The sequence below is a fragment of the Chenopodium album genome, chromosome 20, assembly GCF_948465745.1.
Source record: "Chenopodium album chromosome 20, dcCheAlbu1.1, whole genome shotgun sequence".
In the NCBI taxonomy this organism is placed as follows: domain Eukaryota; kingdom Viridiplantae; phylum Streptophyta; class Magnoliopsida; order Caryophyllales; family Amaranthaceae; genus Chenopodium; species Chenopodium album.
In genome coordinates this window covers 36,410,262-36,478,446 of record NC_137853.1, presented here as the reverse complement: position 1 = coordinate 36,478,446, position 68,185 = coordinate 36,410,262, and the positions used below count along the sequence as shown (strand labels likewise).

Sequence of the window (68,185 nt, the reverse complement as noted above, 5' to 3'; positions counted from 1 at the left end):
GTTATATGTCCATTGAAGATTGGCCCACCACATTTCAAGCAATGCAAATCAAATTAATCCAATTTCTTGCATTGCAAGTCACCCAAAGAAAAATGTTTATCACAAGAAAGAAATTTGATAGCATTAAATAAGTGTGAAGTAGCGTTAAAAAAAAATATAATTAATAAATAAATAAATGTGAAGTAGGTAAATTAAGTTTGCAAATTAAGGCGAGATCCAAAACTTTGGTCTTCATTGCCATAAATCTCTTGCTTTATTAGTAAGAAAAACTTTGCTTAGGTGTTTCATTACTAATCATGCTATGAAGCTTAACTTTAATCTATACTAATATATTAAAAGGCGTTTATAAAAACGTCTATGCGCCACGTAGCCTCTTCCAAATTACGCAACGTCACTTCACCAACAATTCATGACGCCACGTCACTTCACAAACATTTGACGGCGCCATGTCACCTACCCAACATCTCCACATACCACACCATCACTAAATAAAAAAAATGATGATAAGAGGATTTGAACCCCAAACCACTTACAACAAAATTGACTCTTTAGCCATCTAAGCTAATTATCAAACACGTTATAATTATGAAAAAGAAATATATATAACTTAAAACCATGTGGTGTAATTAGTACAAAAAAACACATATTTATTTCCTACTTCACTCTTTATTCCCTACACTACAAGAAATAGGTCATTTTGCGACGGAAACCTTGCAACGGACTACAATTCCGTCGCAAAAAGGGTTAATTTGCGAGGGAATAAATTCCGTCGCAACTTTGCGACGGAAACAAACTTTTGCGACGGAAATTCCGTCGCAAAGTTTGCGACGGAATTTATTCCCTCGCAAAAGTTTGTTTGCGACGGAAATAATCGTCGCAAAACAATATTAAAAAAAAAATAAAAAAAAAACATTTTGCGACGGATTCTGCGACGGAAATTCCGTCGCAAAAAGTTTTTAAATTTTTTTTAAAAAAACTGAAGTTTCGCTGAAGGAGAGAGAAAAAGAAAACGAAGAACAGAAAGAGGAAAGCGTAGAGAGAGATAGAGGAAAGCGTAGAGAGAGAAAGAAAATCCGGCCACTTCACCGCCGCTGTCGCCACCGGAACGACCGGAATCCGGCCACTCACACCTACTAACGCCCACCCCCTCCGTTCACTCCCACTCACGCGCACTCACGCCCACCCACGCCACCCCCTCCGTTCAAGCCCACTCACGCCCCTCCGTTCGCCGGCGGTGTGCAGCCACCACACCACCCTCCTTCCGGCAGCCGGATTTCCGCCACAACACCCTCAAATCCCGGTGAGTATTCCACTATCCCCCTTTGTTTTTGTTTTCAATTTAATTTTAATGTAAACCCTAACTTTTTCTAATTATGTTTTTTAATTTAATTTGTAACTAAATTTTATTATTTAATTACTTGTGTTTAGTGTAGTGTAGTTTAATTTATATTGCAATGTTAGAATTAGTTTAATTTTTAAGATATATTGCAATGTTAGAATTAGTTTAATGTATGTTAGTTTAGTTTAAAATATATGTTAGATTAGTTTATAATGTATGTTATTTTAGTTTAAAATATATGTTAGTTAGTTTATAATGTATGTTAGTTTAGTTTAAAATATATGTTAGATTAGTTTAAAATATATGTTAGATTAGTTTAAAATATATGTTAATTTAAAAATACATGTTAGTGTATGTATGTTTATTTGAATGTGGGTAATTGTGTGTTAATTATATGTGTTTCATCACTTGCTTTAAACTTGTTTAAATTAAACAATTATGGTATGTATGTTAATTATATATGTTCACTAAGATTTGAAAGCATTTGCATCTTCTTATTCCTAGATACCCGTTCAAGACATACACATTAGGAGTATGTCTTGAATAGTCCCCGGTTGGGACTGTCCTTTGACGTTTAATCTCACTTTAGGTGGTGAATGTATGCAATGTTTTTGATTCTATGGAATATCTTGGCGTCTCATTTCTCTACAATGTTTTCTGGGTACATATGTTGGTGTGTTTAATTACCTACATCGTGTACTTGGAGAACTGTAGGGATATGCTGTCGGATTTTCTATAGAATTGAAAACTAGGCATACATTCACTAGTGAGATAAGATGTCCAAGGATGGGTTAGGTTGGAGTGGTAAGGACCCCTGGATATATGTCATCTAAAACCTCATGTAGGTTTGATTTTATGAAGAAAAGAACTTAGCTTGATACTTTGCTACTATTGTTTGTGACTGATATGATTATATGCGTGAGTTGTGTAGAAGTTGTGACAATGAAACGAACAGAGCGTAGCTGGATGTATGAGAGGTTGTGTGGGCGGAATTCTATTGATCCTAGATTCGTGAAAGGGGTTCCCAACTGTCTGAAAATGAAATTTTCTTTGAGGCGGCTGGTGGTCGTAATAAGAAGGGTCGTGTTAGAGGTCTTGGTGTTGGTGCTGACTTGTACTACGGCACATCTAGGGGACGAGGATCGGGTTCTTCCAGCCAATACGTACCGTCGGTCATAACTCAAATGCAGGAAAACTTCCACAAGGAGTTGAATGAGAGGGTGGAAGCAATTGAGAGCCAGATCGATAGCCGTGTGGCGGAACAGCTCGATGCTCGAGTGGAGGCTCGAGTGGCAGAACGGATGGCTGAAATCGAGAGGAAGAACAAGGAGTTCTTAGAGGAGTTAGCCAGTAGATTTACAGGATTGACCACTCCTTTCACTTGTTCTACGATTCAGCCTCAAATTCGAGACCCCAGGAACGACCCGGGTGGTGGTGGTGGTGGTGGTGCAGGCCAAGGACAGCCAGCTTGTGTTTAGTTAGGTGTCATTTTTCGATTTTTGTATATGGATGACATTGTAGTTTAAAAAATTATATCATGTACCGTACTTGGTAGTTACGGCTACGTGTTGTATATATTTGAATTATGTTAGGGCGTGGACTTTTTGACTGAAATTATTTTAAATGCACGTATTTTATTAAACAGGATTGCATGAATACAGGTTCCAGGAAAACAAAACAAAATACAAAAAAATTAAACAGGATTGCAGGAATACAGGTTCCAGGAAAAAAAAACAAAATACAAAAAAAAAAAAAAAAATTAAAATTACAATAACTTTGCGACGGAATTTCCGTCGCAAAATGGAGTATTTTGCAACGGATTATTTTCCGTCGCACACATGCGACGGAAAATAATCCGTCGCAAAAAACTTCATTTTGCGACGGAATTACATTCCGTCGCAAAATGATTCCTCTTGCTACGGAATTTTCGTCGCAAATGTTGTTTTCAGCTACAACTACCTTTCCGTCGCAAAATCCGTCGCAATTCGTTTTGCGACGGATATTCCGTCACAAAAGGACTGTTTGCTACGAAAGTTCGAGCGACGCCATGCCTGTGACGGAAATCCGTCGCAAAGTCACTTTGCGACGGAATTTTGCCAGTTTGCGACGAATTATTTCCGTCGCAAAACGGCCCTTTTCTTGTTGTGCTACTTCGTACTCCGCATATTAAAAAGCGTTCCTAAACCTCTTATTATACATATTACTATTTAACCATCTAAGCCAATATCAACTATTTTGTATAGAAAAAAATTCATATAAGTGCAAACCACAAGGTTCAATTATAAAATAAAAAAACTATATTTAAAGAATAACTCAATTTTGGTTTGACAATGACAATTGCAGTTTTGAAAAGACTTCTAAAAAATTTATTGATTGTACGTCTACAACAGTACCAACTCGGGGCAACGACCGGAGTCACACACTAGTTTCTTATTATAACTTCAGTGATTACATTTGTTGGTTAATAAATACAGAGTAACAACATAAACTTATAATACTTCAACTCAAGTAAAAGTAATATCCTAAATAGTTCTATATAAACAATAGTATGCAATGATAGAGCTGGAAATTTATCTACCAAGAGGTCAAGTGTTAAAGTCAAATCTTGTCATTTGAATGTGTGAAATAATACACTTAAAGATATAGATAAATACAAGTGCATGCATTTCTTCAATACCATGATGTAATTATATATATAAAAAAAAAAAATTAAAAAAATCTAAAAGTAAAAATACTCGGTTATATATATAGTATGTAATTTTATATGTAACTGGATAGATTTATTAGACTCTGCATGCTAAATATTATTGTCGTTGTTCCTCCTATAGGCACATGACTATATGCGCGTTAATATAAACATTAGTACGTAACTCATATACATATACTACAAACATACTTCATATGCGATATGAAATTATATATGAACCCTAACACATGGATTGCCCAACATACTACATTACTACTTGCTCAAAGGCTTTGGATTTATTTAACTACTTGTTAATTTGTTGTTACTCGTGCGTATCACATGGATTGTAACTTGTAAGGGTTTGTAACATCAAAAGTGAAAGAGAAAGGGCTGTCAGAAATTTTATCACATTACTTGACAAATTTCATTTATCCCCACCATCAAACCACCAATCTGTCATAATAATCTCTTCTTCCTACTAGAATTGCCTCTTAAATAATGGTTATTTTTAATTTGTAAGTTTTAAACTTTTGAATATGTGAAGTTGACGAGAGAGAAAATTGGTAAGATTCAAGACATTGCATGTGAGAATAAAGTGATCTGATAAACTGATGGTATCTCATAATTAATTATGATATAAGACAAACTTAATAAAATATTCAGAAGAAGATATATTATCGATGATACGGAGTATAATTTTAATGGGATGAAGGGATTACGGTCTTATTGCACACCAAGATCTTCATCTCAATCATTTCGGAAGCTGCCTCCTAGTCAACCAGCAATAGTTAGACCTTAACAATGGAAAAATTAGAAAGGAGTGGTAAAAGACAAATATATGTGGGAGAAAACACAAACAACTTAACATTCATCACATGTACTACTCTAGCTATTACTACTTCATTTTTCAATGAAATTATTGTTCGACAAAGATCTGTGCATCCACTTTGCGATAACATATACTTCGTAAGATAGAACGTTAGTTACTTAGTTGATCAAAATCAATTAATTATTGTAAACGATAATTTCACTTAGTTTTATCAAGCTATAAACTATAATAACAAATTTGAAAAAAAAAAAAAAAGATATATCAATCTCTGCATATATCGATCGAGTGTAACATTTTAATTTAATTTTGATTAGAAGGCCATAATGCTTTAATTTACAAAAATAATTTCGAAACGCTTTTATTAAGGTTTACTCATTGTAGCTCTACATCATATAGGCACATACTAAACAAAGTCAAACTTAAAAAGGTCCCTCAAAATGTTATATATGTATTGTTAAAGTTATACAATTATATAGATTTTGTTTATTTTTTTTAAGAACAACCATTATATAGATTGTTAATAATTGTTTAAGAGTAATTAACAATTAAAGTTGTCTAATTAAACAAAAAATTAAGAAAATTAGTCATGCTTGCATTGGCTTGACAATTTGACATATATATTGAAAGTGTTACGACTTCTAACTTTTATGTACCAATGAAAACAACATAATATAATCAAATCGAATTGAAGAAGTTCAACTCAAGTTATATTATATAGATAATCTCAAATATTTAAAGGTAGACGTACCATTATATATTTATATGTAACTCACGCGTGACCATATCTCTCCCTAATAAGTTTTTTGGTGCGTTGACATTTATAACTAGGGACACATAAAATTTAGTATAAAGTAGAAGACCTTACTTGCAGGCTTCTTATCCATATCAAGAGCTTATGATTAACTTTCCTCACGCCCCCCTTAGCCCAACTTTACGGATATTAAAATAAACGTTTGTGTTTAGTTTTTAACCTTTTACATCATAGTAATACACATGTATAGTAATTGTTATTGGTTAATAAAAATTATTACAATCATTATCCTCTACTTAATTAAGACGATATCATATCATCTAACCAAATACTGTGATACAGAGTATATTTTTGGCAATATGTCTTGTATAAGGCAGGTGGGTGTACGCTAATTTTATTGTAAGACGATCCGTTTAAGGGTAAAGCTGATAGTTTTCCTTTGATAGGCATCGTATATAGATAGCCCCTTTACAAGGGTTGTAAAATATCCATCATTCCAAAAAAAAAACAAAAACACATGTACCATCACTAGATTTACAACTCACAAATAAAATGAAGGTAGAACTGTTAGGGTTGTTGGATAGCAAATTAGGACCTAATTCTGATATTATTAACCCATTAATTAATAGTGTTGAATTGGAAGCTTTTCATTATTTGTAAAACATGTGTTTTTCTGAAATGTGAAACTAGTTTTTCTTGCCTATTTTAATGATTTTCATGTCAATATTTAACATATAATTAGATGCTCTACCAAATTACCAATATGATGAGACCATGAAAGCACAATTAGCAGCTTGTAATTGACTAAAGCTAGTATTAGAATTAGCATTAGTTGAAGGATAAAGATGGTGGTTTTGTATCGAATCCATACCTCATAAAGTCATAAATAGGACTCCTAGTGACCTATCATGTTCGATTTGGAAGGAGTGACCGAGTGATTATGTATATACTTCGTAGAATACTAGCTTATGTCATGTGTAACGCATGATTTTACCAAATTTTATACTTCGTAAGGAATTAAAACTAATAAATTTAACAAAAAAAATTAGGCGGGAATTTCTTTAATCAGGAATTGGCATTTGTTATTCTTGATTCGTCTTTAGTGTGAAGTTATAGATGATTGAATTAGTCTAACTCGTGACTTGCACTTGCTCTAGAGGTTTTAGCAAGAGGAATAAAAAAAAAATGCTATTTACAGTAGTGTTATTGCTGAAGGTAAAACAGCTAAACCATTCCTTTAGGAGTGACAGATCTAGAAATAACATCAAGTGACTATTTTACTAACTTCAAGCAAGCTCTCAAGTCATAAGATTCATATGAAAGTTTTTTTTTTTAAAAAAAAAATCTCAAATGTTTTTATTTGGTATTGACCCCATTGTTATCAAGATGCTAAATAGTGGTTTTTGTGAACTTATGAAAAATCAATTTGTAGACGCTGATCCTACGTGAACAATAATTCCGTGATACCAATGTTAACCTTCCATATACTATGTATCTAGAATTTAATTTTATGGGTAATTGAATTTGGGCAGAAATTTTACAAGGCCAGGGTTTGAATCTTGCAATGTGCTTATTATCATTACAAATTTTCAAATGAACTTGGTTCACACTAATTTATTGTGGACCACTAACATTAGAGACTATATGATTGTTTTATTAATAAAAAAAAAAAAAGTCACTATATTGAAATAAAAGTTATTATATTGAAATAAAAGTTAGTGTGACATTATAAAAGTTATAAGAGATTAATTTTTAAATGAAAATTTTAATATAATGCTCAATATAAATAATAAAGATCACTATGTTAAAATTAGGTCACTATTCAACATAATGTTGTAATTTAAGTTCATAATAACATTAAGGGTTACACAAGTTTTTAACAAGGTTATTATGTTAAAAATACGTTTACTATAATAAAATTAGAGGTCACTATATTAAATATAATGTCAGTTACGTGTGTAAAAACCTTAGGTCCACAATAATATTATTGTGAACCAGGTCTACGCAAGATTTTGTGTATTATCATTGAATCTTTACTATTGCTTTTTAGTTTTTACGTACTGTTACCCTAATAAGTTGTAAGGTAAAAGTGTAAGAGAAAAATCCGGAAAAGTAACCGCACCAATTGAGGCATTGAAAGAGAATGTTGGAGCTGAATTTTTACGCATAATTAGGAATCAAAATCAAGATTAGCAACACAATTAAAAGTATTAAGGGGGCAGGGGAGTGGTCTATTTGAAATTTAATCTGTCAATCAATTGAAATAAATGTTGCTAACTAACCCAACAATATAACGCTTAATTGAGAAAAGATCATCATTGCCTTGTGTTCAATTTTTAGCTAACATTGATTGCACAGTTTTAGTCCTTAATATTTCTTGCATTTTACTACTACTTCTCCACACTTTTAGCTAGCTAATCAAGTGATAATGAGCTTTCATCCAAGTATTTAGTTCGTATAAGTGTTAATTGTAATTTCTATAATAGTACTCTGGTTAAATAAGGACCTTACGGAATAAGATTATGCTTAGATCGATGTAATGATATATGCAAATTCTTTTTAGGTCATATTTTGATTGTTTTCTTGTTCATTCCCACTTTTTTAGGGAAGCTATATAATACGTACCCTTTCAATGCTTACATAGAGTAGTTAAATTTGAAGGTTATGAGGTTTAAATGTTAACATAATAGAAACGTTTTTGCCTCTTGGGGGAAAGAGGTTGTTAGCATTCATCTCTTTCCAATTCATTGTTTATGGTCTTTAACATTTTAATTAATCTTCCAATAACCAAAAAATTTACGACACAACTAAACACGATATAACAATCACAAAGTAATGCGTAAATCACATGTCACTATGTCTACATGCATTATCGATAAACTAACAAATTGAAAATATTTCTTTTTTAACTCTCTTTTTCATTTCACGACCGAACATGTTACTTTGTAGAATGACACAACGATATAATAATGTATCTTGTTGATATAGATACAACATACAAAACACAAGAAAATGGACAAATGAAAGAGGGGTGTGTCCTCATTAGAGCTTGAGGCATAAGAACCATATCTTAAGGACATGAAACGTCCAAAAACATTGCTTCATTTGGGAGATATCCCTATCTTTTAGGGACCATATATCCCATACTCTTCTGCCTCGTGTACATTCATTTCTTCCACCCTTTACTTCCATACAACCATATTTAATTTTCTTTTTGCATAAAACTAACTTTTACAAGAGGTAGGTGAATATATACCCTCACATTTCTTGTCATAAACCCTAATAATATCTTTTATCTTTTAACTTGGAGTAGTAAATATTGTAGCTCTTACGCTCCACTTAGAATAACTTTTATTGTCTTTCTTTTCACTGCAAATTCTTGTGACTATGTTTCATACTTTTTACCACTTTTGGCTCCCCAACTACTTTGAAAGGTATACTTATTTAGTGCTATGCATTGAGTTTGAGATTTTGCGCCGAAAGAATATAGAATGTGTTATTCATAGAGATAATTGCAACATTTGTATGTACATAGTACTTATCCACTTGATACATTACTTAAATTCTACTCGTATACTCCGTGTCTCCGTGGTATGCAAAAAAATATATATAGAGTATTAAAAAGATGATCAAAATATAACTTATTAACTTAAGCAATGTAATGAAGTTTGACCTCAAATTAGACTTTGCACGGTATACTTGATTACTAGTCTTCATCTTTTTTTTTTAAAAAAAAAAAAAAAAAAACCAAACTAGTCTTTCTTCATCATCTAATGGTATGTAATTGCGCCCTTGAGTTAATTAAATTATATATCTCTTTCATTTTTTTTTCCAATTCCTCGCCTTTTCACCATTTTTTGACAGTATTTCCATCATCCATGTAGAACTCAATTCAACTTTTAGGTACTAAAAAAAAAAGTATAATTATTAAAGGCAAGCTAAAAACTTTATTGTGGCTGTGTAGGTTAGACTCAATATTAATGAAATATGTACACCTTAGTCCTTAGCTAAGTACTTGTATAATTTTCTCTGACAAATGTGTGACCATGTTTATTACAAGTATTTCATACTTTTAATTAATTTCTTCAGGCTCCCCAACAAATTATTAATGCCATTAAATTTTAAAATTTGATTTTTAAAAATAGTTTCATTTTTGTTCAGATGAATTTTTTTGTTGTGCAGTGGTTGCTTGTAAACTAGACTCACTATATATTAGTACTAATACTATAACTTACATACGAAGTATGTACGAACCAATTAGCTAATTAGCCCCAAATTGGTTTAAATAGTGGGTTCAACTACATGTACATTACATATATTGACTTTTGAAGTGCATGCAAAACGCAAGAATGAGTTTGAAATTGATGTGATGTAGCTGAAGTTTGCTGTTGTACGTGTATGATCTTATTAAAGAGGAGCTGTTTTTGATTTTAGAAATAAGTTGTAAGTGTTTTGGCTGTTATATCAAGAACTTTTAAATAGTTAAACTTATCATCATCATCTTCTCCAATTCATCAGATTTATAAACAATTTACCTAACAATACGTCAAAAAAAAAATTGAACCCCCAAGCTCAAGGTTAAAATTAAAAGTTCTTTCATTAACAATAGACTAATCCTTTGTTGGTACAAAATTTTTTGTTTGGATGTTAATTAATACAAATTATACAATAGCTAAGTAGTTAAAGTAGTTAGAAGTTAAATATATCAATAAAAGAAATGTAATCCATATTATTTGGTTGAGACAAAATGATGCAATTTAATTACTCATAAATTTTAGATAACCTAAACTAAACCTAATCCTAGTAAAGTGACCAAGATCATCAAGCACTATCAATTAATTAAATCAACGTAATCTTTTAGCATTATATGTGAAACTTAGTTTAAAATCGCTAGCAGAATACATGAGGTGACATAATGATAACTTTAGCAAGACTTTGTCAAAAAAAACTTTAGCAAGACAAAAGAATTACGAAGTAAATGAATTCGCTAATAGCAGTAATGCAATCCAGTAATCCTAAAACAAGCTTAAGTATGTATGAATTAGAAAATACTCGTAATATAATAGCTCGTATTTTTTTTCCACCTTTTTTGAACGCACCGTTTAGAATAACGGCAATTTGTATTTCATCTACATTGAACATTCTTCTTTAGCAAATGGCAACAATAATCAAAACTTGTAAAACAAACAAACACAAAAAATTCTCACCAAAGACTCACATAATCAATAACTACCCACTACCATAATAAACCCACATTTTACAGTCAAAAACCCAAAATCTCCCCAAAACGACATCGTTTCACTGCATACACATGACTCCAACTGACAACTCCATTTCCTCTCTTTACAGTTTAAAAACCCCCCAAAAACTCCACTTTCCACCTTACCCCCAAATAAAAACACACCCCACTTTCTCTCTCCTCCCTCCTCCACCAATGCCACCGCAATCCCCCACCGCGCCACCGCCTCAACCACCTCCACTCTAAAAATTAAAAACTAAATTCCAATTTTACCCTCAATCCCTATAAATGGCGCCGAAACAATCGGCGGCAACAATGTCACGTGATCTCCGGCACCGAGTACTCACGTGCATGACAAAACTCTCCGACAGAGACACACTCCCGCAAGCAGTGTCGGAGTTAGAGTCCATCATTCCGACACTCACCACTGAAACATTCTCACTCTTCATCAATTCTCTCTCCTCCACGTCAGCCGCCGACCGTTCCGCCGTTCGTGTCTCCTCCCTCAAACTCCTTGCTTCTCTCTCCTCCTTCCATGGCGTCTCCTTGTCTCCTCACCTCCCTAAACTCATCTCCGCCGTCGTTCGCCGTCTCCGGGACCCTGACTCCGCCGTCCGATCTTCCGCCGCTGTAACCACCGCCTCATTTGCTCGCCACGTCAGCAATTCTCTCTCCTCCATTTTCAAACCTCTCGCTGATTCTCTCTCCTCCGAGCAGGAGTTCGGGGCCCAATCGGCGGCTGCCATGTGTTTGTCATCCGCCATTGAGGCGTCTCCGGCGGTGGAGACGTCGCAGTTGATGAAGGTGTTGCCGAAGTGGATGAAGTTGGTGAAATGTGACGGGTTTAAGGCGAAATCGTCGTTGATTTTGTTGATGAAGAGTTCGATTAGGGTTTGTGAGATTGGGAATTGTAATTTGTTGAGAGATTTGGTTAATTGTTTTGTTGAGTTTTTGAAATCGGAGGATTGGGCTGCTAGGAAAGCGGCTGCTGATGCGTTGAAGGAGATTGCAATGGTGGAGAGAGAAAATTTGTCGGAGATGAAGGTTTCTTGCTTGAAGATCATTGAATCCAGAAAATTTGATAAGGTTGATTAATTTTAGATTTAATAATAGAAAATTGTTGGATTAATTTGATTCGATTTTGATGAATGTTTGATTTTAATTTAATAATGGAGTTTGTTTTTTTTTTTTGCAGGTGAAAGCGGTTAGAGAATCGATGAATCAGGCGTTAGAAGTTTGGAATGAAGTTCCTGATGTTTTTGATGATGGATCACCGCCTCCTAATTCTCAAGAATCTTCCAGAGGTCAGATTTCCTGTTTTTCTCTCTCTTTGAATTGTTTTTTAGTGTAGTTTTTGATTAAATTTGAAATCCAAATTTGGATGAATATGTGATTCAATAAGTGAGATGAGAGTAGATTATTTTTAAAGTGAATTGATTCGATTCGGTGTATAGAGAGCCACGAAGGACAAGGACAATTATGTAGACGGGATTTGATTCCGGGTTTATTGCTTCGAATTGAGTTAACTTGCACCTTCATTATAGGATTATGTTGGAAGTTATGTGATGATATTGATCTAAGTAACCATAGTTTAAGGAATTTAGTCTTTAGGGGTTTATCTATCATTGTTAAATTTGTAATACTATTACATTATTATGCAAGATTAAAAGATGGATGGATTTTGGATGTACAATTGCTTTGAATTGAAGAAGATGCTTCTTTTACCTCAATTTGTTTATCATTCTGATTTACATGTCTAAACTTGGATTATTGACAATGCTCATATTCATTCCTGTAATTTTGTTTTATGATCGAGTCTTTAGCGTGTTTGTACCTTCATCGTTCTGATGGGTTTTGATTGATATGATAACAGAAAATGCTAGTGATGGACGATATCCTGGCCGATCTAAGATTTCTAGTGCAGTTGACTCTAATAACACTCCTCAAACAAGCAGAAAACGTTTTCCACTTAGGAAATCATCCCCATCTGATAGTGCTTTGAAAACCACGGCTAGAAACAGAGGTGCTCCTGATGTTACAGGGAAGAGGTCAAGCCCACCGGTTTTCAGGAAGCTTGATTGCAAGAAGTCTTCTGATGTGAACACTGATGCTACTGATCATTATGGTTCATCTGGTACTCCGGCTTATGGAGAAAATTCAGTGGGAGATGATGATGGTGTTTTACGAAGAGCAGATGTCAGACAATCTAGGCATGAAACTAAGCGAGGTCTTTTTAGCAAGAATTCTGGTTCTCGAGTGATGCCATATCCTGAGGATGATTCTGAAGCTACTGTAACTGTTAGCAATACCGCCGCAGATGTTTGTAAACACCACAAAGACTTTGAGGATCTTTCTCTTATCCGTAAGCAGCTTGTTCAAATTGAAAGCCAGCAGTCCAGTTTGATGGATGTCCTTCAGGTGATTCTTGGATTATTGCTTACCTATTTGTATTTTTCTCACCGACATTCAACAAAAAGGATCTTTAATTTTATAGATTAATTCTATCCTACTTTCCTGTGATTTGTTTTATTAGCCTTTGCTCTTATCAATCTCCCCTTTTCCTTATTCAACTAAACCATAATTCTTGTGCTAATATTGATTTTATTTTTTTAAACCGAACCAGAAATTTATTGGAAGCTCACAGGATGGTATGCGTACTCTTGAGACTCGTGTGCATGGCCTAGAAATGGCCTTGGATGATATATCCTATGACTTGGCCATGTCAACTGCAAGGATGTCCTCTGCCGAAGCCACAAGGAGCAGCTCATGTTGTTTGCTGCCTGGTCCGGATTTTTTGAGCTCTAAGTTTTGGAGGAGACCTGATGGTCGTTGCTCAACCTCACGGTTTTCTTTTGGTGGCACCACAACTTCAGTTTCTGCTATGCGTACTATGGCTGATAAGAGGCCTGGCGATACAATCGGACTTGAGAATCGGAGGTTTAGTCTCCGGGGTCCTGGTGGAGTTATCGTGAATCCTTTGGCTGACATGCATGGTGATTCAAGGGGTGCTACAGATGTATCAACTAGCAGAGTATTAAGGAGTGTACGTAATGTTGCTTGACATAGTGAATGGTCATCAGTATTCCATTTGGTAGTTTAAAGGTAATTTGCTATGTTCTCTGTTTCTATTTTTAACATCTCCTATAATTCTTAATAAAGCTATTGATTAAGTTTAGTATTCCTATGTAAGATCTTAGTCTTCACAAGCATCCATCACTGTGCTCCGAAATTAGCACATGCATGCAACCTAACCGGGCGTAGCCTAAATTAGTACGAAGGATCTTAGATGCTGCTATTTCCTTACATATTCAGAACAAGCAAGAAATGATCTTACCTAAGTTGAAGATGGATAAATTAATGTATAAAAATCTGTTTTGCCTGGTTGATGAAGTTGGCAAGTGGCTAATAATATACAGGCTAGGCTGTTTCATCACTTCCATGTGATAGCTCATTAAATAAAAGTACTAGGAATATTATTTACAAACAATTATTCTCATTTGTAGTATTTAACTATCTACTCTCTGTGTCTATGTCTTCTGTTTTCTCCCCAATTTATGTTAGTATTATTGTTGAAACAGGTAAGCGGAATACGGACTGGCTACTCCAGTAAGCAACTCTAGCCAATGGTACATGTGTAACTGTTGACACTGCGTATAAAAAACTGATATAATCAAGTTGATTAAACTATAATACTTCCTCTTCTTTTGCGTTAGAGGAAGTCACTGGTAATGTTACCACAGAAGCTACTTTTGCGATACAGATACACAAATGTTGGAATGTGTTTATAGAGAAGATTCTTTTTCCCTTGGTGACCTAGGCCATTCTCTAGTCAGTATACTACTTCTCGTGTTTGTGTCATTATTTGATTCAACTTCTGCTGCTTAATCTATGTCGAAGTTTGATGTTGTGGTGCTGTGTTTTATTGTCTCATGGTATCACAGCTACATGGGAAATCATTCTAGTTTGGGTTGTTGTAGCTGAGTATTTTTGCTCTGAGCAATGTAGTCTCAGCCTTTACGTTGTAATGTTGAGATAACTTAGTTTATTCTGTTCTGTGTATATATTGTGCAACTATTCTTAGTGATTAGTAAAATGGCTAACTATATGAGACCGGTTGTTGATCAAAGGATTGACCATAATTTATACGCCTTATTTTGTACTAATCTATACAATAGTGTTGTACAATTCTGAACATTAACCTTGATGAAGAAATTTGGCGATTTGCGTTACTTGGAAGAAAATGTGTATAAACTATTCAGCAACCATCAAAGACGGAGAAGAGTATCTGAAGTAATGCCACATTGCCTGAGATTTTGGGAGTTTACACCTACTAACATGACCTTGACTCTAACGTTGGAAATCTAGATGAATGAATGGTGCATTTGACGTTTGAATATGTAGGTAACTTGAATGATCTCCTTACTATCATTTCAAGTTTCCCACCAACATTTTTCTTCTTACGGAGTATTTATTTACATGTGTGAATATGAGATTGATGGTGTTATCATAATAAGTTAATAATATAATGCTAGATATCGACATATTGGTTTTTTAATCTAATTGTATTTATTTAAACAAGATGTATTTAGAAAATGTCTACTTTTTCATTATATGGAGTATTACATTATTTTTCTAGTTTATCTCGTTCTTGTTTGTTGAAATGAGATCCGAGGACCAGAAAGCAAGTCTGCTAGTCTGAAAGGGCTAGCTAAGACAGGGCAACTAGGCGGAAGGCAAGGAAGGCTAGGACGCTCTCATTTCCTGAAACTAACCCCTAAAGTAAAAAGCTGATATTAAAATAGCTTGGAAAGGCTTTGCACCTGAAATAGAACTCCATAAGAATGAGTCTGGGCTTTCAAAAAGATGAAAATGCAAGGTATGTAGCTGCTTATGCGAAATTTAGGGGGTAAAAAGGAATTCTTATGAACAACCAACCTGACGGAATTCCCAAACCCACATAGATTCTCCATCAACGAACAGTTGTCGCGTTGTACCACTACTTCGCCGAGTGAATCCCCGAACCACGAGTCTTGTAACAACAAAAAGTCATCACAAGAAAATATAGTTGAAAACACCCTAAACTAACATAAAGTACAACGTCAACGCTGGGGCGATTAGTTGAAGGCAAGACGAACAATATCGACTTCATAGATTCAAGGTGGCGTCTGCATCGTTCCAAACATATGGCCGGGTCAATATTCCCGGCCTCAAAGCTATGACACCATCATATTTTCCGCCTTGCCCCCGGTGAGATTTTTGTGTGCATTCTTCCTAGCGTCTGGCAATGCACACAACTCGAGTCCGGAGAAAAAAGCAACATTGAATAACTATATTGTAGCTATTCAACATTGAGTTGCCCACCTTTCCCTGTAGAGCTTTATATTATAACTCTTGTAAAATTTTAGTGAAGACCCGATTGACGGTAACACAATGATGGGTCATAATAATTTGTAAAAATGTGATAATAACACCTTTTTTTTTGTGGAATCCAAAGACTGTGTATTAATCTACATTTTGACACTTTTATTTTTCCAAAAAATATTTTTTGTGGGCCCAAAAAGAGAAAATACGAGAAAAAAGACGGTAATTGGAAAATATTGAAAATTTGCTGAAATAGCCCAGAAGATGGGGAAAATGTTCGGAATAAGAGGGGGATGGGTTTTTAACACTTTTTACATCCCATACTTTCCTTATTATGCTTTTTTTGAGGTTCGGGGCCGAAACCGAAAATATGGTGATTGACCCCCAAAACAGAGTGATTGGGGGACAGTTTAGGTTGTTGGTGATTGTTTACATGAAATAAGATATGATACTTACATTACAAACATGAATAGTTTATTCAAATATATCAATCAACTCAACATAAACACATCACACATCATATCAGTCAACACACATGTGAATAGTAATAATAAATATTCACTATTGTCAAATCAACACACATGTGAATGGTAACAATGAGTAGTCACTATTGGTCAAATCAATCATCATATCATAATGTGTTCATTTCCATTACTATTGTGAAATCATATCACATCACATCGCTATTTTATCCATATTACATAACTTATATAGCATAATTATACTTTTATGACATTATTAATGTCAAGTTATGCCATATTAGGACATCACATCATTAGACATAATATGACATCATTATAGTCCAGTCACATATATACTTTCATGACATCATTATAGTTAAATCACATCATTTCAATATACTTATATGATATCATTATAGTCAAAACACATCATGTTATTACACTTATATGACATCACTATATTCATGAATTTTAAAATAGAGTCAAAACTCATTCTAAGTACTTTATGGACATCTTAATCGGTGTCTTATGGTTTCAAACCTCTTTATATGACCCCAGCAGTCATCCAAAACATTCAATTCATTTTTTGAAAAAATGTCAAAACTAACCCGATATCGTATATTATAGTCTTCAATTTTGGCCAATTTTCCACTTATTTTGACCCAGAAATAAAATTGTCGAGATGCTTACCATGGACTCTAATAGACCCCGGGATTCTATTTGGGTAGGTGCAACCATCCAATATGCTTTTAAACGGTCAATTTACTCGTTCACAACTTGCACCGATTTCGTGAACTAAAGCCTACCACCGACAATTGTGACAACATATAATGGTCATATATGGTTTCAAACGGCATTATATGACCTTCAGATGTATCCCCTATGATCTCAACACTTTTCGCCACCAGGCCCCGTAACCTCCAAAATCCATCAAAAAGCGTGGATAATAACCTTCAATTTTGAAATTTTTGACCTTTTTTTGCTCGGAAATAAAAATTATATTACCGAGATGTTTACCATGGTCCCTAATATGCTTCGAGAGCTCATTTGGGTAGATAAAACCATCCAATATGCCTTTAAACAGTCAATTTACCAGATTACAACTTGCATAGATTTCATAAAATCAAACTACACCTCGGACATTTATGACAACATATAATGGTCATATATGATTCCAAACATCATTATATACCCTAGAGAAGTATCCTCTAGAATCTCAACACTTTTCGCCACTGGGCCCCGTAACCTCCAAAATTCCTCAAAAAACGTGGATAATAGCCTTCAATTTTGGAATTTTTGACCTTTTTTTCGCCCGAAAATAAAAATTACCGAGATGTTTACCATGATCCCTAATATGCTCTGGGAGCCCATTTGGGTGGATAAAACCATCCAATATGCGGCCTTTAAACAGTCAATTTACCCGATTACAACTTGCACTGATTTCATAAAATCAAGCTACACCTTGGACATTTATGAGAACATATAATGGTCATATATGGTTCCAAACATTATTATATGACCTAGAGATGTATCCTCTAGAATCTCAACACTTTTCGCCACCGGGCCCCGTAACCTCCAAAATTCCTCAAAAAACGTAGATAATAGCCTTCAATCCTGGCCAATTTTCCACTTTATTTGACCCAGAAAAAAAAATTGTCGAGATGCTTACCATGGACCCTAATAGGCCCCGGGAGTCTATTTAAGTGGGTGCAACCATCCAATATGCTTTTAAACGATCAATTTACCCGTTCACAACTTGCACTAATTTCGTGAACTCAAGCTTACCACGGACACTTATGACAACATATTATGGTCATATATGGTTCCAAACGGCATCACATGACCTTGAGATGTATCTCCTAGGATTTCAACACTTTTCGCCACCGGGCCCCGTAACATTCAAAATTCCTCAAAAAGCGTGGATAACCTTTAGTTTTGGAATTTTTTGACCTTTTTCTCCGGAAATAAAAATTACCGCGATGTTTACCATGATCCCTGATATCCTCCCCAAGCCTATTTGGATGGATAAAACCATACAATATGCCTTTAAACACACAATTTACCCGATTACAACTTGCACTGATTTTATAAAATCAAGTTACACCTCGGACATCTATGACAACATATAATGGTCATAAATGGTTCCAAACGTCATTATATGACCTTGAGATGTATCTTCTAGAATCTCAACACTTTTCGCCACCGGTCCCTGTAACTTTCAAAATTCCTCAAAAAACGTGGATAATAGCCTTCAATTTTGGCCAATTTTCCACGTATTTTGATCCGAAAATGAAAACTGCCGAGATGTTTACCATGGACCCTAATAGACCCCGGGAGTCTATTTGGGAGGGTGCAACCGTCCAATATGCTTTTCAACAGTCAATTTACCCGTTCGCAACTTGCACCGATTTCGTGAACTTAAGCCTACCACGGACACTTATGACAAAATTTAATGGTCATATATGGATCCAAACGAAATTATATGAGCTTGAAATGTATCACTTAGGATCTCAACACTTTTCTCCACCGGGCCTCGTAACCTTCAAAATTCCTCGTCTATTTGATTCACGTATTTTAAAAACAAGTGATGATAGATTTCAATCGTAATCCAATGTAACGTTGGAATACAAATTAGAAATTCCTAAGTTCGTTCCTTGCGAAAGGACGAAGGAAAATTCTTAGTGTATGCAGATGAATATGAATATAAAATTTAGAAGTTGCAAAATTTATGTTTATGAGAATGTCTCATGAACTCTACTTACTAAACCCCTTCCGTGACCAAGGTATGAGAGTCATACTAAGGTTCTTGAATTGAAGCAAGTTATGTAATTTAAGTTGTGTATGTTTTGAGAAAACATAGTACATAAGTGATACATCAATTTGCAGAATTATGTTTATCAATAGAAACAAAGTTTCAATCATATTTAATTATGGTTTTTTTAAATTAAATAAAATGTCCAAAATAATTATGAATTGATGGGCTCATCAGGTTGATAACCTGGTGAATGAAACCCCACTGGTGAACTAAATTCATATATTATTTAAATTCCAAGTTCGAAATCATTAAAGTGGACATAAATGATTTCAATGAATGGACTAGCATGTAAGATTGATTGGATAGTGCAGTTTCATGGGCTATTGGAGCGTAGTGATGCTCGGTCAATCACGTGGATATGCATAAATGATGCATGATCAAACTAAAGACCTACTTTGAAGTTCAAGTATAGAACTTCCGGATATATTAGCGGATTCCTTTGACATGAGTGGAACATTGATTTCAATTTATTCAATGGATGTTATGGCTGTGGTGCACTCAAACGTGTATCCGTAACTGGAGATTATAAATTAAAGGGTGTTTCTTGATTATTTCAGAAGTTGAGTGGGAGCTTTGGTTGCCACAAGATTGGATTGAGTTTACCTATTTAATTTACTCGTTCGGAACTTGCACAGATTTCGTGAACTCAAGCCTACGACGAACACTGATGACAAAATATAATGGTCATATAGTTCCAAACGACATTATATGACCTTGAGATGTATCCCTTAGGGTCTCAACACTTTTCACCACCGAGCCCCGTAACCTCTAAAATTCCTTAAAAAGCGTGGATGATAGCATTCAATTTTGGAATTTATTGACCTTTTTTAGTTCAAAAATAAAAATTGCTGAGATATTTACCATGGTCCCTAATATCCCCCGAGAGCCCATTTGGGTGGATAAAACCATCCAATATGCCTTTAAACAGTCAATTTACCTGATAACAACTTGCACTGATTTAATAAAATCAAGCTACACCTAGGATATTTATGACAACATATAATGGTCATATATTGTTCCAAACGGCATTATACGACCTTGAGATGTATCCTCTAGAATCTCTACAATTTTTGCCACCGGGCCTGGTAACCTCTAAAATTCCTCAAAAAGCGTGAATAATAGCCTTCAATTTTGGAATTTTTTGCCCTTTTAGCTCGGAAATAAAAATTATCGAGATGCTTACCATGGTCCCTAATATCCTCCGGGAGTAGGGATGGCAACGGGTCGGATTTGGATTGGATGGACCTTCACCCGCATCCATCCACTCCACCCACCACCCGCTTACCCCATCATCCATATCCGATCCACCCATCATCCGCGGGTGAAACGGGTGGACTGGATGCTAAACGGATGAAAGCTATTAAACTTACAATGAAATTATAATTTACCGAAATCATAATTTATTGTCGAAAAACAAAAGCATTACAACCTTCAATAAATGTATAATATTACAGTAGTACACCAACTAGGTGTCAAATTACTCAAATATGTCAATAACATAAAAATGAACTAATGACTAGAACACAATTACAGTAGCAAATTAGCAATGAACTTGCAATGAGCCAAAGAGGTGAGATTTGTCATCAAGTCCCTTTTTTTCTTCAAATATCCATGAAATCGTCATCATCCTACAAGAGTACAAAAAATGTAAGTTTTTAGATCTAAAGTTGAAAACATCAGAAACGTTAATACAAAAGAAAAAATAAAACAAATTTCAGAGCTACTACTTATTTGAAAAATTTGAATGCAACTATGTACAAATTAAATACATATTAAAAAACTAACAATCTTTAATAAAAAAAAATGGTTAAATTGAAACACACAAACATAGAATCGATTCTTGGATTGGAAAAAAAAAAAAAAAGAATCGATTCTTGGATTATAGATTTATAGATGGTGTGTCAAAAGAACAAATTAAAATAGGGAAATTAGAAGAATAAAAAAAAAATATAAAATTATACCTTAATCGCTGGACGTCGTAGGTGACTAAGGTGAGATGGAATCGCCGGTGGAGGTGGAGTCGCCGCCGGTGAAGGTGGAGTCGTCAGTGAGGGTGGAGCCTAAAGAATGAAAGGTAAAGAGAGTAGACTGTAGAGAGAGATTGAAAACTAAAGAAGGTGGCTGCTTGAAATTTAGATTAGGGTTTATTTAATTTCAGGGCATTTTTTTATTATTATTATAAAAATTAAACGGGTGGATGATAAACGGGTGACGGATGACTAAAAGTTCCACCCGAATCCGACCCAATCCGTCATTCGTTTCATCCACCACCCGCCTTTCATCCGTATAAGTCGGGTTCTCATCCATTTAATTAGAGCGGGTGGAGCGGATTACTGGATATCCATATAAAATTTCCATCCTTACCCAGGAGCCCATTTGGGTGGATAAAACCATCCAATATGCCTTTAAACAGTCTTTTTACCCTATTACAACTTGCATTGATTTCATAAATCAAGCTACACCTCGGACATTTATGACCACATATAATAATCATATATGGTTCCAAATGTCATATATGACCTTGAGATGTATCCCCTATAATCTCAATACTTTTCGCCACCGGTCCCCGTAACCTTCAAAATTCCTCAAAAAGTGTGGATAATATCCTTCTATTTTGGCCAATTTTCTACTTATTTTGACCCGCAAATAAAAATTATCGAGATGCTTACCATGGTCCCTTATATCCTCCGGGAGCCGGTTTGGGTGGATAAAACCATCCAATATGCCTTCAAACAGTCAATTTATCCGATTATAACTTGCACTAATTTCATAAAATCAAGCTACACCTAGGACATTTATGACAATATATAATGGTCATATATGGTTCCAAACGTCATTATATGACCTTGAGATGTATCCCTTAGGATATCAACACTTTTCGCCACCGGGACCCGTAACCTTCAAAATCCCTCAAAAAACGTGGATAATAGCCTTCAATTTTGGTGAATATTCCACTCATTTTGACCTGGAATTAAAAATTGTCGAGATGCTTATCATGGACCCTAATAGACCCTGGGAGTCTATTTGGGTGGGTGCAACTATCCAATATGATTTTAAACAGTCAATTTACCCGTTTGCAACTTGCATCGATTTCGTGAACTCAAGCCTACCATGGACACTTATAACAAAATATAATGGTCATATATGATTCCAAACAGCATTATGTGACCTTGAGATTTATCTCTTAGGATCTCAACACTTTTCGCCACTTGGCCCCGTAACCTCCAAAATTCCTCAAAAGCGTGGATAATAGTCTTCAATTTTGGAATTTTTTGACCTTTTTTCGCCCCGAAATAAAAATTGCCGAGATGTTTACCATGGTCCCTTACATCCCCCTGGAGCCCATTTGGGTGGATAAAACCATCCAATATGCCTTTAAATAGTCAATTTATCCGATTACAATTTCATAAAATCAAGCTACACCTCGGACGTTTATGACAACATATAATGGTCATATATGATTCCAAACATCATTATATGACCCCGAGATGTATCCCCTAACGTCTCAAGACTTTCCGATACCGGGTCCCGAAACCTCCAAAATTCTCAAAAAAACATGGATAATAGCATTCAATTTTGACAAATTTTAACTTTTTTTGCCGAGATGATTACCATGGACCCTAATACTCCCCGTGAATTCATTTGGATGGGTGAAATCATTCAATTTGCCTTTAAGCATCCAATTTAAATTACATGTAGCACACAATTTAAAAATCCTAAATATGAAATATAAAGATTTAACCCAAGATTTAATCACTTTATAATTTTCAAACATAAAGACGTGTTAATTAATATTGGTGTCTAGTATGTGTCGATGTCGGTGTAAACTTGCCATAAATATTAATTACCCCGTACAAGCTGAATATCTATCAATATGGTGTGTTGTTTCTTGTTTTCCTTTTGCCTTGATTTAGTGACATAAGCCTATGAGCGGATCCTCTTTGGGCCTACTTTCATTGTCCATGTAATAAATTTAACATTAATGTATCATCTAAGGGCTGACCTAGTGAGGATGAGGAATAAATAAATTTAATCTATCAATTTCGAGTTATAATTAAAAACTACTCCCCAGTTTTTGAAAGAAAATTAGGTTTGCTTACGGTTCTCCTTTAATAGTCACGTTTTTAATTATATTTTAGGTAATTTTTTTTTTTTTTAACACATTTCTCGCATATGAGTTTTTTAACACATTTTCCGCATACATATAAATTTTTCTTGCAAGTATCTCCATTTATCAATATATTTGCATACTTCCATGCAACTATTCTCATTTAGTGTATTTACAAATTATGATCACAAAATTATTTACTCCGTATGAACTTCTATGCAAATATTCTTATTTTAAAAGTTAAGTTAATGTCTTAATACTTGATATTTGTATCATCTAATCATTATTTCTCACTATCTTATTTTCTTAATACTACCATATATTTTTTTTTTGGTGCAAACGGAGGGAGTACCTTAAAAATCCATCAAACTTAACCATATATATTTTTTTTGGATAGAACCCTTCTAATTTTAGTAAAAAATAAAAAATACAGCTATTTGACATACACATTTTAAAACATTTAATGGATGTCTAAGGTGGAGCCACCTTGGAATAGATAATTGGATAAACACACTGCCAAATTCTAGATTGATTTATTCGGTGCAAAATAAGGTACGAGTAACAAATTACGAGGTCCCCAAAATATCTTCAATTATTTAGACCCAAATCCAAAATTTCCTAGTATTTGGATCATTCCACTTTCACTTTTAGCTGGCATATTCAAGCTCAAAGTATAAGTAAACTACCAAAATCATCCCTCTTTCATTTCTATCATTAACAAAAAAAATGGGGTGTTTAGGAGGTGGTGTATTGGTGTTTTTAATGGTGGTGGGAGTGGTGGCGGGACAGTCGGTTAGAGATAAGCCGCCGTGTAAATTCCCAGCGATGTATAATTTCGGGGATTCGAACTCGGACACCGGTGGCATTTCAGCGGCTTTTAAACCTATTGAGTGGCCTTATGGCCAGACCTTCTTTAAGAAGCCAGTGGGTCGTGATTCCGACGGCCGTGTTCTCGTGGATTTTATTGGTAACAATTTTGTTTTGTACATCATTATTTAGTTGGCTTATGCTATTTTTGTGTTTTAAGTTTTAACTGTCATGGTCAATTACTACAATTTACTTGTTGAATAGTGACAATTTTAGTGTATAGTTTATGTCATTATGTGTATGTATAGTTGGGCAAATAACAGCAAATTCTTACACGGGTAAATGTTGTATCTAATAAAACTAGTAGTAGATAAAATAATAAGATGGATTGAGAATGCGATATTATCTTGAGTATTTTTACTACGTATATAGATTGCCAATGCGATAAATTTTTGAGTGTTATTTACTAAAATTTGACATAAGTCTATTCAATAGAGGTTAATAAACATGACCGGCTACTTAATTTCCTAAAATTTGGACAAAATTAAAATGTGAGAAAACTTCTGTTACTCATAAACTTCAGAATCACCAACATACTTCAATTTTGATTAATATGACTTTCTTTGTGCAGCGGAACAATTAGGACTTCCGTACTTGAGTGCATACTTGAATTCGATTGGAGCAAATTTTAGCCACGGTGCTAATTTCGCAACAGGAGGGTCTACTATCCGTAGGCAAAATGAGACAATATTTCAGTATGGTATTAGCCCTTTCTCACTTGATGTACAAATTTGGCATCATGATCAGTTCAAGTCTAGAACCAAGGATCTTTACGACCAAGGTAAAATCGTAAAATCTTCTTTATGCTTGGATTTTGGGATGGATAATGCTTAAATTACATTGTGCTTATTGCATGAATTCCTTGTTGAAATTCAGTTAAGAGTCCCTTTGAGAAAAGTGTGCTTCCTAGACAAGAGGACTTTTCGAAGGCTCTTTACACATTCGACATTGGCCAGAACGACCTCTCTGTTGCCTTCCGTACAATGAACAACGAACAAATTCTTGCAGCCATCCCTAACATCATTTCCCAGTTTTCTTCTGCAGTTCAAGTAAGTTTCTAAGAATATAACACCGCCATTAGCTTGATTGTCAAAATATATATTTTTGTTCTTACAAAGTATGCACCTTTGAATTGTTTGGCAGCATTTATATGAACAAGGAGGAAGGTCATTCTGGATACATAATACCGGTCCAATTGGTTGCTTGCCTGTAAACCGATTCTACATTATAGATCCTAAGCCCGGAATTGTTGATGAATTTGGCTGCATAAAAGGGCAGAATGATATGGCTATCGAGTTCAATAAGCAACTCAAGGATACTGTTACAAAACTCAGGGCACAACTTACTGAAGCCGCAATTACATATGTGGATCTTCACTCTGCAAAGTATGGACTAGTTAGCAAAACAAAGAGTCTAGGTAATCAACTCATGCTATCTTTACAACTTCTTCTCTATTTCACTAATACAGAAGTACAGATCAATCAACCTTTAAAATGTCTTTAATCTAAATCTTGCTTTGATGAGACTTAAAATGAGTAGCAACCTAAACTAACTGTGTTAAGCTAATATATATCACTATGCTCAATTTTGAACCAGGTATGTTTGTTTTCGGACAAATCTCAATCTATATACAGTTACTCGGATCCTTCATTTCACCTCAAATACATTAGATCCTGGACAGTTAGACACGGCTATCAACATTCAACACTCCATTTTGAAACAAAATATGGAAATTTAACATGTTATGTTTGTCAAATAAGTAATGTTCTGCTTTCTCTGTTTTATTTCAAATCAGGATGGGCAGACCCAATGAATGTATGCTGTGGGTACCATGAGATGTATGATCATGTATGGTGTGGGCAAAAGGGTGCAATATCGAATGGCACGACAGTGTATGGTGCAGTCTGCAAGAACCCAGCGTTACATGTGAGTTGGGATGGTGTGCACCACACTGAAGGTGCAAATCACTGGTTTGCTAATCTCATATTTAATGGCTCACTTAACGATCCCCCAATTCCCATCACCCATGCGTGTTATAGGAATTAAGGGTTTCAATCTCCCATTGAATCAAAATTGATTATGTTTTTCATGCCGGAGATCAATATGTACTTGTTAGATGAATAATTTATACCAGGAAAGGCGCAAGATTTAGAGGATCAGCCTTGCAACTGTCTTTTTGTATGAATCATTTGGGAGTTGGGACAGGTCTCAAGTATGTTATGCTGTTACAAAAAATTATTGTTAAGTTGGTAGGTCAAATAATGTGACATGAAGTTGAGATTATAACAACTTGCTTTTCTCTTTTGGTTTTTCTAGTTCTCTTTGTCAAAAAAATAAAATAAAAAATAAAAAAAATCTATATATATATATTAAAACCCAAGGCAAGAACTGTAATCATGCCACGTATCATCATTTTTGCCACATGTCGTCATGAATTGATAAATGATGTGAGGTCATGTGATTCATGTCATAATAAAACTAATCATCAATTTTCCCTCACAAAAAATTAATGCTCATAAATGCTAATTTTTTAATCCTCATTCTTTCGTTTGCTCATCTATACTTTGAAGAAATTTATAATGGTAGATAAAAATTCATTTAAGTGATAAAACAAACTAATATGAAGTATAAAAGTTAGGTCTGTTCTCATTGACTGAACTCAGCTGAACTGAACTGAATTGAACTGAAATGAATATTTTATAAGAGAAGGAAATTAGGAGCTGAACTGAAATGAACTGAATTGAGCTGAACTGAACTCAGCTGAACTAAATTGAACTGAACTGAATTGAATTGAATTTCAACGTAAGAGAATAGGCCCTTAGGTTACTGCATATTTCATAATGAATTTTATTAATGTTCAATAAATTTTATAAAAAATGTTTTTTTTTTTAATTTTTTTTTTAAATTATAAAACCATAAATAGATTTCCCTTTAATTTATTAAAGTTATTTTTAAAAACAATTTACTACAGTTTTTTATATAAAAAAAATGACCCGGGACATTGCCCGGGCATCAAACTAGTTGTTTTTCTCATCTTCCTTGTATTATCGAATTTATCTCCAAACAAGCTATGATTAAAAAGCTTCAATGCTAAATAATTACAAACATAAATGAAAGCCTAGAATTACACTTTTTTTTTTTTTTACTAGAATTACACCTTAATTCCACATTGCATTGCATTATTTATTTAAAGCAACAACCAAGATCCTTGAAGACAATCCATAATAAATTCCATATGCATATACTTTCACATGTGCACCTTTACTCCTTTAGGTATTATGACTTTACGAGTAACAATCTTGCACAAGCAACTTTAACTTGTCTGTCCCAAGACCAGTTAAAGAACATAATCAGTGAAATTGAGCACACACTGCGTATTTAACACCCAAACCACAACACAATTCATTGAAAAGCTATGATAAAATTCTTTTGCCCTTAGCCTAGATCGTGCTCTAGTTAATATACTACTCGTGTTTGTTTATTCTTTGATACAACTACTGTCTAATCCATGGCAAAATTTGATACAGATTGAAAACAGTGCATATGGTTTCCCTAAGCAATGTAATCTAACTATCTAAGAGCTTGGTCTAGTGTTACCATGTAATAATGAGATAAGCTTAGATAGACATAGACAGACAGTTAACTATGTTATGTGCAACTACTCTTACATTTTGTTTGGATAGAAAAAAATAGGAGACAAATTCTCTCGTTTGGGTAAAGGATTGGAGGAAGAAAGAGGAAAAGAGAGAGGAAGATATCCATTTCCCAAAATTTGGAGAGATTCAGAGGGAGGGAAAATGAAGCTCACTTCCCCCTCCCTTCATTAGTGAAATGGCGGACTATATGAGACTAGTAAATTAATATTGGTAACTTGGCAATCATGTGATCTGAATCGATTGGGAATGTCTAGGTATCTAGTATAGAATGAGGAGAAATTCGCGTTAGTTGGAAGTTGAACACCCTAGTCGTATTATTACTTCATATGATAAAAAACAAGCTAAGTTTGAGGAGAAATTCTCAATGCAAGCTGAGAGCTGCTTGCAGTCCAGAAAAATAAGATTGAATTGAAGTTTTGCTATGACCTTTACAAGATCAAAAAGGTCTGCTGTGTGCAAATAAAGTGTCATAACTACTTATTCGACTAGAGAAGAAAATTAAGACCTGAAGAAAAATAAAATAGCACAACATGCCAGTCAAGAAAATGAGTTCAAAACTCATTCATAGTATCAATAATCATTCGCTTCAAATTTCACAAATCAAAGCAAAGGGTATTCAATCTGTAAGAATTTCATATAAATTGAACACATCCCTTCTTCACTGTAAATACATTAAACGAGCTATTCAACTTCAAATTTGTTGCTGCTCTGAGAATACACTAAACATAATAAACTCACAAATCATAGTGTCACACATTGATGTAATAAGGCAAGAACTAGATTTTCAGGGTACAAAATACAGGTTCTTAGGATGAATAAAGCGTTTAACTAGAGAGTCAGCCTACAAAACATGAAGATCGAGTATGTTCTTAACTTAAGATAACATTAGCGATTAATAATCTATAGACTTACAAAACATGGAAATCTCTCAAGAGAACATAAGAAACAGCGATAATAGACACAAAAGGCAAGAGCAATTGAGGAGTATCATCCTACAGGCTACACAGCAAGTCAGCTACACCATTAAGAACAGAACAGGAAGAAGGCTACCAACACAAACAATGAGATCCCTAAGCATTGAATTCGGAACTAATATAACAGCTTTATACCTCATATTGAACCAGAGATGTCTACATTGTTTAAGCATTAATCGACGACTAATATGCCTCACTAGAAATTCATGTCTATGACCATTCTAGAAAAAGCAAGCAGCAGTAAACTACTGGATTCAGACATGCTAGAAAATGGAGCCCATGATTCATTAGCACCTTACTCTTTCATAATCCACACATTGGATTCATTCAAACATCCATTGAAAGCACGCATACACAAACCGGAAATGAGTTTAATTTTGCAAATTGCTATCGATTATCAAGCAATAACCTAACATACTAATCCCTAAAATCAATACTTCCATTAAGATTTTCAGTCAATTTAGAATTCGAATACCAGTATAATCAAACATTGCAAAGTAGAATCAAAATAACACAACAGTGAATCAATAAGCATATAACAATCAAAACATTGCGATATAAATGGTGAAAATACAAAATCCGACGATTAATTGAAACATTAAGTACTTTCTCTAATCCAAAATTTAGGGTTTAAACTAACGAAAAAGAGAGCTCATAATCATCAGAAAACCACTAATAATAAAAATTATCCATAACATTACCTAAAACCAGAGAAATATGATAGGTAGAAATTCCAAACCAAAAACAAAAAAAAGAAGAAGCTCTGGTATTCTCTCTCTTCCGCCATTGATGTTCTTCAACGGTAAGACTTCTGGAACCTAGCACGAGCACCACGACCACCAAACTTCTTTGGCTCACAACGACGAGGATCAGCAACAAGCAAAGTACGATCATACCTGACAAGAATATCCTTGATCTCCTTCTTAGTCTGTTCATCAACAAACTTCTGATTGTAAGCAACAAGAGCCTTAGCAATACTCTGACGAATAGCGTAGATCTGAGAAGTGTGACCTCCTCCTTTGACGCGGATCCTCATATCGACGCCATTGAAGCGTTGACGGCCGAGAAGAAGGATGGGTTCGAAGACCTTGTAACGGAGAATCTCGGGTTGAACGAGCTCGATTGGAGTACCGTTGATCTTGATTAGACCTCGGCCTTCTTTGCAGTAGGTTACTGCTACGGCTGTCTTCTTGCGGCCGAAGCATTGCACTGAGTGGACTGGTGTTGGGGCTGGAGTCGCCATTGTTGGAGCTTTCAAGCTTTTTTCACTCTCTCTCTCTCTCTCTCCTTGGAGGCGGGGGGTTTGGGGGTTGTGCGGCAGAGAGAAATGAAGGAGAGGGAGAAAGGAGTTAGGGTTATAGGGTTTTGTGGGGGGGGGGAAATTAGGGTTCTGAGTAAGAGGGATTTTTGGGCTTTGTAACTTTAATGTTTTTTTTGGGCCTGGGCTTTAGCCTGTCCATTTTCATTACATGTAACATTTTATCTCTCATTTAACAAGGTCCTACTAGGTTTATGGGTGATTCGTAGTATCTCTCATTTAACAGGGTTTTTTTTTTTTTTTTTTTTTTCCTGGTGCTAATTAGACCCGGTAATTAGACGGGTCGGATTTTATAACTGTATAAGTGGGAGATTTTTGAAAGGTTAACAATTTAAAATGGGACAAGGTTATATTACATGTATGTGGTACACTGTTGTATTCATTTGTTCTTACTTTTACCTCTCTTGAATCAAATTTGATTATGTCTTTTGTTCTAGAGATTAATGAGAACTTAGTTTTGTACAGCAATATGCCTAAGGATGGCAATTTCCGAGTTCGATCCGATTCGAAGGAAAAAATCCGATTCGAATTCGTTTAAAATTAGTCCGAATTCGAATTCGATAAAATAGATCCGAATCCGAATAGGAGGTAGATCGGACTTGGACCCTACGCAAAGTCCGATCCTAGTCCGAATCCGAGAGAGTAAGAATATGCTTTATAACTTGGGACAATTATTTGCTTGTTTTGTAGCAAAATTTTGTTATGTAACTTAGTTTATTATTTAAATATGTTATGTTTATACTTTAATTGGTATGACAATACAAGCAATTATAAGTACTAGTATATGACATTACAAAAAAAATAAAAATTAAAATAATATTCGGATCATTTCGAAGGTCCGTATAAATGGACCGGATTCGGATCCGAAAATTACGAGTCGGATCGGAGTCGGACTCGGATTTTACGGATTCGGACTTGGATTCGGATCCGAGTTCAGGGTCTGTTTAGTAAACGAATCGGATTCGGATTTAGCCACATCCGACCCGAATCCAATCCGTTGCCATTTCTAAATATGCCTCATTTGAAACTAACCTCGCGTTTCTTATGGTTCAGAAACTATTCTTTTCTAGATTATATGGCAAAATAATTTTTTCGACTAACAATAGTGGAACAATTCTCTTATATATGAATTAAGAAATGTGAGGCTGGTTACAACAATAGTGTTAACCCAACTAATTGAAAAAAGACAGTTAATAAAGTTTCATAATCATTATTGGTGCGTGTTTTCTTGTCGCAACATTAGGTCATGATCGCACTACCCTCCACCACTTCCAACACACTATCATTCAAGTTGATGGTTCTTGGAAAAAAGAAAATGGTAACTCTATCATTGTCGTTGATAGGGGCATTAGCAGAGTTAGGTGGGGACAAAGGAGGAGGCAATACAAGATATCAAATAAGAAGGTTTGAAATTTGCACATTGCACCGTCTGTAGAGTAGGTAGGGATGAGGTGCAACATGGTTATGAGATAGCTAATACTACCGGTATGTTCTTACCTATTGTTTAATGTTTCCTTCTGCTTTCGCATTTGTAAAAAAAAAAATAATAATAATTATAAAAAAAAAAGAAAAGAAAAGAAAAGAAATAACAATAGTTAACCAAATTCTGTCTCTGATGTTTTCACTCAATGTTGGACTAAACTAGTACAACAGTGTAATTCCTTTTCAAGTTGGGTTTACTACTTCACCACAACACCAGCAAATCCAATGAAAACAAGCAACTAAATCATTGATGCAAAAAAGATGGTGGTATCTTCGTGAGCAAAAGGACGTGGCCGTAAATAGCATGTTGGTGTTTGATTAAACCTGTAAAATCCTGGAATTTAAATGAATTGGATGGTGTAAACCAACCTGAATCAGCTGCAAATCATAGCTTTTACTAATCAAATCTGCTACTGTTGTTTTTCAGTGTAAATGTTTCATATTACACTCAAAAAGAAGCCATACATGAAGCGCAAAGTTTGCAATATACTGTTTCAGAGTCCTACCAAGTAAATTTGTGCATATGACTTGTCTAACATGTATTCTTTATCAAAAATGTAAGAAAAGTAAACATATTGCATAAAACAAAAGGGTGTTTATTCAGCACGTGATTGCAAACTACAAAATTTCAGGCCGCATTTTTCTGATCATTTTGCTCTTCCTCGTTCAATTTCTGCAGAAAATAAATCAGAGATCAACATGAATACATCTTCCAAAACAATGATCAACGATATACCAATCACAGCATATGTAGTATACATTTAACAACAGAGATTTTGCATGTCTAAGTCTTAAATCACAATGAGGATACCAACTGCAAACTTCACTTGAAAGTTGGAAGATATGAGATGACTCTTCACAATGGAAAAGCAAAACATAGACGTTAAGAAGGGAGATAAAAGGATGTTGATACCCGAAACCAATGATGTCACACAGTCACTACACCATAGGATTAAAAACTAGAGAATGTTTTATCTCATCTTACTTCCAAGACAAGATGGCTCAAAGGGCGAAGTATGCTTTTGAAAGAAAAGTAATTAATCAAAGCTTAAATGACGTAAGAAGAATAATACGAAGCAATAAAAAACAGGAAGGAGGAATCACACAACCAGGACAGCAATCAAGAAAAGGCAAGGACTTGTATTAACTGTGTCATCGTGAAGGTAAAAAGACCAAGGAAGATTTGGTTGTACTGGAAAAAGAAACTAATGTGAAATTGTGAATGTGCACAAGTTTCCAGAATAGATCACGAAGGTTTTACCAACAACATGTTACACCAAACAGGTACACTCTGAGCATTCTTCTATATTCTACCTATTATGTTTCATGAAGAAAGCTCAGCAATTCCACTTAAACTTTTGCATAATTTAAACAGTGACTGCCAAATTCACAATTACACTAGTCAGTTAAAAGTGGAAGGATGTCACTTGATCCAAAAATGAACTGTGAACCAAATACCAGCAGAAAAAAATTTCTTGCAGCCAAATGCCTCATTACTGGTATTAAAATGATTGAGATGTGGGCAGATATATGTACTTAAAGAAGGAAAATCTCTTTCTAACACTCCTGCTATTCACAACTAAGTAGAATATTTGGTCTGGTAGTCTAGGAAAAAATCTCCAATAAAAAATTCCTTAGCCAAAGCTCTAAAACTCAGATATGGCTCAACTTCTATTTTGTGAAGTGCAACTTATTGCGGAGATGACTACTTGCAATGCCATCAATGAGTAGTGAGTACAAACAAAATGCAATCCAAACAGCTGATTTTTCCATTTGAAATATACAGCCAAATCAATCTCCTAGGCTGAGCCCAAATTCATCATAATCTTCAACTACTCTCATATTCGGTTAATTTTCAAATCTGCAAGCCTCTACTCCAGATTCCTAGAAAGTTTTTTTAAAAAAGGACCTATTTATAGTAAAACCACAGAGCACAGTAAATGTTCTAGGTCTGGCAATGAAAGCCAAAATAATCAGGAGAACACAACCATGTACAATACATAATTATGAAAACCGAATTCATCCACATTCCGCAGTAACAAGAACCTTGGAAATTAATGGAGCAAATTCGTGGGTTGGGGGCCTTGGGGGTTGCGTCAAAGTCCTTAAAACTTCCTAAGAGATGCAAATGACACAGTCCCAACTCCCAACAGTTAATTCATTTCAAAGTAAGCTTGCAACCATTGTATGAAACATATTTGATGATCTGCCCTCACATAAACAAGCCCTCATTCCAATTAGGCTATAACCAATTCAATAAAAGGAATCAAGCCCTAAAATAACATTTTTACGAAATACAGTATCATTTTACAAAGTACAGAGGCATAACTTACAATTGCACAAACCACAACGTCTTGCACAACTCTAATAAGCAACTAAGCAAATTTCTTATGCAAATTGGGCAATAAAAACCAACTCATACTCCGTACGATTATGATTATTTTGCTAATATACAATTCATGAATTAATCAACTACCAAAATCTAAAATTTGAAAAGAAAAAAAATCAAATATCCAGAAACAAGAAAGATATTTCGATAGATGGCAACATTACATTGAATCAAAACTCAAATTGCTGAAAGTAGTCCATCAAAATTAAAAGGGTACCCAGAAAAATTCAAGATTATATCAAATAAACAAGAAATTTGCAGAAAAGGGTTTGAAAGTGAATCTACAAAAAAAGGGGAAATTGATAGGGTTTAAAAAAAGGAGAGAGAAAATACCGATTGGGCGTTATGCCAAGAAAGACCTCTGTAAACATTAAAGGAGAAAGTGGTGGTGAGATAGATGGTTGCCAATCCCAGTGTTGCCGTAAACCCCTTGAATGCCCAGTCTCCCACCTTGCTTGCTGCCCCCATTTCTCTCTAAAATCTCTTCTTTATTTTCACAAGAATTTTTCTTGATTTTGTTTTGTTTTCGTTTTGGTCAAGTAAACATGGGCCGTATGCCCGTGTCGCCATGAGTCTACGACACATACTCGCGTGTATAATAGAAATTATTTTTTCGAATATGAGTATTTCACTACTAACTTTAAAATTGGCAATGATTCTATATTACACGATTGCATATTACGATATTACCCCAATTATTATAAAAGTAAATTCCATTCTACATATATACTAAATAAATCTACCTCTTGCTTCAAAAAAAAAAAAAATAAATAAAAAATAAATCTACCCCATATTAATAATGCAAACAACACTCTTTTGATGAATTTATAATCGTTCAATAGATTATTAGGTAATACTTCGTATTAGATACACTCATTTGACTTCTAGACTATATATTCACACATTTGACTTTCACATCTTTGTTGATTTATCTTTTAAAAAAAATCCTATAGGATTTATTAGCTACTACATTTTTATTTTCTTGAATAGTACTATTAGTAACTACATCACAATATGATTTCTTATTATCAAATACTAACATTTAATTAATTTACCAATTAGTGAAAATAAGAAAAGGCTCAATTAATCCCTAAATCAAACAAGATACTCTTTGCCTTCCTAAACCTAGACCATTGTAGCCGTAAGTTGACCTACTAAAGTAACCCTATCCATCTATCTTTTATTATAAATACCCATGTAATAATAAAATTATAACAAAATGTTCATGTAATAAAATCCCTTAAATTTCTTCCTAAAAGCTAGTAATCTTCTTCATTTCATTTCATTTCATTTCTTTTCTTTTCTTTCCTCCTTAATTAAGTCATTTCACATAAAAACAAGAACTCAACAATGGCGGGTATCCCTCATTATTTCTTTAAAGCCGACTTCGATAAGTACTACAGTGACGCTAATGATCACGTTTACGTCGCACCTTACAACCTCACCATGGCCGAGTGTTTAGGTAGTCTTTACTACGATGTTTGCAGTGTCGCTGAGCATAGTTATCGTGAACTCGCCGCCTACAAGGGCTATACACCAGGGTTTATAGATAATCGAAGTGGATGGCCAAGAATCTCATCATGGAATTCAAGAGATGCTCGTCATTATTAATCGTACGTGATTATTCAAGCTGTTCATCTAATAAGCTAGCTAAGAAATTACAATGTGAACAATTATTATTTTAGGTATGGAAATCAAACAATTACATCATCTATGTTTTTCTTGGTTAGTTTTATTAGTTTAAGATTGATCGAAGCTTTATTGATCAAAGCAAATAAACTTTGTTTGTGTGATTTCTTTGGACAATTATTTAGCGTGATGTAATAAGGTCAAGTTTATCTTCGTAGTCAAGAAAATGTGGGTACTAAATATTTTTGCATTTTATTGTAGACTCGCTTGAATGGATTAATCCAATTCATATTTGGTATTTCGATATATATGATGTTCGTTTAGTTTATAATTTGTGCAATTTTTTATATCATATAGTCCCGTGTGTACGTAAAAAGGAATGTGTGTGCGCGCGCGCGCTCAATGCAATAAGTTTGAGTTCAATTCAATATGAGATTTGAATTTCGAAGTTAAGAAAAACAAGGGGAAAACAACTTGTATGAAATCTTGATCTCCAATCTTTGCTAATCGCTATTACATGCATTGATGTAATAGTCGTGAAAATGAATTATAATTAATCCAGATTAGACACTATTAGTTAATCCCCGGCCTATATTAAGATATCAGGCATATGCTTTAAACCAATTGGATCACCCATGCACCATGGTAGACTGGTAGTATTAATTTTTATTGGATTTAATTAGAAAAATACTTTTAAACAAGATTCATATTCGCGATAATAAAAAAATAATACTTGTAATAACTTACTTTTATTGAAATAAGAAAGAAAAAAAAAAGTAGATGAAATTATTAATCCATTTATATGTACATATAATTTTGCAGAAGAATTTTTACAATCCAACTAATAAAGGTCCTTCAATTAATATGAAGTGTTTTTTTTTTAATTAATAATTTAAAAAAAAAAAAAAGTTCATGAGGACATCATGTATATATATGGTAACAAAATCCTTATTTTTGATACTAAAAATCTAGAGTGATAACTGTTTATTATCTAATATGTTCTTCAATAAGAATAAAATATACTTCGTATATATGTATTAAAAGAGTAATAACTACCAAAACATGATCCAATTATTATTTAACATCGACATATAAACACTAATATAACCAATGCAACTACTTGAAATGTCGTCCTTATTGAAAGAAATGAACTTATGAACCCTCTTTATGTTTTGGAGGGTGATATGTATATATATATATATATATATATATATACACGAAGTATATAGTTTGTGTTTATCCTTGAAAGTATCGACGAGTGCAGCAAAATAAATAATACGATTTTTTATCAAGAGTGAAACACATACTAAGTAATTGTTATAAATGCTTGGGTAATATATAGTTTGTGTTCCTCTTCATTCTCAAGCATCAGCGAATACGACGACTTTAATGCTGAAGAAGAATATTGGAGGACGAATTAAAGCACATAGTACGTACGACATAGGAACTTTCAAGTAAAAGAAGAAAATTATACTGTTTGACGATTCTCTACAAGGGTCTTGAAGGTCGACCACATTTATTTTTACCGGTAAGATATGGGGAGGGCCCCCTCCGCCCTATCACGGGAATGGAGGGGATGAGGATTCGAACACCACCACTTGGGGAGGGGGAGGGTGGTGGAGATCCCTCCATCTCCTAGTTCCTCTAAAGGTCAACCGCATATAGATGAAGTACTACTTATGGTAATTTAGTTGCTTGCTTAGTTTACCATTTAAAGGAAGTGAGAGAATGGGGTTATATGTAAGCGATTTGGAGGGAAATGGTGTACAATTAGGATAATTTGAAGTCAAGCATACCTAGGTCAACACCGGAAAATAAAGAGTCAACGTCGAAAAATAGACTTTATTAGGTCGTTAACTTGTGCTGCATATTATATCCACGTTGAAATAGCTTTAGATAACCTGACAATGCAAGGTAATTAAGATAGATCATAGAAGATTTACTCTAACACTGTACCTCATATTGTCTCCATATCTTATACAGAGTAGTAGTAAAATCAATGACTATATATATGAAGTAATCACTTCTTAATTGTAAAGAACATTCAACGTAATCAAGTGACAAAGATTCATCTTTGTATTAACCAAAGATATTTGGAAAATTGCTATAATAAATAAGAACATTACTTTATTGAATGTGATGCGAAAACTCAATTAATCTGAGCTAATTTACAGCTCCCTTCATCCCTCTCTATAGAAGCAGCAGCCGCTGTGGTTGTTAAATCAGGTGCTAATTTCACATCAACAATGACGTTGAAAGGTTGTTCCATCTAAATTCACGTAACCTTAGGCTTTGGTTTTGGTTTCTCAGCAAGCAACGAACTTGTTAACTACTTCCACCACTTCTTCTCAGACAGCGATATGAGCTGCAAATACAACAGAGAGCACTGTTATTATATTGACAGGATAAAAGTGGCAACTGTGGTTTTTTAACCACAAACATGCATAAAATTCACTGAAAAGTAATTACATAGTATTACAAACAAGTGCTGCATGAAGGGTTAATATTACTTCTTGTAACGAGATACAAGCATAATATACAAAAAATAAAATAAAATAAAATAAAATAAAATAAAATAAAATAAAAATACTTTTAAGCAATGTATTTTGAGGAACTACTATCAAACAAGTTTTTGCATCGAATTACTGTGGTATGAAACTATGAAAGCATATTACTAGCAACCTTTTGTGTAACTTTCCTATTACGGCTACTACTAGCAAAAGACATTATCTCACAAGATTTGCGTCGAGCACTACCTACAAGTAATATAAGGTAATATTCCATCATTTTGGAAAATGATTTCTCTGTTCGCCTATATGGAAAGGGTTACAGCCTACAAAACATTCCAACAACGAACTAGATAAGTTTCGAACATGTCAGTAGATATCTACACAATATATAGTTCACAGGGGAAGTTTGGTCGGAGATCCCTCCAATATTCATTGTCCTGAATAAAATAATAGGCTCAGGTCATCATCATCAAACACTGTAAAACCAAACAGACAGTTACATTCAATTGACCAAGGAGAGCAAGCCACAACTTCCAAATTAAACATCGAAGCAATCAATAGAAAACAAATTCAAATTCAGAATTTTACATAGAACTCTTCCAACTTAAATTCTTTAGGTAGATGCCTTTGCCAATAGACAGGATCACAGGATATAGACATAGAAGCGAAATTGCAGTAATCTGAACAGCAGCTACATTAGCAAATTCAGCAGCTAAACAGCCAAATTACTTTGTTTTTCCATTAGAACAACAGAAGTCCAGCCTCGATGTTAAAGCCATTAACTATTGCCTATGAGCACTATTTTTAAGATTAAACCAATCAATAAATACATCACAATATCATAGTTCCCATTTTTGCATTAAGGGCAAACCTTCATAATGAATCTCGAGAAAAAGACGAATGTCACTGTCATGACTTAATTAGATATAAACAAAACCCCAATGAAACATGCATGAGCAGTTCAGCACCATATGTATGCTAATAATGAGGATGATCCTTAGCTATTCTTACTAGAACAGAAAATTCTGAGGAATTAAGAAGATTTAATATCAGATTAGGGGAAACTAGTACGACATGATTATATTAATGATAATCAAGGTGGAAGTCACCAGTTAAACATAGCCAACATACAAGAGGTTGGTGCTCTCCCAAGTAACTATTTTTCTCTAAACTTTTCTCAACGCCCCGCAATATGCAGCCTATCCCCTTTTATCCCCTCACAATTGCCTGACTTGATCTCTACTCCAACACTCTAACTAGATTCTCAATCAATTACTAGATTACCCCTCTTGTAACCAACTCTGGAGGATGTTCTCTCTACTACCATTTTCCTCTTCTAGGCTAGCCAAAAAGCGTTAATAATTACTGCTAGAACATTATTAGAGCTACCAAGAGTACCGACACAAGAAAATAGAACAATTACTTGTAGACTTTTGTTGTAGACTATTATTTAGTAGTATAATTATTTTTACTCTCTTAATATTATCAATATGGTATTATGGTTACTGCTCTTTGCCTCTTTCTTCAGGTTGAATTTCATGTAGGTACCGTGATATCTTAATGCTACATTTCCAAAATTCATGATTCTTTGGTGAAATAATTTAAATCACAAAGTAATAATGTATGACATGGTCCAAAATGAAAACTGCCACGTGTTTGACACAAATATGAGCTAAATGAAAAGCAGTGCGAAACAAACTTCTAGTTGCATCCATAATGAGATGATCCATCCGACATATACGTTTGCACATCTAGATGGTTTGCACATATAGATGAGAAATTTCAAGAATCCAAATAAAATAAGATAGTATTGATCATCCACGGAAGCTCAAACCCATAACACCCACCAGTCACCTAGTGATCATATATTAGAATAAATTCCAAGGATTCAGCAATCACACTTAGCATTTAGCAAGACATCCTAAGAATTCATACGCAGTTATGCAAGTAGACAATAGTGTTTGGATATTTTCAGCTAATGTAACCATCCAATGAATTTGGATCTAAACACTCAAGTCCTCGCTCTCTCAAGTGCAGACTACCTTTGTTTGCAACACAAATCACTAATGGAGTAATGACCAATAAGACATGCATCTTCAAGCTTAATAATTAGTTTTATTCAGCAAGCAGATTTAATTCTTTTGTCCACAAGAAGAAAATTATACAACCAAATGCATCACGGTAAACAGTACATCCAAACAGCACACTCACTGAATATGTTCTCGGTAGAACGATGTACGGGGATGAGGAGAGGGAGAGAGGGTAAAGGGGTATGTTTTCCATAGAATGAATAACAAATGGTTTGGGCAAAGGTCGTGTGGATCTAACCCAAAGTATTACCAATAAGACAATCTGCTCAATTGATCCTGAAAGAATGTATTGGTTCTTATTTCTCCTAAATCACTCCTATTAATCTTGATAGCTCATAAAAAAGTACTAAAAGGTTTATGTATTACTCTGAATTCAACAAAGGAAGTTTAATCTCGCTAACTTATAGCTCAATTGAGTATAGAATCACAAGTGTCCCCTCCTCTCTGCCTTTTCCAATCTTTCCAAACCTCCAAACAATGAAAAATTAACCCTAATATCTTCACCCTCCCCCTCCCACATAATCTTTCCATTCCAAATCTTGCATCACATATTCCTGTACTTTTTTGTACCTCCCTATCCGTCCCTCTCATATCCTCGACACCCATTTTAAATTTCTATCCAACCAAGCAATAGAGATAAGCCATAGTGCAAAAAATTCTCTTATCAGAAAACACACCAAACACAGACAAAGAGCTTAATATTGTCAAGCTACCCCAACTGGAGCATATAATAAGCTCGAAGATTGGTCATTAAGATACATATACAGTCGGATTGGAGCAGCTCTTCCATCTTCCATTGTTCTGCAGCATACTCATGAAAACTCTAGATATAAACACAACTTTGTCTCTCTTAATCCCATGGAGAACAAGTAAAGTTCTGCATGTATGCATCTATTAAACGCATCCAAAGACTTAACGCTTCTTAAATCTGAATATGCCAAATTTATTATGCACGAAGAGATAAAGGTTAAAATGCAATAAAGACTGAGCAATAACCTCATGTAGTTGAAGATTAATCTCTTTGAAACCTAATAACAAGATCAATTATCTCTCTACAAATTGCGCAGGATGACTAACAAATTAAGATACATGAAATGAATAAGCAGCAGCCCTGCATATAGTATTTATGTTTCCTCTATGTATGTGCATCTATTCTATAAACAAACAGAGGCCTAAGAGATCATATCATCTACTCAACGTATACCTTAGGCAAAAAAATGGACATCATTAGAGGAAACCAACTTTCTTAACATTCAACATCACTCAAACGTCAACAAATAATTTATGGTAACTCGGGTTCATTGTTGTAGCTTAACATGCCTCTTAATGATTTATTTATAATTATATCATTTTAAAAGGTAGCTACAATGATGCAGGCACTGTCACATATCAGCACTAAACCAACCAGCCCACAAGATCAACTAGACTTTAAAGGGGTTCAGTGAAAACAAAATTAAAAGCAATTATAAAATTTTAAGCTTGCCAAATAATGGAAAATAGAACTTCATATATTTGAGAAACGAATACCAACCTGGCGTGCCACTTGTGCCATCCTTCGACTATCTCGTGATGATTCAGATGCAGCACTAGATTTTGGGGGCTCAAGATCTCCATCCTGATTCTTTACCATAGCTCTTTTCAAAGGACTCTCCTGGTGCAAACTGCTATCATCACCACTTACGGACTCCTTCTTCCGTTTTCTCTGGAAAGTATACTTAAGAACCCTATCTTTTGGTGGTGGACTAGAGATAACATTACCAGCTTCCAGCAGTGTAGAATTGAGGTTTACTGAAGAAGAATTATTCATCTCAAGATCTTGTTTTGAACTCGAAACGTTTAAGCAATCCCCAGAACCACTTTGCTGCTTAATCAAATTCAAACTAGTAGCTATATCTGTATCTTCATCCACCACAGCTACACGAACCTCAGTATCATCACCTTGGGTAATTGCTACATGTTCTGATATCTCGGTAACACTAGACTGTAATACTGAAGATGAGTTTGGAAGTGTATCCTTATCTATATCATCAGATCTATCACTCGTTTCATGCATGTCATGAGAATTAGTTAAGCATGAGTTCAAAAGATTAGAAAGCGTTTCGTTGGCTACAAGAGGTATAACGCTAAATGCAGAAAGATCTCTTTTCCTGCTGCATCTAACAGCTCTTTTTCTGCCATGACAACGTGGTTTTAATGCTTGTAGCATGCTACTACTTTTAAGATCTTGTTTTGAACTCGCAACATTTAAGCAATCACCAGAACCACTTTGCCGCTTAATCAAATTCAAACTACTAGCTACATCTGTATCTTCATTTGCCACAGCTGCATGAACCTCAGTTTCATCACCTCGGCCAGTTGCTACCTGTTCTGATAATACTCCCATCTCGGAATCACTTGTTTGTAATATTGACGGTGAGTGTGGGAGTGTTTCCTTATGTTCATCACTAGTATCATGCATGTCATGAAAACTGGTTAAGCAAGGTTGAGAGTTTGGAAGATTGGAAAGGGTTTCATTGGCCAAATGAGGAATAGTGTTAAGTGTGGAAGCATATCTTCTTCTATGTCTAACAGCTCTTTTTCTTCCACGACAGTTTGATTTTAATTCTTGTACAAAGCTACTACCTCTGTCCACATGTTTTACTTCTTGATTGTCGAAAGGTTTATTCCCTGAAGAAAATGTAGTATCAGCAACTACAGGAGCCACGTACATCCCTTCTCTTTCGTTATCTTCTCTTATAGCTTTCTCATTTTTCAAATCATCCAACTCTCCAGACAGAGAAAAATGGCCATTTATAAGACTCCCCTCATACGCACGTATTCTTTGCGTGCAACCGTTTCTATATAGCTCAGGTTTTTTGCTTCTCATAATTATTGAAGGAACAACTGGATTACCAGAATAACCAAACTCCGCTAAAGAATTTTTTGAGACATAATGCCCATTTGCTGATATGTCCAACGAATTAGTTTGTGCAACTGAGACAGCTTCAGATAGCCCGTTGTCAGGCTGTTCAGTTGCTTCTTCACTGTCAGCCCTTACAGTCGTATTAGGTGAATTCTTTGTTTGGTTATTTGCCACTTCCTCCAACTTCATATGTGCCTCATTCAGCTCTACTCTAAGGTTACTCACTATATCCTCAGCTTCTTGGAGCTGAGCTTCTAGCTCTTCTATTCTTCTTTGTTGGTTTAAGGATTGCATCTCCGCTTCATTTATCTGACAATAAAGCAAAGGCGTCAATCAAGTTTCCAATCCACATTCTTAACCCCTTAATAATATTAGAGATATAGTAACTTCATTTCAAGATGTACAAATCATTATACATGTTGAAATCACTTGATCAATGTACATAACACGTAAAATGGTTTGAGAGCTAGCAGAAGAAGTCAAGATAAAATTTGAAAAATCTTCGCATTGATCAATTGCTCGGTAACAGTCAAGCACTTGCAATGCGGTAAGAGAGCTTTTAACTATATGGATCAGCTGAAATCTTAAAGTTAGATTCATATATACATCATAGTCGGATGAAATCCATTATTAAACATTGACATAATTAACCAAACCCAAAAGATGTAGACTTCGTACTACAATATTATAGCATACTCATTGTGATAAACATGACTTATCAGAAACTACGATCTTTCAACTTTTAACTAAAAAACGAATAAATGCAATGATTAGAAACACAAATCTTGCACTGATAAAACAGTTGAACTTGTTACCAAACATGATTAAAGGCAAATAAAATTCTCATCCAAAACTTTTCTCAAAACAAACACAAAAAAAAAATCACCTCCCATTACATTAAACAGAAGCACATTCCCACAAAACTGAACCACACTTCACAAGTACTATGAAACACAAAACAACACCGAGGATCACACATACACAATTACACACGGTGTAAGGCGATCTTCAATAATATCCTAGAAACCAAAGCAGAAACTAACACCAACAGACCAGCTACCAGCAGAACAATCAACAATACATCAGATTTTCACAATCATCCCAAAATTGCCAACAAAACATCATAAACAGAACATCAATCCGAAACCCTGCCTCGCCTCCCCAATCCTAACACAATCCATTATCCCTTATTTCCCAATTGACACACAACTTAATTTCCATCAATACAAACTCAAGACCCTAAATTTAACACCATCATCAAACCAAAAATGAAAACACCCACAACCTAAGATTTGACACCCAACAAATAAAACATAAATATATCCGATGAAAAAATCGAACATTCAAAAACCACATTACTTTAGCATCCATAGTTTGTTTTTGACGGAGTAAAAGACGAAGAGCTTCCTCTTTAGTACAACTAAGATCGTGTTGAAATTGTTGTGATTTTCTCTCCGACGCCATTATCCTCGCCGCCGCCTCCTTCGCCGTATTCAGTATAATCTCCGCATATGCCTTCTTCAACGCCGTCATTTTCTACAAAATCAATCAAAAAAAAAAATCAAAAAAACCCACAAAAATTTCAAATTTATTTTGAAAATTAATCAATACCCATTTCTTAAATCCATTGAATTAATCTAAAAAATCATCAAATCCTCCCAAATTAAAAAAAAAAAAAAAAAAAAAAAAGGTAGTTGGATGAACTGAATACACTGTTTATAAAAGTGGTTGATGAATTTTAAAATTAAAAAAAAAGGGAATTTTATTTGGAGAAATTGAGGAAACATAAGAGTGAGATTACCTGAGTTTCATCCATGGAAGTGTAGTTTGATTAATCGTAGGATAAATGCATAGGTTTTCCCGTAATTTCTGGGTTCTGTTTGTTGAAGTTGTTGTTAATGTTTGTTGTTCTTCGGTTGAGTTTTTAGTTTAGTTTATTTTTTTTGTTGTGTGTTGCTGTTTGCTGCCTCTGTCTGTTATGAACTGAAAGTTGCTTTAGTGTTTCTCTACTTCCAACTGTTTTTACTGTTTTACCCTTGGACTGTTGGGTTGTTTACGAGGGTGACACGTAGGATGGAATTGCAAGCGCGCCAAAGGGGAACGGGATTGGGTCCCACTTTTGATGACGTGGATTGTGAGAGGAAAGAATGTGTGAGTGTCACGTGTTTTTGGCACGTGACTTGTTGAATTTTAATGGACCTTTGAATTAAGTCTTTACTTTCCTTGGTTTTGAGGGGTTGAAGTTACTGTTTTACCCTTTAGAATATGTTTGTTTTAGGAAGTGGAAAGGGCACCGAATGGTGAAATTTGGCGGATGGACGGTGGAGATGACTTACCGGTTATCGGGTGGTGGGCCCACATTAGAGAAATGGAGTTTCAATTCTATAACGGTTTTTGATTCCCACTACTCGTATTGTACAACTTTTTTCCTTTCATTTGGCCTATTTTCAACCTAATTGTAGGTCATTTGTTTTTTTTAAGTTCCTTGTTATTTATGACTCTCTAAACACGGAAAAATAAAACAGAGACATGGTAATTGACTTTATCAAATTTGAAATTATAAGTTTTAAAAGAATATTGAATTTTGTAAATAACTTGTAGTCACACTCGGAGAAGGGTGTTGTTATATAAGAGTTTATATATTATAACTCTATACTATATATGGTAAGTTGATGCATACGTTACTGAATTAGTAAACTTTTGTGTGTAAATAAATAGTTAACCTCATCACTTGCACATTTGTAAAACTTCCTCTTCTAAGAATATAATGTGTGAATTTCACATCAAAGAATTCACTATGGGCCTGTTCACTTCAGCTTAATTTCAGTTCAGCTTAATTTCAGTTTAGCTTAATTTCAGTTTAATTCAGTTCAACTCCAATCATTTCAGTTCAACTCCAATCAGTTCAATTCAATTCTACCCATTTCATTACATGTGAACAGGCCCTAAAAGTTTATTTTATCTAATTTTTTGCAATAAAGCAACTAAAGCAATAGTACAATGCTATCTACTTGATGTGTTATCAACACTTAACAAGACCAAAATTCATGAGAAATTTCATTGACAAATTGAATAAAGGTATCATAATCAAAATTATTGCTTATAGCATCTAACTAACACTATTTTGTAGACCCTTTTGATCAAATGGTGAGATTTTCTTGGATGCCTGAAAATGTGCCCATAACCTTGCCACCTAAATCTGGGAATTTCTCAGACCCAGGAAGAGGGCTAACCCTGCCCCATCTATCAACTTTCAAAGGGTACTTGAGAAGGTGTCCTTTCATTTCTGTGACTTCATCAATGGAAAATTGAATCCAATTTTGTTCTCCTAATATTCTTACTCGTCTAACACACTCAAGGCTCTCTGGACGCATAAAACAACCCTCAATCGTTCCTAGGTGCTCTGCCCAAAGTGACATTCGATATCCATAAATCTGCAAATACAAATTCTCACATTATATGTGTTCCATTATTTGTTGAAATCAAATATTACATCCATCAATATATAAGATTGCAAGATATGGCATAAAAAATATATATATTAAAAATAAAAAAAACATGAATTTATACCTGTCCATGGGGTCGTGAATTCCTTGAGGCCCAAGTATAGTGAGGTTGATAAGCACCCATTGCGATTTCAGTGTCTCGAGTACCTTCCATTGATCGTTGGTTGATGTTTGCAGAACCCACTATCACATACTCATCATCTACTATCATGCCTTTTGAATGAACATATATCATAAATCGTCGATTCTTCTTCAAAAATGCCTATATAAAAAATCAAACTTCATTAATAATGATGAAAATTCAAAAAAAAAAGAACTTTTTTTATGAGGAGAAAGAATTTAAGAGTGTAATATGTGCTATTATGAAAATTAACCTGTGGAGTATTTACACTTCCGCTTGGTACACTATTATCATCTGAAATCTCCCGATTGCCCAGACAAAAAAAATTCAAGAAGTCTTGAGGCTCGTAATTGTTCTCTAAACCTTTCTCCACCAACGCCTTATAAATTATTTGATACATCATTTGCATTGTCTTGTACTACAATTCATCATTTAAACAAATTACCGTGTGAGAGAATGAAGAATAGAGTTTAAGATGTCAACTATAAGCTAGTCATTATAGCTATAAAGCTATGTAATTTCACGCCACCCAAGACATGAGAGTAACATATGACTATGTAAGACATAATAAAATTACAAAAGGAAGTAGCTTGCTATTGTAGAGGTTGTAGCTTAAATCATGTAGTTTGGGAAATCATGATGTGGCAACCCAAAGCTACAAAGACATGTAGCTAGCCATTATGGATTTAGCACAATGACAGGGTACAATTTTGGAAACGTAATAGGATTTCAAAAATGAGAAAGCCTCGAGTTTCCAATGTTTTGATGATGATTCAATTCTTACTTAGAGAAGATCCCCTATGTGAGTAGAAGATCAAATACCAAAATCCTTAGTGTGCCATGATTTAAGAATGCATATATATCAAATTAATTTGTGAATCTTAACTTACTTGCCAATAAAGAATCCTTTGCATGGCAAGACTTTTTGGATCACCTTCTGGCCACATAGGAACAACAATATATGCAACAAATCTTTCATTTGCTTTTATCTTTTCAGCAATTTTAAGTGCAATCTCAATAGGTATCAAATTATTTGCACCTGCATAGAATTTCGAATAGTAATAAGAACACAAATACAAATGACAAGCCACCTAATTAATTTAAGAATAATAAGATCAGAGTAGTAACATTTGTTTTATGCTATTTAAACAAAATTTCTCATACAAGCTATTGCAATACGAAAATAGGCAGGTCGAGAGCTAAACCACCCTAAAGCCTAGCTAAATTGATAGTTAAAGCCCATAATTGGTTTATATATACTGTACTCTATCACGTCCCCTTACATGAGAGTCCTTTAATTTTTTAGCTTGGCATGTGAATGCATCATGAAACTCCCCATACTTAATGCCACGTTGGCTCTAATATTACGTAAGAGAATGAACTCAATCAAAAGATCATTTGTATTTAACATGTCAAATTTAGATGCGAAAGTTTTGAGACAAATAGAATTTCATGAATACTCCGTACAAAATTATATCTCATCATACCTAAGCCCTTGTGGGAATCCCAATTAAATGAGGAGCCCAAGAAATATTGATTCTCAATGTATATGAAATGTTGGGCAGATCGAATTGCATGTACGTATGCTGTGTGTATGCTCATGTCTATCAGTACATTTTTCCCACAATAAAGATTCTGCGCCAACATAAAACACAAAATAATGATTGGTAACAATATCCTAAACTTTAACCTCAAAAATTTTGTGCGTCACATATTACGAAATAAAGGGAGTATATATATGAAAAATAGGTCAAGGAAAGTATCTAACCATTTGTGGTCCGTCTTTCGGATCCTTAGGAAAGCCTTTTACAGAATTGGAGTCTATCGATCGAAAGACCTAGATAATCGTCATAATTACAATTATAAAAACTATATATCATGCATAATTAAAAAAAAACTTAAAGCAATTTGTAAGTGAAGTAATAAATTTACTTGAACATGCCAAGATTCCATATCATCATCATCATTGTTGTTGTTGCAGGCATGATTAGCATCTAATTGTCCAATAATATTAGGAACCTTATCTATGTGAATTAGATGATCATCATAAGCTCTTTTAAGCTTTTTAATCCCACGAGGTGTAGCCTTTAACCAACGCTCTTGAAAGTTGGTTAAAATGTCGTATACTGCTGGACCGTCGATTTGACAATGCAAATCATGCCACGGCTCTCTAGGACATCCAGTCATTGAACCCTACACAGATTATAAAACGACATGCTTATTAAACAAGCCAAATGAACCGGCCAACAAAGTATACTAGAATGAGCTAAATAATGTACAAGTGGTATAAGAGCGAATAGTTACAGCAATATTGGGGTTATGATAATCATCTTCGTGTACGGTTTGTAACGTTCTAAACAAAGAGTGCTCCGGGGTATCATAGCGCCCCTTACATAGGTCGAGTCCACCCACAAAAGCAATGAGCTTTCGCTTGTGTTCACCTGCATCAGCATCGACAATAACTGTTTTTTGGTGATGAGTGTAGATTGCTCCGGCTTCCTAATCATCATAAACATATGTTACATAAAAACATATACTAGTTAAAAATTGACTTGATCTAACAACATCTTTGTACAAAATAAATGGAATTTAATGTTATTAATTAGTAATTTAATCCTACATATTAATATAAGTTTATTATGTTGTATTAAATTACCTGTTTTCCAATCAAACTATGCCCTTTCCCACCAGATCGTGGGCATAATACTACGTGAACTGATGAGCCCTTGAAGAATTTGTAAGTCACTTCATCATCAGTTGCTAACATGCCTTCCTACAAACATCGATAACATAATAAAGAATCTATTATCAATAACATTGCATAATCGTGAAATTCGATAATTTTGTTACATACTACAAGTACATTTTTAAGGCCTCAACTGATTTATTATCTATGTGACATAAACTGGTTATATCTTGATTAGATATGACAGTGTTAAAAAGTTTTATGTATCAACGAATAAGAATAAGTAACGTGTAATAAATATATATACGGTTGGATGAACGAAATATGAAATTAAGAATCAACTTACAGTAGTGCGATGAAAAAATTTCCTAGAAGTAGGATCATCCCACACTAGGACCAAAACTCGTACACCCTCTTGTGCTTTTCCTTTCAAAAGATCTCCCAATGTTACACTTGAGAAGTTTGGATCATCACGAACAAGTCTAACATTGTGAACTACTGACCACCCCGTTAGATAGACCAAATGTCGAGCATTCGAAATAGCATTGAATACATCATGCCAACATTTCCCATGAACAAAATCTTTGTCATAATCAAGCTTTATATAAGGAAGCATACCATCTTCATAATGAGCATCTTGGTAAAGAGTAACCTTATTTCCTTTTCTTAGAGGAAAATATGTGTTAGGAACACCATTATATTCGGGTCCATTACCAACACCTAATTGATACAAGTTCATTTTTTGTACGGGGGTGTATTGAATTGAAACACTTAACTTAGCACCAGTTTCCCAAGGTTTACCTTTTCCTTTCATTATAGGGAAAGTCCCTTCTATTTTCTGCCCTAAAAGCAATTGCTTAGTAGGGATACCGACGGCTCCTATGATCTCAGACCCTACTACATCGTCGTCTTTAACTACAAAATGTAGTTCTGGGGCGGTATGTGCAACAGGGACAAAGAAATGTTGCATCCACATTGGGTTTTCATTATCTGGTATAACAAAAGTCCGTGCTATTATTGCACCAGCTATGGATACCGTGACATATGGATCACTTGTTCCATGGGATTTTAGCATTGATAATCGTCCCCCAAATAAACCGGACATGGTTTTATGAATTTGATCCATGTTAGGGAGTTTTTTAGCCTCCTTCACCCAAATGTCTAGATGTCCATGTAGCAATAGATTTTCCAATGGTTCTTGAGTTGTTTGAAAAGGTACAAATTCCGTGCCTTGGCCATGTTGAGATCCTTCCATCGACAACGAGTCATCCATGATTCTTCACAATAATAAGGATCAATGCAAATTAAAATTGTACAATTCAAAGCTAGCTATAAATTCTGCAATTGAAAAAAAAAATCTATCATAGGATCTTATAACTTATAGCAAGAAATTAACAAATTTCCAATTGCTTAAACTCTGATCAATAATTTGAAATTAAGTGAAAGGAACAAGAGGCTTTGTTACAGACTACAAATTAAATTTACAATCTATTTGTGTACATACATTGATCCATATATTAAGCTAATTCCTAAGACAAACATAATGTTACATATTAGCTTGATGATGAATATCTAACTTATAATCAAAGGGTATCAAGAATTATAAAGTTTTCTATGATTAAAATAGTTTTTCAACATTTAATAGAAAATTTAGAACAACGCAATCCACTAGACATATATGATAAAATAAATATGAAAAAAAATAACACATTTCATATATAATAACTTTGTTATTAACTTACCTCTCCAAATTTTCTTTGTGCAATATAATTATTACCAAGCTTTTACTTATGTAATCTTCATGCAAAAAGTTTGTTTCTCACTAAAAAAATTAAGAAAGCTTATATATAGAAATTGATTATTTCTAAAAAGAAATTCCAAAGAAATATAGGGTTGTGCTTTATTTGTTGAGAACCAATATGTGTGGAAATGTGAGATACATCACTCCCGGATCATTAGGGTAGCCATTAGAATTAATACGTTTTTTTGCAAAAAAAATATATATATATATAAAAATTCTATAATACTTCATTTCAGATCAACAACTTATACAATTTTTAAGTTTTCATTTTCTTTACTCAATTCTTAATTTAGGATGAGGTAGCATATATATAACTTAACAAGCTAAGAAGAATAGACAGAAGTAAAAAAAACAATAACATAAAGAAAATATACAATACCACCATCTTTATAGCCCACCATAATCAAAGTTTAGTGTTCTAGATCACCAAATTAGTATCTACACAACTTATTATATAAATATAAGGAAAATACGAAAGAAATTTAGAATGTCACATGTATCATCTTTGTTTATATATATATATATATATATATATATATATATATATATATATATATATATATATATATATATATATATATATATATATATATATATATATATATATGTATATATATATATACCCATGCAAATTAATTATATAATCGCATCCCTTAAACTCATTCATTTTCCATTCAATAACTTAGAGCATGAAATAAAATATAGATGCTCAGGTTTTGATTATTATGGAGCAATATTAGAAGTTTAAGCCATTTCGATCACACAATCTTAAGTTAGACCCTCTTCTCTTCACCTCAAAATATTACTCGATAATCAAAACTAATTTCATTTCTATAAAAATCGAAAAATGCAATAAATAACCCTTAAAGTTACCTGTAAGGGCAATAAGGCTTCAAGCTAAGGAGCTAAAAAGGAAAACAAATGGAAAAAATACATGTCATTAAATACACTAATTTACGCGTGCTTTTGTTATATTATTTTTTATGACCTAATTCTTAACAATAATTAACTTCAAAGAACAAATATAATAGAAAATCAGTAAAAATGAATTTTTGAATCGGTAAAAAAAAATCATTTAATAAAAACAAGTTGAAGTTATTAAGTGCTTAATTCAACACAAACTTTTAAATAAAACAGATGTTCAGTAAATTACTGAACATCCGTTATTAAGTGACAATAAAATGTGCAAAAGTTACACTAAAACGCACAAAAGTTACCGTGACATAGGTAAGAGTTATTTATGCTTTATTGATAAATTTGACAAAAATGACACTAAATTTGACAAAAGTGACACTAAATATGACATGGAGTAACAGATTAATGGGCGGGCATAACAGTTAGCCACCCCTTCCAACGGTCATCGTTATCCAAAACTACCTCTGCAAATTCTACCTTTCATCTTCTTCTTCTTCTTCCTCTTTCACCCTTTTCTCTGCAACTTCAATTATTCAATCCATCCACCAAAAACCCTTCATAAACCCTAATTTTCCGACCCCAATTTCCCCAATTTCTGATGCAAATTCACCCAACCCCAACATGCTAAAAACTCTAACCTTCACTCTTTCTCTCTCCTCTCAACCTTTTCTCTCTTCTAATCCAAACCCATTTCCCAATTTCCCTCAAAACCCAGTATTATCATTTCCCCAAAAATCCCCCTTTTTCTCAAAACCCTACTCTCTCTCCTCCGATTTCAAGCTCAAAGCCAAAACCAAAGACCTAATTCTGGGCAACCCATCATTCACACTTGAAAAGGGTAAGTATAGTTATGATATTGAGACTTTAATTAATAAGTTAAGTAGTCTTCCTCCTAGAGGTTCTATTGCTAGATGTCTTGATGCCTTTAAAAGTAAGCTTTCTCTTAATGATTTTGCTTTGGTTTTTAAGGAATTTGCTCAAAGGGGTGATTGGCAAAGATCCTTAAGATTGTTTAAGTATATGCAGCGCCAAATTTGGTGCAAACCTAATGAACATATATATACTATTATTATTGGGGTGTTGGGTAGAGAAGGGTTGCTTGAGAAATGTCATGAGGTGTTTGATGATATGCCTGTTCATAATGTGCCTCGTAGCGTGTTTTCGTATACTGCTTTGATTAATGCTTATGGTAGGAATGGTCGGTATGAGACCGCCCTTGAGTTGTTGCATAGGATGAAGAAAGAGAGGGTGGCTCCTAATATATTGACTTATAATACTGTGATTAACTCGTGTGCTAGAGGTGGGTTGGATTGGGAGGAGTTGTTGGGGTTGTTTGCTGAGATGAGGCATGAAGGAGTTCAGCCTGATATCGTGACTTATAACACGTTGCTTAGCGCTTGTGCTAGTAGAGGGTTGGGTGATGAGGCTGAGATGGTGTTTAGGACTATGAATGAGAGTGGGGTTTTGCCTGATATAACGACGTATACCTATGTTGTTGAGACATTTAGCAAGTTGAGTGAGCTTGGAAAGGTTTCTGAACTCTTGAAAGAGATGGAGCTGAGTGGTAAAATGCCTGATATATCGTCATATAATGTGTTATTGGAAGCTTATGCACAAAAGGGGTCCATTAAAGAGGCTATGGGGGTGTTTAGGCAGATGCAAGAAGCAGGCTGCATGCCGAATGCTGGTACCTATAGTATTTTGTTGAACTTGTATGGTGGCCAAGGGAGGTATGATGATGTTCGTGAGCTTTTCCTTGAGATGAAAGTGAGCAACACTGAGCCAGATGCTGCAACTTATAATATTCTTATACAGGTTTTTGGCGAGGGTGGTTATTTCAAGGAAGTGGTGACTTTATTTCACGATATGGTGGAGGAGAATGTCGAGCCAAATATGGAGACCTATGAAGGGTTGGTGTTTGCTTGTGGGAAAGGAGGGTTGTATCAGGACGCAAAAGAGATTTTATTACATATGAATGAAAAAGGCTTGGTGCCAAGTGCTAAGGCCTACACTGGTGTTATTGAGGCTTATGGGCAAGCTGGGCTGTATGAGGAAGCTCTTGTCGCATTTAACACTATGAATGAGGTGGGAAGTAAGCCCACTGTGGAAACCTTTAACTCTTTGATTCACACATATGCAAGGGGTGGACTTTATAGGGAGGTAGGAGCAATCGTGACTAGGATGATTGAGTCCGGCATAGGAAGGAATAGCGATTCATTTAATGGTGTTATTGAAGGTTTTAGACAGGGAGGTCAGTTTGAGGACGCCATAAAGGCCTATGTTGATATGGATAATGCAAAAGTTGACCCAAATGAGCAAACACTTGAGGCAGTCTTGAGTGTTTACTACTTTGCTGGGCTTGTTGAAGAGGCAGAAGAGCAGTTTCAAGAGATTAAAGCATTCGGAATCCTACCAAGCGTGATGTGCTACTGCATGATGCTTGCGGTCTATGCAAAAACTGACAGGTCAGGTTTTTTTTTGGTATCTCTTCTTCCTGGTTTGGTTATTAAAGTATGTATCTCAAAGAATTTCCTGAAGTCCTATTAATTTGATTAGCAAAATGATCACCACTTTCTAGACAATATACTTGTACATGTTTCACTGATATGGGTCTGCAGAATGACGTATACTTGCACTGAATTAATTATCACCATATTAGACACGGCTATGTGCCTATGTCCTTAAACACTTAGTTTTGCTAGATGTAGCTACAGATGGAGAGGATGGTCTCTGAAACATACATGGATTTGTCAGTACTTTACTGGGATGATACTTGAACTCCAAAGAGCCCCTACAGACATAACAGTGAATTTTTAACAAATGTTGTGTTTCGAATTAAGTTGCATTGCAAGATCGACACCAGTAGCCTGCTCTGGATTCTGAGATACATGTGCTTTGTGTACGCAACATATATCTTGTTTAAAATTTGGTTCTATTTGGGCATTACACATTGAAAGAAAATATGCTTCATGAGGATATCACTTCACTGCTCTCCGTATTATTTGTCAAAAGGCTCATATATTTAATAGGGGAATGTCAATATAATTGTGTGCAAACAATTTGGGGAAGAAGCTTTTGTCCTTCCTCTTTATTATCGATACTTCAAATGTCAAATCTAGGATACTTCTAAATTAGTGTCAGTCTCATTGTGAATAGGAACATCTCCCGGGTATAAATTTTCTCATTTTCTTTTCAGTTTTTCATGTCTAATAGTAATTATGAAAGAATTTTGCTGCTTGAACCATACAATGTTATGCCTCCAGAAGTGTTGGGCTGCCAGCATATCATGAACTGGTTTGAGGAATCTAATATTTGAGATACTGTTGTGTAGGATTAAATATACTGTTCGATTTGCTTCCCTTCTTCCCTATCTTCTTCTTTTGAACTTCATCGTCAGAACAGTGAAATCTTACAATTCAGTGTACTTCCTTTGCAAAAGGCATGAGCTATAATATTGTGTTTGGAACGCGAAATTTTTTAGGATTTTTATTTGAGTTTCCTGATTACCTACTTTTTGATGATCCAGCTGGTAGTTAAGGCAAACAATGTCAATATATGAGTTTTTTGACATCTAATATGGAGAACGATGAAATGAGTGGTATCCTTGTGAAGCTTTTTTTTTTTTTTTTTTTTAATATGTATATATAGTATATACAGGATGTTCTGGTGTCTTTGTTGACAATTATTTCAAGAGCAATATGACCAAAATGACTCGAAGCACTCCTCACACCCCAGTTGAGTTTAACCATCTTTTGGGGACCTAATACTTGAGAGACTTGGGATCCTACAAAGCAATCAGTAGTGCAAAAAGATTTATTAAAGAAGATTCTGAACAGCAACGTGAAAGATTAAGGACCTGAAAGATGCTGAAAAAAATGGGGACATTGTAGCTCTATTTCATTTATATTTTGGGTGAAACCTTGATTGTAGTAAAATGGCATTGGATTATGTGTTAAAGTCATTTAGCTTAGACATCAAACGAAGCACTTCCTTTGTTCTTTATTATTCACTTCGTGAAGTGGATGCACAATCATTAGAAACCAATTGATGAGGAGATATTGAGAAATAAATTATGTTGCAATTATTTTCCTTCTTTTTCAAAAGACATATGTTGTGATTTAAAAGGAGCTGGGGAAGTACTTTCTATGATCTCAGTTTGCTATCTATAAGACACTACAAGTTCAGCCATTTATGAAAGGAGTGGTAGAGAAAATATCCACATCCCCTGGGATATCATTTTTTTTTTTTTCCTTTTTTTTTGGTGCCATTTGGAACAGAAAGGGTATCAATTTATCTCCAAATCTAAGAAAGAAAGTGTTGCACGAATTTAGCACTTCCTCCAAAAATCATTTACCTTGATCACTCTTTACCAGAAAAACAATCAAAGATCTGAATTGTTGCGAACTACAAAAATAAATTTCCTATTTCTCATTCCATTGGCAGAAAAGGCTTTATCAATGTGCCTGCCTAAACCTCTCAGCACCTTGTTTCAGCTTGGTAGCATTTTTTTTTTTTTTTTTTGACTTCAGCTAAACCATTGTTTATCAAATATCGAAAAATTGTGATACAGTCGACCTCAGCGAAGTTATGCTTGAAAGTCATACGTCACAGTTAAAAGTAAGAGATATTACTGTCTGTAACGTGGGAAAATGACTTGAAAAGGCTGATCTAATATTGAAAATTACTGAATAATGATCGATACTGACTGAACTAATCACGATTAACAATGTGCTTCGGTGAAAGTAAAAGGCTATTGTTTTACATTGGGGAATATGTGTTAGAAGTCTCTTCTTTGGTTCCGTAGTTTTAATATCGTAGTACATTTTTCAAGTTAGTTATTGTAGAAATTGTTGCATTACAGAAATGTTTATAGATTCTCTCTAATAAAATGTCGTGATATGCTTGGTAAGATAATTTTGAAAAAAATAAAGGTGTATTGCTGACAGTATCTTACTATCTATGATAAATTTTTGGTGGTTCTTTGATTTATACTATTCTGGATTCAACTTGCTGTTTCCAATCTGTCTCTATCAGAAGCTCTGATTTTTTTCTCAAAATATTCTGCTCTACCTAGACTGTAGCACAAGTGCCAAACATAAACCTCCAATGCCACATATTTTACTCCTTCTAAGAAACACTTTGTCTCAATCGAGCTTTTTAACCATTCAGGTTAAATAATGCCTACGAATTGCTGAATGAAATGCTGAATCACAAGACTTCCAATATTCATCAAGTGATTGCTCAGATGATCAAGGGAGATTTTGATGATGACTCCAACTGGCAGATGGTAGAATATGTATTTGACAAACTTAATTCTGAAGGATGTGGCTTTGGAATGAAATTCTATAACACTCTTTTAGAAGCGCTTTGGTGGCTTGGCCAGGAGGCACGTGCAGCAAGGGTGCTCAAAGAAGCAACGAAAAGGGGACTTTTTCCTGAACTGTTTCGTGTCAACAAGTTGGTCTGGTCTCTTGATGTACATAGGTACACATCACATTAAACCATGTTGAACCCTTGATAATTTTTTATTTCCCCCCTTTTTAATCTTATAATGATCAATGTGCAGGATGTGGCCTGGAGGCATATGTGCAGCAATATCACTTTGGCTCAATGATATGGTAAAGATGTTCAAGGATGGGACAAGTCTTCCGCAACTAGCAACTCTTGTTGTAGTGTAAGCTCTCTTCATTTTCCTCTTTCATATCAAAGCAAACCTGAGTCCTTTGTTTTGACTTTCATGTTCACCAAAATCCATCAAGCATACATGAATGCATTATTTCTGTTGAGCAAAGAGTAGCACCAAGAAGTTTAATCTTAGTTCAAAACTTATCAGTGACTTGTTGATGGAAATTTGGACAGTATCAGCTTACTAGTAAATTAAGCATACTACTTCCCAAAATTTACAGATTTAATGCTGAATTACCAGAACGATAAATACAAGGAAGGCTTTGCACGTTACTTTACTATGAATTATGGCAATATTTTGATATGTAAAGATACACTTCATCATTGAAAGTAATAAGCTCATATAAATTACTTTAGCTTTCCCTTTTTGAACGACTGTTTTCTCGTGATATAATGGAACTCAATCAAGGGTGCAGCGTTTGACACTTTGACTGGAGGAAAGCTGGTTCATTTGCACAACTAATTCTCATTTATAAGAAAAGATGTAAAGTGCTGCTGTAAATGATACTTAGACCCCTAAGATTCTATTAAGATAGATGCCACATTGCAACCTGACCCTGACCAAAATAGCAATGCCATTCTTTTGACAGAACTTAGTATTTATAGAGTATAGACCCAGCTGAGTTCTATGTTTCCGTTTAATTGATGAAAAATACAGAGGGATAGATTATGGCCTTATGCTGTCATGCTGGTCTGCCTTATCATGCATGTGTGTCTCAGAAGGAATTCCTCAACTTTTGCTCCTTTTTGAAATAGATATATACGCATGGACTATGGTGGATCTTTAAGTGTTTGTTAGTGTGGACCAATTTATTTCCGCTTTCAATAAGAAATTCATTTTGTTCTTGGCAATATATTATGCTGGTCCCTTGAAATTTAGGCTTTTGCTCCTGAGGAAGAGGCTAAAACAAGAAATGCTAATTTCCTTCCTGTTTATTTATTAGTGTTTGCTCTTGTAAGATATGCCTCATTGTCGATTCTTGCCTTTATCTAAATTTAGATATGTCATATAAGAAGTTGCATATGATTGGAATGATACAGTTCTCTTTTGCCTCATGACGACTTTTTGTTTGTTTCATTAGCAGAAGGGGAGACATGGAGAAAAGCTCTGTAGCAGAGAACTTTCCGGTTGCAAAGGTGGCTAATTCTTTTCTAAAGGATATTTTGCCATCATCCCAATTTAGTTTCCCTGGTTGGAACAAAGGCCGTATTGTGAGCCAGTCAACCCAACTTAAGCAGCTATTGTCTGAAATAAAGCAAAACTCTGGTGATTCCGAGACAGGCGAAGTGATTGAACTCAGCAATACCCCTTTGCCTCTTCCTTTATCAAGGACGACTATTGGCTCTGGTAGGAAAGAGAAACGTAGCAATGATAAAAGAGATACTATCTCGAGAAGACAGAAAGAACTTATGCCTAGTACGGTTTAAGGAAGAGACTCCATTTCAATCGTCCACTTTTCAAGGTTTTGAGTTCTGCTGAATGTCAGTCAAATCAGGCTTCCACGATTGTGTTGAGGGTGTTTGGCTGAAAACAGCCAAAGTTATATAATTCCAATGCACCCAACCTGGTTTTCCAGCATAGTTCAAGACAATGGGATCTTTTTCCTAGCAACGTGGCTATGTTGCTGCGAGTTTGCAATCCATGAAGCAAAGTAGAAGTCAGAAACGGAAATTGATTGCTTTCTCTTGCCACTTTTAGTCTTTGTACATGATTCCTGTAAAAGAAATTTTGGGCAAAAGTGCTAGTTTAGTCAGGAAACATAGCTGATAACAGCTAGTTATACTCAGTTTGTAGTCAAAGAACTGGTGTACCCTTGTGAAGATCCATTATTATCAGAAGAAGAAAACGAAAAGATTAAAATTTAAAAAAAAAAAAAAAAAAAAAAAAAAAAAAAAAAAAAAAAATCAGATTCACCTGTATGTTCAAGGAGCTAAGTTCTTTATTTACAATGCTCTTTATCGTAACATGCTTCTAAACATGAGATGGAAAGGTTCGTATTGCAGATACTGGGAAATATTAGCTAGATGTGATAGATCACGCGTCTAGCTTGCTTGCAAACTACTCTCTCTCGTCTGAGGTTGGAGTTCACTCAAGCTTAGCTCCACCGAGACTTAAGCCAGTTCATGGCTTCATGCAGATAGCTTCATATATGGTAACAATTTTAATTAGCAAAGACTGACTCGAAAAGCTTGCATTGTTAGAAGTTTCAGATGTATTAATTTGATAAAGTAAACTAGTTATGATGAATTATGGGTATTAACGAACAAGAAATAATTACCAATTATCTCACCAGAAACCTTGCTCAGTGGCTTGTTCCCATATGTGATGAGTCATAATCCAAAATACGGGACAAGAATTTTATCTTTCATAAAAGGCCCAGAATTCACATATTTTGCTGGACTATAGGTAATCAAACCACCGGTTCTTTTCTGGTCTCTGCTCGCTTGCTCCGACCTAGGCCCCCATATGTGATAAGTCATAACCCAATTAATGGACAAAATGAGTTATCTGGTTCGAGTTAGTTCAATTTAGTTCATGTTAGGGTCAAATTTGTTAGAATCAATTTAATCTCGGATAGTTGCCAGATTGATTTAGTGTGGATTGGGTCACAATCAATTAAGGGGGTGAATGGTTGCGCCTTTTGAAATGGATTGGAATGGATTACAATATATTTTAATGTTTGGTTGAGCATCTTTTGCCATGGAGTTTCATGCTAATGGTATCCAACCCCATTTCAACCCTATTTTAACCCCATATGTTCTTCGAGTAAAGTTTAGATTTCGGATAGGTTAATTAAGGGCCTGTTCTCATTGACTGAACTCAGCTGAACTGAACTGAACTGAAATGAATATTTTATAAGAGAAGGAAATTAGGAGCTGAACTGAACTGAACTGAACTGAACTGAACTGAACTCAGCTGAACTGAACTGAACTGAACTGAATTTCAACGTAAGAGAACAGACCCTAATGGGGATGACCACGAGAGTTAATTTTTCCCTCGTCTACATGAGCAAGGAGTTTGAAAAACATGTCCTTACTTTTTACTTGGAGTCATGTTGATTTTCACATTGCTAAAATTGTATTAAAGTGAAATATGATAAGGGTGACTAATGTAACAATGTTAAAGATAATAAGTAAGCTGAGTTATATGTGTTACACATCAAAGCGCAGTTGCATTTTCTTTTAGTATATCATGTTTTGTTAAATTGTTATTGTCATAATCGTCCTCTTATATATAAGTAATTGTTTACCAACTCTCAATGATGGTATGTTGAATATATCTCACAAAAAAACATAATAGAGTGACAATGAAATTTGTGACTTTTTCTCCTTTTTTTTTTTTTTTTTTTTTTTTGATGATATAGAAACAAAGGCATGAATGGGATGTATCAAATATCATTTACACTTTTTCTAGTTAACAAAATTTAAAAAAAAAAAAAAAAAAAAAACTTTTATGTCATTAATTGAACTAGATTCCAGATAATGACGATGGACTAGTATTATACTATTATTTGTGTCTTACTAGTGATATTAATTATTTAACATTCCATTAAAAAATAGCGAGTAGTTTCCTAATGTTGTAATGCTTTAATAATTCAATCATATTTCACCATATACGTTTTCTGAATTCTTTAATTAAATCAAGCTAGAGTGTCTTATTACATTACTCCCTCCGATCATTTTTGTTCTTTTCATTTTGATTCATTACTCCCTCCGATTCTTTTTGTTCTTTTCATTTTGATTTATTTTTTATATCTCACTAAAAAGATTCCATATGAAAAAAAGTAATATAATAATCAGATTGAAAATATTCTTTGCATTCTATATTTCTAACAATGGCGATACATTCTCTTTAAGTTTCTCTTGGTATTCTTTTTGGATTGTACATGTGAGTTTATTGTGCTCCGTATCCCTCTAAATTTTTTTTTTTTAAAAAAATGGTAACTACTTCGTAATTTCGAATATTTTAATAGGTCATCAAACAAAAGAATAGAGGGTATTGCATGGTACAATACTATAATGGTACATATAGTTTAAGAGTTAAACAATGACAATAATGTTAGTAGTTGGAAAATGATGATGTTAGTTAACAATGATGAAAATGAAAAACGGTGATTGCATACTTCTGATGTACGAGGTATTGTTTTATATATCTGTCAAAATTTGGATGTAATTAAATAAGCTAGATCCAAGTCAATAATCGAAAGAGTACGTATATAGGGTCCTAATAGGGTTGTGATTTCGATAATTGTGAACCATTTACGGAGTATTATTTTGAGAAATTGAATCTAATAAAGTAAAAGATTATTGATAGCTCATAAAACAATGATAAACGTAGTAAAAGAGACAAAAACAAATTTACATTATTTATGTTGAATTTAAGTGCACGACACCAAATATAATTATACATGTTTTGGATCACAAGAAATTTGAAGTGTTGTAATATTTGCATATAAATAAAAATCCAAGTTACATATATAAGTTATCTTTATCAAAAGTACAATTATAAAAATAATAAGGATAGATATCCTCTCAATCTTTTCCTTGGAAGAGTGAAACATCGTCCAATTCAAAATCTTCTTAACTTGCCTGTTCAGCTGTTCTCTTACGTTAAAATTCAGTTCAGCTCATTTCAGTTCCAGCTCCTAATTTCCTTCTCGTATAAAATATTTATTTCAGTACAGTTCAGTTCAGCTGAATTCAGTCAATCAGATTAGACCCTAAGCTTCAAAATACCTTAAACAAAATTGTATTTGAAATTATTGGAAAATATGGAGTACATCGTAATCTTAATTTCTTTTTTTTTGATACTCCATTTAATCGGATGTTTTGGAATAAAAAATCAATTTATTTATAAATTAGGGTTAAGTTATTTTTTCTACATGATGCACAAATCATCCTAACGAACACTTAAAAAACCATTCCCCTTCTCCCACCTGAAAAGAGCGAGAAATTGTCCAGGATGCCAATCATTTACAAATTAGCATAAAGTTTTAACAGAAATAGAACCCATAACTTAGAATCAAATTCCATATACACCAGTAACACCAAAGCGATTGCCCCTAAGCGTGCACTAGACGACCAATGACTCTTGTAACTCTTTTTTAAACATGAAAAGAAAATTGAAAAACCATTTGATTGGATCAATCAGCACCCATGTTTGCTAGTGTTGATTAAATTTTATATTAATCTTAAGTAGAAGTCATAATCCTATTCATCCATGTGTTAACTCTTGGGTTATGGGATTAATTTGGCCAATTAGAAAGCAAGTGGTACTAAACAAAAAGAACAAAATCACGAGGAGATATTCTCGGCTTTTGCTTAACTTTGTTTACTTAACCTTAATCTAGCCTTAATTCAATTCAAACTTCCAAGAAGAATAGATTTTAGTCAACTGTGAGAGAAAGATAAAGGCTACTCTATCTAATTAATGTATAACCTGGAGAATAATTAGTCATATATCAATAGGTGACTTTACATAATTAAGACATTATAATACTATTGTTTAATTGAAGACAGATTTCTTACACCGTACCACCCTTAAAATTTATGTATATATTATACGTATATCTGTATCTACAACTTGCATGAAAAGATGCTTTCTAATTTCTATGATAATAATTATATTAGTCTTAAATTACTATTATAATTTACGTGATCAAGGATGCATAAGCTAAACTAAAACTTTACAGGCTTTCATCAACTTTGATTTGGTTTATGGGATTTATATGAAGTAATTAAGTGAAAAGGTGAAAAAGATTGATTAAAATATGATTACCAAAATAATAACAAAATAATAGGACTTTTTTGCTAGTATCATCATGTATGTGAAGAAATGGCACGACAATCAAATGAAAATGAAAGAGAGGTAAAATATACTAGTACTTCAATTTTTCAACTCTTAAGAGTATCTTCTTACTAGTAGATAGATTTTTTAGTTAGAGGGATATTTTTATGGTTTAATCTAAAAGACATATGTACTACTTCAGAGTTCATATAATGTGTAATGTCACAAATTTACCTTAATGTATAATTCATGTTGTTAGTTGTTACAAATTTACAATGACCAAATTGTCCTTCGTTCCAATAAGAAGAATGATCGAATATGCTTAATATGTTATTCTATCGATTCATAACGTTGTAAAATATTTTTTTCTATTTCCTTTTAAACATCAAAACATTCACTTATTATTCTCTTAATTATACGTAAGAACTTATCAACAACATGGTAACCTGATAGTTTTTTTTTTTTAAAAAAAAAAAAAAAAAAAAAAAAAACGTCGCAAATCTCAATTGAATGATATTTGCAACAACATTAAAACTCAAAAAAAAAAAAAAAAAAAAAAAAAAAAAAAATCCAAATAACTTGCCAGTAGTTTATTTACACCTCAACCATGTGAGCAAAAGATCATGCGTTGATTTAGTTTCCTGAAATAGCATATATATGGAAGTGAAATTAGTGGACCAATATATACATTTAGATGGTACTCTAATTAATTAGCATGGTGGGGCAATATAATATGCAAATTATGTTAGATAAGCACGATTATTCAAACACTAAGATGGATTTGGTAAACACCAAAAATATGTTATATTGACAATCACCCATCCCCAAAAGAAAAGGGAAAGGTAGACAAGAAGCAACTATTATGAGGCTCAAACAACCCTACAAAAAAATACAATTAGTGGGGCTAATCAAGGGATTATTGAATGATTATGCATATTTTGGCTTATCATCAACTTTATTTTACATAAAGGAAGTCTTCATTCTTCATCTCACATATAATACAGTACTTGAAAGTAGGTTGATCCAGCAATACAAGGCAATTCAAAGAGGCGCCTAAGGAATAAAATAGCTCAATAATGTTAAAATGAAAACATTTTATGGTTTGACCAAGTCACAATGTAAATAAATTAATTCCTTGAGCAAGAACATACACGTACAGGTTGGGGTGGTAATCCCTAACCCAACCAATCATAAACCCAAACTAGACCCGAATTTACTAAGACAAACTCAAAACGGTCTAAAACGAACCGTAACAAACCAAATTCAACTTGACTCATATATCATATTTTGTTAATATATACTTTGTATAAAGTTTACATGATTTTAGATTTTTAGCACAACCTAAAATAATCCGAAAGTGACTTGAATTGTCGCATGCCACCCCTATAAATGTTAACTAGCTAGGTTGCATTGGTTACACGAGATAATTCAACTTCGTGCACACATTATTTAATTAACAAATATTTTATTTCATTTCTTATATGTTATGCTCTACTTTAATATATCCTATAATAGCCAAGTTTTAATCAGTTTTATTGGTGCACAAATTATGTTTATTATTAAATTTTTGGTGCCCTTTATTCATTACAGGAACTAGAAAAGGATCTGAAATCTGTACAGGATGTTTTCCTTCTTACCAAAGCAATAAAAATCTTTTCTGATCATAATATAAAAGTCAAAAAATTAGTAGTAGGTGACAAAAAAAATTCTTTAATTTGGGCTTACATATGTAACATTATAGCTGATTATTTGATTAACAAGGTGAACTGAACATACTTTAATTGCTTGTTAATTAAGTTGAGGGGTCCAATAAAAAGAAAGATTAAAAAGGTGAAACTGTTGAAATTTTAATCACATGTCAAATAATTTATGAAAGAGAGGTATGAAAAAGGATGATTAAAAGCAACTCGAAAAAAAAAAATGTCACTTTCAAAGAGTAAAAAGACTAATGATAATTCTAACATGCAATTATAATAGCTTTATTTGTTGTGTAGCTCACTTAAAAAGTCAAAAGGTACAAAATATATACATATCACAATTCACAAATCTAAGAGTAATAGGTGCTTATTGGATTGCTAAATTTGCCCATCGAAGTCATAATCATATGAAGTTTAGTTTCCACCAATGTAATATAACATTTATAACATTTTGTACTATTAGATACGATAAGATATTGTTTGAAAGAAGAGATGTTTCCTCACGACTTTACCTTATGATTAATTGAAGTATTCTCCATGAGTCCATTATAGTTAGAATCTTGAGAAGAAAAAAAATAAATAAATAACTAAAGTGATACAAGTATATAAATTGCACTCAATAATTAACTAGTGTAAGTATATAGGCAATTTCATAATTTATAATTTAAAATTTTAACTAATTTCCAATTTTATGTACTTTAATACTCTGTGTATTTTTTCTCTTTTAATTAAAAAATCCGAGCTAAGGTATTTTATAATAAAAGTTTTTATTTTGATAGTTATTACCCTGTTTTTTCAATTAAAATGTGAAAATATTTAGTATTGAGAGTTGTATGATTATAAATTTACTTTTGAGTTAAAATTAAGGATTATTCTATAGTTGTCATCCATAAAATGACTACCATTATATTAATATTTTATTTAACTGATTTTGATTTATCTAAATTAGAAATTTAATGATTAATTTTGAAATAATTTTTGATTATTTTTTATAATTTTCAAAAATAATTTGCATATTATTGAAAATTAAAAATAATTCATAAATTAATTGTAAAAAATAAAAATAAATAAAAATAATTTTAAAAATATGATTTAACATTTGTAATTAATTTTTACATAAAACTAAGTAAAAAATCAACCAATATAATATTAAGTTAATATAATAGTAGTCATTATACCATTGAATTTTCATAAAATTACGTAGTATTATTATTATTATTGTTTTTGAATAGTAGTATTATTTAATTTAATGTATCATTGTTTTATGACGAAATTGGTTCTCATCATTTCTCATTTTAGACTAAATTAACTAGTACTTTTTATAAATAATAATTGATGCTAATAAAATACAACTAATAAATAGATAATCTATTACTTTATCACATAACTCACCAACCAATCAACATCAACAAGCAACCAAAATATCAAAACTACAACACAAGACCTACACGATAGCATAACATCCATTAGACATCCTTATTTATCACGATACACCCGAATGTATAATAACACTCTCGGATGATAAAATCGATAGTTCAATACCCTCAAAAGACTAATTGATCATCTATATATATCATGCATGTGGCATCTAGTTGTTTTAGTTACTAAAAAAGGCGCGTGAGAAAAGAGCATCAAATAAAAAGAAGAAAGAAGAAAGAAGAAAGTGATAGTGGGGTCCCACAAATACCTTATCTCAGGCTTATCTTCCACCCCCAGATGCACCTCCACTATCAAAAGATGGTAATTAAGATTAGATTAGATAATAAAGTAGTACGGATCATCAAATTAATTATAACACCCCACCTTATTATAAAATTAATCAAAAAATAAGGAGTATAATTGGTTTATTAGCATATACGGAATATTTTAATAAATTATATACTCCACTTTGAGACAAAAATAGAATATGCTTTCCCGACGGTTCAAATGCCTTCCCTTCCTCTAATCTCTATATTCTAACATCAATCATCATTTTATCTTGACAAAATTCTTATATTTGTACTAACAATGTGTCAAATTTCAATGGTGGATGTTGAACACTATTTATGGAGTTTTTTTATTTGTTGAAATACTATAATTATATGCTCTTCTTTTATATTTTTGACTTCAATTAAATGATGTTGTTATTATATCTTTGTTTTATATTTTCAATGCATTCCTTTGAGCATCTCAGTATCTTATAATTCTATGTATTTGATATGCTCCCTCAGTTTTTAAGTGCTCCTATTTGACTAAATATGTATAGTAATGTAAAATTTGGATTAATTATTAATTTAATTATCAATAACTAATAAGTATAAATTGTAAAAAAATTGATATCAAACTAAACATTAAAAATAAGACAATTTTAATAAGTAATTAACATGATTATATCTATTATGTATAAATCACTGAAGTTGATCAAAGTGGATTAGTGCAATAGCCAATTTTTTATTTAGATAGTAATTTTGAAGTGTATGAAATAATTATTATTTAGATAAAATATGTTGAGAGTAAACAAGAATCACTATGTAATTAAAAAACCACGAATGAAGTGATGAAGTGACTAAATATTTTCAAAAATATCATTCTTTGGAGTAT

The 68,185-nt window shown here is 33.8% G+C and overlaps 6 protein-coding genes across 7 annotated transcripts; 3 read left to right on the top strand and 3 right to left on the bottom strand.

Annotated features, from left to right (window-relative positions):
• The first annotated feature begins 10,981 nt into the window (after window positions 1-10,981).
• Window positions 10,982-15,029, top strand: LOC145598971 (TORTIFOLIA1-like protein 3). Its single transcript, XM_081655371.1, has 5 exons — window positions 10,982-11,930; window positions 12,040-12,148; window positions 12,718-13,262; window positions 13,468-13,946; window positions 14,423-15,029. The coding sequence occupies exons 1-4, from the start codon at window positions 11,133-11,135 to the stop codon at window positions 13,903-13,905; spliced, it is 1,890 nt and encodes a 629-aa protein (XP_081511497.1). The 5' UTR covers window positions 10,982-11,132; the 3' UTR covers window positions 13,906-13,946; window positions 14,423-15,029.
• Window positions 15,030-24,228: 9,199 nt separating this feature from the next.
• Window positions 24,229-26,771, top strand: LOC145598681 (GDSL esterase/lipase At5g14450-like). The gene is made up of 5 exons (XM_081655062.1): window positions 24,229-24,556; window positions 25,028-25,237; window positions 25,333-25,505; window positions 25,600-25,873; window positions 26,252-26,771. The coding sequence occupies exons 1-5, from the start codon at window positions 24,316-24,318 to the stop codon at window positions 26,500-26,502; spliced, it is 1,149 nt and encodes a 382-aa protein (XP_081511188.1). The 5' UTR covers window positions 24,229-24,315; the 3' UTR covers window positions 26,503-26,771.
• Window positions 26,772-29,738: 2,967 nt separating this feature from the next.
• On the bottom strand, window positions 29,739-30,422 carry LOC145598151 (small ribosomal subunit protein uS9-like). Its single transcript, XM_081654461.1, has one exon. The coding sequence runs from the start codon at window positions 30,327-30,329 to the stop codon at window positions 29,883-29,885; it is 447 nt and encodes a 148-aa protein (XP_081510587.1). The 5' UTR covers window positions 30,330-30,422; the 3' UTR covers window positions 29,739-29,882.
• Window positions 30,423-37,889: 7,467 nt separating this feature from the next.
• Window positions 37,890-45,356, bottom strand: LOC145598650 (uncharacterized). The gene is made up of 4 exons (XM_081655034.1): window positions 45,208-45,356; window positions 44,766-44,942; window positions 42,036-43,715; window positions 37,890-38,269 (listed from the first exon to the last, which is right to left on the bottom strand). The coding sequence occupies exons 1-4, from the start codon at window positions 45,220-45,222 to the stop codon at window positions 38,234-38,236; spliced, it is 1,908 nt and encodes a 635-aa protein (XP_081511160.1). The 5' UTR covers window positions 45,223-45,356; the 3' UTR covers window positions 37,890-38,233.
• Window positions 45,357-46,546: 1,190 nt separating this feature from the next.
• On the bottom strand, window positions 46,547-50,992 carry LOC145597337 (phospholipase D gamma 1-like). Its single transcript, XM_081653489.1, has 10 exons — window positions 50,066-50,992; window positions 49,690-49,806; window positions 49,338-49,532; window positions 48,966-49,226; window positions 48,802-48,870; window positions 48,521-48,668; window positions 47,924-48,072; window positions 47,287-47,451; window positions 46,977-47,174; window positions 46,547-46,840 (listed from the first exon to the last, which is right to left on the bottom strand). Exons 1-10 carry the CDS (start codon window positions 50,990-50,992, stop codon window positions 46,547-46,549), a joined length of 2,523 nt encoding a protein of 840 aa, XP_081509615.1.
• A 1,874-nt stretch (window positions 50,993-52,866) lies between these two features.
• LOC145598067 (pentatricopeptide repeat-containing protein At1g74850, chloroplastic-like) lies at window positions 52,867-60,326 on the top strand. 2 transcript variants are annotated; one of them, XM_081654363.1, is made up of 4 exons: window positions 52,867-54,900; window positions 57,605-57,919; window positions 58,002-58,109; window positions 59,203-60,326. In XM_081654363.1, the coding sequence occupies exons 1-4, from the start codon at window positions 53,057-53,059 to the stop codon at window positions 59,546-59,548; spliced, it is 2,613 nt and encodes an 870-aa protein (XP_081510489.1). In that variant the 5' UTR covers window positions 52,867-53,056; the 3' UTR covers window positions 59,549-60,326. The 2 variants fall into 2 exon arrangements, with proteins under 2 accessions (XP_081510489.1, XP_081510490.1); XM_081654364.1 differs by having other exon boundaries at window positions 59,206-60,325.
• The last annotated feature ends 7,859 nt before the right edge of the window (window positions 60,327-68,185 follow it).

Bases quoted from the DNA above. Each gene is read 5' to 3' on its own strand.
- LOC145598971 (XM_081655371.1), top strand. From the start codon at position 11,133: ATGGCGCCGAAACAATCGGCGGCAACAATGTCACGTGATCTCCGGCAC. The intron at 11,931-12,039 runs GTTGATTAATTT...TTTTTTTTGCAG, and splicing joins AATCCAGAAAATTTGATAAG to GTGAAAGCGGTTAGAGAATC. The intron at 13,263-13,467 runs GTGATTCTTGGA...AAACCGAACCAG, and splicing joins GTTTGATGGATGTCCTTCAG to AAATTTATTGGAAGCTCACA.
- LOC145598650 (XM_081655034.1), bottom strand. The intron at 43,716-44,765 runs GTAATGTGGTTT...CTTTATTGTCAG, and splicing joins AACAAACTATGGATGCTAAA to ATAAATGAAGCGGAGATGCA. The intron at 38,270-42,035 runs GTTGGTATTCGT...TTGTATTTGCAG, and splicing joins TGGCACAAGTGGCACGCCAG to CTCATATCGCTGTCTGAGAA.
- LOC145598067 (XM_081654363.1), top strand. From the start codon at position 53,057: ATGCTAAAAACTCTAACCTTCACTCTTTCTCTCTCCTCTCAACCTTTT. The intron at 57,920-58,001 runs GTACACATCACA...ATCAATGTGCAG, and splicing joins TGGTCTCTTGATGTACATAG to GATGTGGCCTGGAGGCATAT. The intron at 58,110-59,202 runs GTAAGCTCTCTT...TTGTTTCATTAG, and splicing joins CTAGCAACTCTTGTTGTAGT to CAGAAGGGGAGACATGGAGA.
- LOC145598151 (XM_081654461.1), bottom strand. From the start codon at position 30,329: ATGGCGACTCCAGCCCCAACACCAGTCCACTCAGTGCAATGCTTCGGC.
- LOC145598681 (XM_081655062.1), top strand. From the start codon at position 24,316: ATGGGGTGTTTAGGAGGTGGTGTATTGGTGTTTTTAATGGTGGTGGGA. The intron at 25,238-25,332 runs GTAAAATCGTAA...GTTGAAATTCAG, and splicing joins CAAGGATCTTTACGACCAAG to TTAAGAGTCCCTTTGAGAAA. The intron at 25,506-25,599 runs GTAAGTTTCTAA...ATTGTTTGGCAG, and splicing joins AGTTTTCTTCTGCAGTTCAA to CATTTATATGAACAAGGAGG.
- LOC145597337 (XM_081653489.1), bottom strand. From the start codon at position 50,992: ATGGATGACTCGTTGTCGATGGAAGGATCTCAACATGGCCAAGGCACG. The intron at 49,807-50,065 runs GTAAGTTGATTC...CGATGTTTGTAG, and splicing joins AATTTTTTCATCGCACTACT to GAAGGCATGTTAGCAACTGA. The intron at 48,073-48,520 runs GTATGATGAGAT...AATTCTATGCAG, and splicing joins GGATTCCCACAAGGGCTTAG to GTGCAAATAATTTGATACCT.